This window comes from Pinus tabuliformis, chromosome 7 (genome assembly GCF_031772625.1).
Source record: "Pinus tabuliformis cultivar Carrire ecotype Pingquan chromosome 7, CPIR1, whole genome shotgun sequence".
NCBI lineage: Eukaryota > Viridiplantae > Streptophyta > Pinopsida > Pinales > Pinaceae > Pinus > Pinus tabuliformis.
The window spans coordinates 744,296,202-744,368,290 of record NC_142293.1 but is presented as its reverse complement, the minus strand read 5'-3'; the positions used below and the strand labels follow the sequence as shown (position 1 = coordinate 744,368,290).

At 34.0% G+C, this 72,089-nt stretch overlaps 2 protein-coding genes across 2 annotated transcripts; both read right to left on the bottom strand.

Moving 5' to 3' along the window:
• Positions 1 to 18,242: 18,242 nt before the first annotated feature.
• LOC149249683 (uncharacterized) lies at positions 18,243 to 60,593 on the bottom strand. The gene is made up of 6 exons (XM_089453441.1): positions 58,164 to 60,593; positions 43,613 to 43,789; positions 43,246 to 43,399; positions 42,973 to 43,085; positions 18,398 to 18,463; positions 18,243 to 18,305 (listed from the first exon to the last, which is right to left on the bottom strand). Exons 1-6 carry the CDS (start codon positions 60,591 to 60,593, stop codon positions 18,243 to 18,245), a joined length of 3,003 nt encoding a protein of 1,000 aa, XP_089309567.1.
• A 2,519-nt stretch (positions 60,594 to 63,112) lies between these two features.
• On the bottom strand, positions 63,113 to 63,760 carry LOC149249682 (uncharacterized). The gene has a single exon (XM_089453439.1). It carries the CDS (start codon positions 63,758 to 63,760, stop codon positions 63,113 to 63,115), a length of 648 nt encoding a protein of 215 aa, XP_089309565.1.
• Between the last annotated feature and the right edge of the window lie 8,329 nt (positions 63,761 to 72,089).

The window sequence follows — 72,089 nt, the reverse complement described above, 5'->3', positions numbered from 1 at the left end:
ATGTCTTTCTTCTTCCCTCTAACTCCATCCCTCTCTCCCTCCCTCTCCCTCTCCCTCTCTCCTCCTCTCTCTCAAGTCCTCTCTATCATCCTTCCTCTCCTACCTCCCTTTCTCTCCCCCACATCTCTCTCTTTGTCTCTTTGTCACTACCATCCAACCCTGTCACTATCTTTCTCCATATCTCCTTCTCTCTCTCCCTCCCTCCTATCCTTCTCTCTCTATTCGCTCCTCCTCTCCTCTCTCCCCCACTTTATCTCCATCTCTCCCTTGTTAGTCCCTTTGTGTCGACCTCTATCAATCAATGTCTTTGTTCTTCCCTCCCATATATATTTAGAGTTAATATATATCCTAATATATTAATATATTATAACATAACAATATTAATTCAAAATTAATATTAACTCTAAATATATATTAATTCAAAATTATTAAATTTAATAATAATAATAGAAGATTTAATGATATTTTTACATGATAGGATAACTAAAATTATAATAAACTGCATCAAGCTAATAAAAAATTATAAAGAAAGAAATTCAAAAAATTAAAATGTCTGAATAGCCCTAATATATATAATATTTATAATTCAGAAAACTATATATTGGAGCACTGGGGAGATTAAATATTCCAACATATATGGGTTGTGATGCACTTGAATAAGTTATTGAAACTTTGGGAAAGGGACTTTTGTACAAATAGATTGTCCGATATATTACAAGATGTTGATAGCTTATATCATTTCTTGGTGATGAGATTTTTATTAACAATCACATCAATTTTTCAAAATATTTAGATCAATTAAGAATGGCCATCCAAAATAATCAACAATTGTGTACATGGCATCCGATCGTCACATCGTGAAGTTAACCTTTGACTTTGAAACATTTGCACCATTGTCAGAGACACTAATTTCCATGCATTTTACCCCTCCTCTTCAAACTCTGCAATCAAAGAAAAACGTTCTCCACGTCCCTCTCTGCAAGAATCCAACAACTGAGAAGAAGATCAAATATGACTAGAAAGAACCAAAGAGTGCGAACAAACTCATTGCCGTTTTAATCGAGTTTTATTTGTTTATTTATATGATATTTAGATTTTTGTTTAAGTATACATTATTTATATTGGTTATTTAGATTTTTGTTTTAGTTGACATTAGGCAAAATTATAGGTTGAGAATGGACATACTTACACACCGCCTACATATTGGAATGTAGAATGCACCTCTCGACACAAATATAATTGTATTCATATTACAATAAGTGTCTCTACTAGTTTACATTTTTCCACCACGAATTTCCTTAAACTGTCTATATCATACTTTTTTTTGACATATACAAATCCCAGGAGGAGATTTCTTGATGTCAATTCCCAAAAGTTACATCATGAGACCATGGTACGTGATATTAAATTTTCTATTCATGGAACCTTTGAATTCATCTAATATCATATTTCTATTATATATCATGTCATCAACAAAAATACAAACTATAAGGATTTTATCTTATCCAATTTGGTATAAAAAGTACGCTCATTATTGCTCATTTCACCATAGTCAATACCTAATAGTTGTCATCTTTTTGGGTGAGAGTAAAATGTTTGTAATTATGGAAATAGTAGTTTGAGGCTGAGGGTGTCTAGGAGTCAAATTCCAAATCTTCATATAAAAGGTATGCACCTTATTCCTCCTCTTTTATAGTATTATAGTTTCTAAGAAAATCCTTTGGCTACTAATCTTGGTTTATATTTCTTTTCCTTTCCTTTGTGATCTAGTTTTGTCTTGTACACCCTCTTAACATACCTGTTGGTTTTATTTGCTGAGAGATCAACAATATCCCACATCTTATTACTTTCAACAACTTCAATCTCTTCATTCATGGCCTATATCAAATGCTCTTCTTTCACTGCCTCTTCAAAATAAGTAAGTTGATATGATAATAAGGAAAACTTAGCTTGTTAATCAATGTCATTGCACTACTCATATATTTCTCTTAAGATCATTGTTCTCTACTTTCTTACCAATTTTTTTAATTCACCGCTAGAATAAAGAGTATTTTCTCTATTTTTTCACTGAATATGCTAACTCTACACTAAATGAAGAACTATCTTCTTGCCTTTGTGCATGTAAACTTGTCAATATTTGTTCAGGGTCTTGATGCCCTAAAATTTCCACCTCTTCATATTTTGGAAGAGATGGATTTCTACTATCCATTTCTTCATTTTCATGATCACTCCGAGGCTTCTCTTCTAATAATTTTACATATCTGCTCACAAAAAATTTCTAAGATTTTGAATTATATAGTTTGAAGGTTTGGAATTTTCACTGTACCAAATGAACACATTTTTTGCTCCTCGTCAAGTTTCATCCTTAGCTCGTTTGGGACATGTCCATAGGAAATATAGCTAAAGACTATGAAATGAAAAACACTTCACCTTCTGCCACTCCATGCCTCTTGAGGAACTTTAAACTATTTCTTGGAGGCCTATTTAATATGTAGATTGAATAAGCAATAGCCTTAGACTGAAGATCATTAGAAAATTTCTAGCTTTAAGCATCCTCTTTTCCATGTTCATAATGGTCAACTTCCTTCATACAATCACTCCATTTTGTTATGTAGTATTTAGTGGTAAACTACCTTTTAATTACCTATTTTCTAAAAAAAATTTGCAAACTCCTTTGAGTCATAATACCTTCCTCCATCTAACTAAACACCTTGGGATATTTTTCACTTTTCTTTCTACACCCTTAAAATCTTTGAACTATGGCAATATCTATGATTTTTTTTTGTTGAGAAAATACACCAAAAATATTCTACTAAAATCATCAGTAAACATTAGAAAATAAAAACTTACACTAATGGATTGAGTTTTTAGAGGTCCACATAAACATGTGTGGACAAGCTCTAGATGCTCCTTAGCTATGTAGGAAGCTTCTAAATAAATGTCTCTTTGACGGTTTCTAATAATGCAACTTTCACAAGTGTTGTACCAAGGTATGTTGAGTTCATCAAGTAGCTTGAGAAAATGTTTATAATGGAATGAGGTTCTCATAGAGAATCCATATTCTCTTTGTCCTGAAAATATGCTTTAGAAATACAAGCATTCTCCTACTAGAGGATTCTTAAACTGGTGATGTAATGCTCAATAAACAGGGGTCAAAAATTGGTCCAGAAAAATAGGGAAACAATGGATGCACTCTTCTCACACTTGTAGAGTTTTTGCTATCATATCAACTCATCAAATTCCCACTTCAATATGTTATAATCAAAGGAGGCACGTTTTCAGAGAAGCAAAATCTTTATTGTTGTCTTTGTTACTGCTCAAATTGTGTGGTTTGTTACCCCTTCTTTTATCAGGGGTACGTATGACAAATATTTTCGCTTGCATTTGGTGAACATGGATGGATATGAACATGTAGCCTCACTGAGTAAAACAAAGCAAGTTAAATTGTAGCATTACATCATTAACATATTAAGTCTCTCTTATAATTAGAGTAGGATTATAATATCTTCATTATTGGTGTGTATCTCTTGATTAAATATTTTGAGATTTATAGTGGCAACATCAGGTCATCATTTATTTACAACATTATACAACTTGTTAAGGGAAGTATGAAAAGGGTGATTTATGCAACCCATGTGGCTGCTATTGCAGAGCTTGGTCTTGATGAGTGAGCTAATATGTGATGATTGTGATTGAAGAAATTCCAAGTGAATGCTTGTACTAAGTTTTTTGTTTTTGCAACTAGAAAAGAATCACCAAAAATTTAGATCCAGGGGACAATTAATACAAGGACATCCTACTTAGCTTGTTCATTTGTGTCTATTAATTCTAAAAGGGAAGTTCTTCATTATGAAACAAAACATCAAGGCTGAGAATGAGACCAAGCCTTCACAAAATTGACATGCTAGCAAGAACAACAACCATTTGAATTGGTTTTGGGTAGTGAGAAAAAGAATTGAGTGGCTTCACCATTGGTGTGTTGGTAAATGTTCCCTGCTTCATGTGTAATATCAATTCCTCTTTCCCTGCCGAGAATGAAGTCTGTCAGTTGATCACAGAACCCCACCTTGTTCGCTAGTAGTTTGCATTCTCGTCTCTTTATTGCGAGATTGTAACAGAACCGCTCGTAGTTTGCATTCTCGTCTTGCTCTTCCGTCAATCAATAAACATAGAAAATAGGTGGGATTATTTGTAAATCCATTCTAAATACTAAAATTTCAAAAATTGGAAATGCAATCTAAAAATACAAATCCAGTTAGATTCAAAAAGAAATTTTTAACACCTAAATTCATTTTTTTTTTTTTTTTTTTTTGACAATTTTACAATTTTTTTAAAGGATATTTAATAATTAAATCACTTCCTAACAAGCCATTTTCCCAATGAACCATTTGCCCAACTAATTCCATCCATGTTCCCAGTTCTAACTCTTAAGAAAATACACGAATAAAAAACAATTAAAAATTCACAAACTTACGAGGCATTGCTGGTGATTTTACAATAGTTTAGGCATTTTCTCAACTATTTCATTATAGACTAAGATTTTTTTTTAAATATTTAGGATCTATAATGAATTAAACACTTTTATCATTTAGGATTAAAATCGTATGAAAATATTTTTCTAAAAATATTTCATACTTATAGTTAAGTGTTAGAGTAATCAATTTAATATTTATAGTTAATTGTTGGATTAATTAGTTTAATAAGAGATTATCTTTTAACATTACTTTTTAATTTTATTTGTTACATTCATGAGTACTTGCAATGTCTAATTAATTTTAAAACTCAAAATCAATTTTTTTTAATGGTTTGGCGAAGATATCACGAATTGATGTCTATATTCATAAAAATTAAAGACATATGTCACAATTGCTGATAAGATTACAAATGAAGTGATAGCAAGTGTCAATGTGCTTATTTTTCCAATGAAATGCATGGCTCTTTGACATTGCAAATGCTAAATTGTCGTCACAAATATAAAAGTTGGCTCCTTCTCCACATGTGCACTATAGGATGTGATGTTCTAGTAGGTGCTACATGATTTACTTTTGCATAAGATATTGAAATAATGAGGTATTTCTTGGAAGTCCATCAAATCAATTAAATTTGTGCCCAAATGAAAAGCATATTGTGAGGTGTTTTTGCTATGATAAATACTATCAAAAAAATCATTGTATATGTTTCATATACGTGTGTTGTTTTTAGAACTTGTGTACCACAATTCATAATCAATTATACCTGCAATATATTTCAATTTTTTTTTTCTAACTTTCTAGTGGGAATCCTTGGAAGACACTATGAATTTGAAATTGAAACTAACTAAATACATAACATTAGGGCTAGATGTATTAAGGTATATAAGGATGCCTACAATCCACTTATACAATGTTGAATACACTATTGGTTTGTATTGGTCCATCATCTTCCTTGCTCAATTATGTTCCTATTACAATAGGTGTTTTTCCTAGTTTGAATTTTTCCATTCCAAATCTCTTTAAGGATATGTAGCATAGTTTTGTTCACATATGAAAATATTTTCAACATATTGCTTAATTTTAATTCCCAAAATGCACTTCATGAGAACCATGTATGTGATGTCCAATTCTCTTATCATGGCAATGTTTTTGAATTCATCTAAAATTAGATTTCTAGTATATATCATGCCATTAACATAAATACAGACTCTAAGGATTTTACCTCGATCCATTTTGGCATAGAGAGTGTGCCGATTACTATTCCTCTTGAATCCATTGTTGAGAAAAAAATAGTCAATTTGATTATGCCAAACTCTTAGAGTTTTCTTCAAGCCATAGAATGATTTCCTCAACTTACACACATTATACAATTGGCCTTTTACTTAAAATCTTGGTGGTTGATCAACATACACCTTCTCTTCTAATTTTCCATTGAAGAAAGTTGACTTCATATCCATATCGTAAACTAACCATTTGTTTATGTTGTAATAAATAACAAAACTCTAATAGTATGCAATTTTGCTATTGGCTCAATGGTTTCACCATAGTATAAACTTGGTTGCTGAGAAAATCCTATGGAAACTAGCCTTGCTTTATATTTTTCTACCTTGCCTTTCTTATCCAATTTGATCTTGTACATCCACATAACACCAACACTAGTTTAATTTGCTAGGAGATCAACAAGATCACATGTTTCATTTCTTTCAATAGCTTTAATCGCTTTATTCATGCCCTCTTCCAAGGGTTGTTTTTTCACCACCCCTTCAAAATAAGTAGGATTATATGATAGTAATCCCAAAATGAGCTTGTTGATCCATGTCATTACACTACTTAGATATTTATGTTAGGCTCCTTGTTCTTTGATTTCTCATGAAACCTTTTGCTCATTGCTAGAAGAAGGACTATATCTTTTATTTCTTACCAAATATGCTAAATTTCTATTGGAAGAAGAGCTATATTATTATCTTTGCACATGTAACCATGACAATCTTGGTGGAGGGACTTGCTATCCTGAACTATCCACATTTTCACCTATTGGAGAGATGGATTTTTGCGATCCATTTCTTAATTCTCTTAATTTATCCAAGAATTATCCTCCAATAATTTTACATCTTTGCTCACCAAAAAATTCTTAATGAATTGATTATACCTTCTATAGGCTTTAGACTATTCATTGTAGTAAATGAAAATGCATTTTTCACACCTTTTATCAAGTTTCTTCCTTAGCTCTTTCGGGACATTCACATAGTCAATATAGTGAAAAACTCACAAATGAGATACATTTGACTTTGTATCACTCCATGCTTCTTGAGGTACTTTAACTTTCATGCTATTAGTTAAAGATCTACTCAATATGTAGGATGAATAAACAACATCCTTAGCCCAAAAGTCATTGGAAACTTGTAGCCTTAAGCATACTCCTTCAATGTGTTCATAATTGTTTTATTATTTCATTATGCCTCTCCATTTTAGTGTGGAGTATATCTGATGGTGAATTTCCTTCTAATTCCCCATTGCATACAAAAATTTGGAAACTCCGTGAGTGATACTCTACTTCTCCATCAGATTTGAATACTTTGACATATTTTTTTCGCTTTGATTTTCGACCATTTCCTTAGAATCTTTAAACTTTGTGAATATCTCTGCTCTGTTCTTCAGAAAATGTTGAAAATAAAGGTACAAAGGAGGTGTTTCCTAGTGCATTTATCTTTTTGGCCTAGGAAGACACATTAATGACTTTTTGCCTTGGGACATTATGAGTTTAATTAATTCCATGGAACAAAGTTACTTTTTATTAGTTATGTACCATGTACTTTAATTTATTAATGTTACTTGTGTCTTAAAGTAACTTTATGATAAAAATACAAAGCACACTTTATAATTTTGAGATTTTTTATTCGGATTGTCCACAGTCTCCATTTTCAGCCTAAGTTCCGAGTCTATAACAAGACTCATCAATATTAAAGTGACTTTATGAGAGAAAAAGTGCACATGGTACAAAAACATTAAAAGTGTCTATGAGGCTCATTAAATGAGGGGGACCACATGATGGAGGGGGTCAAGAGAGAAAATGATCTCCACCCTTGATCTAATGAGTGGATATTTAATCTCAACCATTAGATCTAGGAGTTAGGTTCTCTTCTATTGAGATGAAAAAAAGCGAAAAAGCGAAAGAGGCTCATTCATTCTCATGATATTTGAGGAGAAGAGAGCAAGGAGAAAAGAGGAGGTTGATATTGTTGAGATGGAGAAGCTAACATATAACTCAGAGGAAAGCCTGAGTTTTCTGCAGTAGATTGGCACACATCCTGATATTTTCGGGCCAGGTTAGCAGGACATGTTTATAGGATTTTTCTAGCCGAAATAGAAGGGAAGACATCACTAGTTTTCAGGGAGAGGCTGAGAGTGATTCTCAGTGCAAATCTATGGTGAAAAGGAGTTGTTCAAAACTTACATTTTTTTCCATAATTACAATCACTGGGACGAGTATCAAGGATGTCATCCTCAATATATTTAGTGGACAAATAACACGATTTCCAAGGCTTCAAAGGCATGAATCTTGAGGATGATAGGATAGGACTGTCGCACAAAATTTTTGGAATATTTCTACTTAGTTTGACTCAATTTCCAAGGCACTGTTAGGTGACATCAAGAAACAAATTAAAGGCATATCACAAGCTTTGTTTTATGACCCTATGGAGCATGAATTCCTATGTATACCTGAGTAGTGACATCACCAAAAAAGGGAGATAATTTTTCTTATTTCTGTTGAGTAAATGATTTCCTTAAGAGAAATTAAATTCTCCTTAGAACTGGTTTTCCCCTTGTGGGTTTTTCGAGGGTCATTAGAACAAAATCTCTGTGTAAAATTTATGTGTGTGTGTGCTTGTATTTTCTTCATTTCAGTTGGAAACAAAATGGTAGAGGTAGCTGGTAAATGTTTCAAATAAATTTTCATTTAAATTTTTTATATCTCCTAACTGTTTGGGGTGAGGGAATTAAACATGCATTCTAAAACTGTGAAACTCGGAGGGCTACTAGATATAGAATTTTCTACATGGTATCAGAGCCAGAGGGGCTTCAAACCTGAATTTTTCACTAGTTAATAAAAGGGATCAATGAGCAAAATATTTCCATATCAGTGAATGATAGTCATAAAACCTCAGTCAAAAACCCAAAGAATTAATGGTTGAGATGGCAGAATATTTCCTAGTAACAAACCTACTGATTTTTTTTTTTTTTTGTGAGGGTCATGGTGACTAGTTTGAGGGTGGAGGACAAATTGAGTGGGGTTGATAATTTTAGCCTTTGGAAGGAGAGGATGATGCTTTACTTGAAGAAGTTGAAGTGCAGGATATAGTGGAGAATATTGTGCAACCTCCTACTGGTCCTGCTCAGTTGGTGGACCTCAACAAGAAGAATGTGAAGGAGACGAGGATCATCCTTGATGCCATCAAAGACCACCTTTTCCATCATGTGGCAAGAATGAAATTTTCCTATGAGATGAGGGATTAACTTGTCACATTACACCAGCGTTCCAATGAAAACTTGAAGATGGTGTTGAGGAAGAAGCTAAGAAACACCAACATAACCGAGACTGATAATGTGACCTCATACCTCACCAAGATAATAGAGGTGAGAGATGAGTTGGCTACCATGGGAGAGGCTATCTCTGAGGACTAGTTGGTTAGAGTTGCACTAGATGGTTTCACCCAAAAGTGAGATGGATTCATACATGACATTGTGGCTAGATAACATTTTCAAGACTAAAGGAGGATGTGGGATGATTTCATCGAGGAGGAGACTAGGAGGAGTGCAAAGAAGAGAAGTCAACATGGTGGGGGAGATGAGGAGGAGAATGTTTCCCTTACAGTGAAGGGAAATAATAATGCCAAGAAGGGGCCTTCTATGGGAGCTAAGTAGGGGAAGGGGAAGAAGAAGTCGAAGGAGAAGGACATGAAAAAAGTGAAATGCTTTGCTTGTGGGAAGATGAGTCACTATGCTATTCAATGTCCCAACAAGAAGGGAAGAAGAAGAAGGGAGCTACAACTTCAACGAAAGTGGATGAGTTCACTTCCATATTTGACATAGAGTTTTCCTCAGTGGTGTGTCTAGCCACTCATGTCACATCTTCTGGTATGTGGTTTGAATTCAATGGAGAATCTTGGAGTGAGAGAGCACTTCACAAGTCTCACAGAGGATGATATTGACTTGAAGGGTGTGCTTGGAGATAACTCTAAGGTCAAAACAATAGGAGTGTGGAAAATATCCTTTTAGAGGGAGTCATTACCTCCTTTGAAAGTGATGTATGTTATTTATGTTCCAAGGTTGAAGAAGAACTTGAGATTAGTCTCGTGTATTGAGGACATGGGGTATGAGGTGGTGTTTCGAGGAGGAAAGGTGGTGATATATTCGAGAGGATTCAATATCGATTATACTAGAGTTAATGGATTATGCAGTGGGAGACTCTATAGGTTTATGTTTTAGCCTACTAGAGCCTCAGTGGTGTATACCAACAATAGTGAGTTGTGGAAGATTTGGTACATGAGGATGGTCCACTTGCATCAAGGAGATAATGGGGGTGAGTATACCTCCAAGGAGATGAAGGAGTTCTGTAGGAGTGTAGGCATTAGGAGGTAGTACATAGTTCCTTATAACCCTCAACAAAATGGGGTGGCAGAAAGGAAGAACAAGGCCATAGTGGGTGAAACTAGAGTTATGTTGCATGATTAAAGGTTACCTTTCTTCTTATGGGCCAAGGAATGTAACATTATAGTGTATTTGTAGAACAAGATCCCACATAAAGTCTTGGGGAGTAAGAATCCAAAGGAGGATTTTTATGGGAAGAAGCCTGAGATTGGGCCCATAAGGATATTTGGGTGCCTTACATATTGACACGTCCTTGAGGAGAAGAGGACGAAGTTGGAAACCATTGCTGAGAAGGGTATCCTTGTGGGTTATAATGATACCAACAATGCCTACGGTATATACATTCCTATGTTGAGGAAAGTTGTCTTGAGGGAGGATGTGGAATTTAAGGATGAGGGGGCCTTGAGGAGGTCTCGAAAGGTTGATTAGGTAGAGCAACCAAATCCTCAGTGGGGGGCCACACCACATGTATTAGGATCTTAGATGGTACACCAGGGTTAGGAGGATCACCTAATTCAAGGGTGACAGGTTCACAAAGTCTAGTATAACTAGGCAAAGGATATCACAGTCCAGATTCACCAAAGACCACAGGAGGGCGTTCCTCATCAAGAGGAGAGGCTTTAGTTGATAATTTTCCCATACAAGTTCAGAAGGCTATTACAAGGAAGAGGAAGCCAAGATGGCTTCATGAGAGCTTGAAGGAAGCCCAGGAGGAAGTGGGGAAACCCAAGTGGTTCACGAGGAAGAGAAGATCACCAGAGAGGTTGGGTGGCTATGTGGTGGGTGTTGTAGAGACAAAGCCAACTAGTTATGAGGAGGCTGCCAGTTAGCAGATTTGGAGAGATGCCATGGTGGAGGAGTATTCCTCCATCATGAAGAATGATGTGTGGGAAGTAGTGCTGAGACTTGAGGGGAAGTCGGTGGTGACTTCCAAGTTCCAAGTGGATCTACAATATTAAACATGTTACAGATGGTAGCATGGAGAAGTGCAAAGCTCATTTTGTGGCACAGGGGTACTCATAGGTAGAGGGAGTTGACTATGAGGAGATATTCACACCAACTACTCGTTATAGTTCCATTAGAGAAGTGATATATATGATAAAAAAACATGGGTTGGAGGATTCACATGATGGATGTGAGGATTGCCTTTCTCAATGGGGTTATTCAGGAGGAGGTGCACATTGAGTAGCCATAGGGATTTGAGGTGCATGGGAGGGAGTCTCATGTGTGTAGGCTTAATAAATCCTTATATGGACTTAAGCAGGCACTAAGGGTAGGGTACACGAAGATAGATTCCTACTTGCAACAGATGAGTTTCTAGAAGAGTAATGTAGATCCAAATCTCTATTTCATCATGGTTGGTGCTAATCCACTCATTCTAGTTTTGTATGTGGATGACTTGATTATTACAGGAGAGGACATGCTCATCCAACACTACAAGAGGGATATTTATTCAGATTTTTACATGAATTATTTGGGATTGAGGCATTACTTTTGGGGGTTGTAGGTTTGGAAGGAGGATGGGCATATCTTCGTGGGCCAGAGAAGGTATGTAGGTGATATTCTAAGGAGAATATGTATGGAGGGTTGTAGGCCTATGACTACTCTTATGATCACCAATTGGAAGAAGTTGCATGTTTCAGATTTTGAGTTGGTGAACCTCACCTTGTATCATTAGTTGATCGGTTCTTTGATGTATCTGGTCAAGACTAGATCGAATATCTGTTTCATAATGAACACATTGAGTCGGTTTGTGACGGATCTTGAGAGAGTACACTGGGTGGTAGTGAACCATGTGTTGGGGTACCTACATAACATAATGGACTATTATATGGGCTATGTCAGGGGTGATGGAGTTAGATTGATTGGTTGCACGGACTGAGATTGGGCTGACAATGCTAGCAAAAGAAAGAGTACTTTCTGGTGTTGTTTCTTGTTGGGCTCAACAATTGTGTCATGGTTTAACACGAAATAGAGATCAATGACACTGAGCAGTGTAGAAGCAAAGTATATGATAGTTATTCAAGCTGGTTGTAAGGCACTTTGGCTTCGCAAGATGCTACATGGGTTGTTTGGTTAGAGGCTGAGACCAAATACAATATATTATGATAATCGTAGTTGTATTAAACTCTTAGAGAACCCAATATTTCATAATCGATCAAAGCATATTGAGATCAGGTTCAACTTCATTAGAGAATGGGTTTAGAGGGGAGATGTAAAGGTTGAGTATATATCCACTGATGAACAGGTAGCAGATATTATGACAAGTCATTTCCAATGGGAAAACATGTATATTTTGGAGAGAGGATAGGAGTAGTGAGAAACACCTTCCTTTGTAAGAGGGAGTGTTGAAAATAAGGGTATCGAGGAGGTTTTTCCTAGTGCTTTTATCATTTTGGCCTTAGAAGACACATTAATGACTTTTTGTCTTGGGACATTATAAGTTTAATTAATGTCATGGAGTAAAGTTACTTTTGATGGGTTATGTACCATGTAATTTAATTTATTAATGACACTTGTGTCATAAAGTGACTTTATGAGAAAAGTACAAAGTACACTTTATAATATTAAGGTGACTTATATGTTTTAAAAGTTATTTTATGAGAGAAAATGTGCGCATGGTACAGAAACATTAAAATTGTCTAGGAGACTCATTAATTAAGGGGGACCATATGAGAGAGGGGGTCAAGAGAGGGAATGATCCCCACCCTTGCTCTAATGAGATGATATTTAATCTTAACCATTAGATCTAAGGGTCAGGGTCCTATTCTATTGAGATGGCAAAAAGGCAAAAAGGATAAAGAGACTCATTCATTCTCATGATATTTGAGGAGAGGAGAGCAAGGAGCAAGGAGGAGGTTGCGATTACAGAGAAAAAGAAGACATCATACAATTAGGATAGAAGCCCGAGTTTTCTATAATAGAATGACACACATCCTGATATTTTTGGACTAGGATAGTAGGTTTTGTTTATAGGAGTTTGCTGGACAAAATGGAAGGGATATCAGTGTTGGTTTTTAGGGAGAGGTTGAGAGTGATTCTTAGAGAAAATATGTGGTGAAACAGAGCTATTTAAACCTTACATTTTCTAACATAGTTACATTCATTGGGTCGAGTATCAAGGAGGTTTGTATCTACATATATTTAATGGACAATTAGCACAATTTGCAAGGCTCGAAAGGAAAGAATCTTGAGGTTTCTAAGAGAGGACTTTGGCACGAACTTTTGGGAAGGTTTTTGCTCAATTTGACTCAATTTCTAAGGCACTTTTGGGTGGCAACAAGAACATAATTCAAGGCATATGACAAGCTATGTTTTATGAATGTGTGGGGCACAAATTCCTATGTATATTTGAGCAGTGACATCACCAAGAAAAAGGGAGATAAGTTGTCTTATTTCTCCTAGGTAAATAATTTCGTTAAGATAAATTAAATCCTACTTAGAGATAGTTTTCCCGCTGTGGGTTTTTCTAGGGTCATTAGACCAAAATATCTGTGTAAAATTTCTTTTTGTGTGTGCTTGTAGTTTCTTCATATCAACTAGAAACAAAATGTTAGAGGCATCTAGTAAATGTTTCAAATAAATTTGCATTTAAAAGTTTTATATCTCCTAACTGTTTGGGGTGAGGGAATTAAAAATACATGCAAAAAATTTGAAACTAGGAGGGCTTTTGGATAACAATTTTTCTACATAAAATACAGCCAAAACTTTATGCAATTTCTATAAAAAACATCAATTAACATTAGAAAATTAAAATTTCAACTAATTGATTGAGTTTACATGGGTCCATATAGATCTACATATACAAGTTCTAGATGCTCCTTAGTTCTGAAAAATTCTCTCTTTGATACTTTCTAATAATGCAACTTTCACATGTGTTGAGTTGCTCATTAAATATAGTAAATTCCCCAATCATTGATCAAATACAATTTTAAGAAACCCCCCCAAATTTATATGTATAATAAATGAGAAAATCCCATGACACATACAAAAATGTATATGCTATTTTGTCCATAATGTAATATGCATATATAACGTTTTAGGATCATATTTCACTCAATTATAAAATTCTGTTAAATGTTGGTGAATTTTTTACCAAAATTGTAAAACACTACAAAGTGTTGGCAAATATTTGACAAAATTAGAAAACATTATAAAATTATGGCAAATCCTTGATAATCTATACAACCATATATAATAATATGAAAAAGATTAGTTAAACTATAATATATCATTTTCCTGTTTGGGAAAATAAGCATCAAAGGGTTATGTTGGTCAAGGTTCTTAGTATACACTCTTGAAAATATTTTTGCATCATTTTATCATGTTTTACCATAAAAGGACTTATTATGTCTTAAGGGGAAACTACTTGGACTGGTACCCCCAAAGGTGTGTGATGTTGAAATATAGAGTTTCTTATGCTTAAGCTTGGTCTCGACACATCTATATAGCTCAGTCATATAATATGCAACTCATATTCTACAAGATTCACATGAAAATAAGGTGTATGAATATCTATGTCCAAATCATGAATCTTTACATCAAATTTTGTTGGTTTCCTACATTCCTTCTTTAAAAGGTACATACTCCAATTCCTTGGCTTTGGATAAACCAACAACTTAAATATTTGGTGTTTTTTCATGGTTTGAAAATTAATTATATATATATTTTTGTTGGTATCAGGCTAGCCCATAGGTATATTCACTTGAGATTTTACAAAAGTCAAAGCTAATATAACAATATTTATACGCATCAAGCCATTATAAAGGAATTATAGCTTATCATGTCACTAGCAAAAATTTGAACCTATGTAGAGAAGATATCAACCATTCTACACCACCACCAATGATAATGACTATATATATTAAAATATAAAAATAAATTTTAATTTTATTATGAAATATATATATATATATATATATATATATATATATATATATAATAAAAATATATAAAATAATGTACACATAAGTTAAATCTATCAATTTTTACATAGGTAACCTTAGTATTCAAATTAATATCATATTTTGTAATGTATATAATATGCGTTGTATTTGTACGTTAGGAGCTTAATATAGATAATAATGGATAATAATTTGGGAATTTTAAATTATCTTAAATAACTACAATTTATTTAAATCAGATATTTATTATTTTTATATGCAATAGATATATTTATTTTGGAATAGGTTTTCAAAATTTTGATTTTAAGTTCAAGTGATTGTTTCGGACTTAACCTCCAAAGAATATTCACAAACGAAAAGTTGAGATGTCTTTATTTCCCTCTTAATTAACTTGATTAATTAGAAAACAATGTCATATGAACATAAGTAGTCTTTTAGGCATGTGGTATTTGTAAGCCACCATATTGGAAGGTAACAACACCTATTTATTGGTTAATAATCCCCATAGTAAACTGGGGTTAATATCCATGGTTAAAAATATTGTTATATGTTGAAGATGAAAAACATTTTCTCTTGGATTTGTAGCTCTTACTCACATTTGTTCTCATTTTTCAAAATCTTTGCCTTGATCTAGAATCCCTTCTTTCCCTTCTTTCCCTTCTTTTCAATCAGAGAAATAAAATATTCAAGAATATCACTTAATATCTTACTTTCTTAAGGTTTGATAAGCCATATTGGCCTTAGTGGATGTTAATCATAATCATTATAATTTTTTTTTTTAATAATAATAATGATGTTATTTTTTATGATTTAGTTGTGGCAAGAGACTAGTATCCCATCCTATATTATTATTATTAATAATTTTTGCTGGGTAGTTAAAGTAAATTTCACTCAGTTTTTTATCTCTAGGTTTATGACAACCCATGGTATTCATGGGGAATATAGTCTCTTTAAAGGGGGAAATTAAACCATCCTAGGTCCATCTTAACTGGATCTATCAAGAACAGAGAGGGATCAAATCTCTTTTGCAATAAAAAAATAGGTTTGAATATTGAGAAATTTCATTAGTCTCCTTGCTTGATAGATCTAGAGTTAAATGGATCTAGGTTGGTCTTAGCAATGTGCTACGTATCATGAGATAAGTGTTTTGATGCATATGACATTTACCATCCATTTATTTAAAATAATAAGTGTGTTTACTAGCCATTTAATTATTTTGATAAGAGTTTCTATTTTAGAATAAGGCTTCTAAAATTTTAATTTAATTATCAATAATTATTAGGTGGATGGTAGAGTTTTACAGAATTTTAATTTAATTATGGATAATTATTAGGCGGATGATAGAGATTTAACCTCAGTGAAATATTCTAAAATATTCTTAGTAATATACATAAACCAAATGTTGAGATTTAAATACAAAGTAGTTATGAATAAATTTTTAATTCATGGATATTCTTTATGTCACCTTAATTAAATTGAATAATTAAAAAAGGAATTCATATGAGCAAGTACCATATGAAGTGAATGATGGTTTTCTTGACAAGTGGTATTGATAAATTATTGTATTGGTCCATCTTATTGTAAGAATCTCCATGGTAAAGTGGGCATAAAGCCCTATGGTTAAGAATTGTGTTCTATGTTTTTAAAATATATGTATGTTTAACTTGTATATTAATTATTTTTATAATTAATAATAATAATAATTTAAAATAAAGTTATAATTTAGTTAATTTTTGTGATTTTTTTAATATTGGGAGCAAGTGTCATTTTGAGCTTATTATGACTTGATGTCTATTTACCTTTATCAATCATTTAATTTATATGGCTATACTAGTTCATATAGCCATGCTAGTTAATAAAAGTAATTATATTGATAAACATATCTATTTTGAAGTAGAGTTTCCGTAATTTTAATTTGATTTTTCAAAAATTATTAAATAAATGATAAAGATTTAACAAACCATAAATATTCCAAGATATTCTTAATAGTATTAACAAATTAAAATTAATATTTATTTTAAAATTAATTTTATTTTCTTTCACTTCTAAATTTTTTTGGTTATCATCATCATATAAAACTGGAGTGTATGTAATATTTATAAATAATACTATTCAACTATAATACTATAACAAAATTTACATACTTATAATTAAAGATTTTGTTATAATTTTCCAATCATATATATCTTTAATTTATATATTAATTTTTTAATTACTATTACTTAAAATAATATAATATTTATTATTATTAGTTTAGTAAAATCATTATAATTTATATGAATGCTCTAATTAATAACAATAATCAAAATTTCAAATGAAAAAGTGCACGCTAATTTCTTCTAATATATAAAACTTGAAGTTCTGGCGCTGCATCCTTCCATTAAAACCAGAGGGAATAATATCAAAATACATCCCAGTTCTCGCCTGCATCCTTCCATTAATAATACCAAACAAAATATATCGAACATTGGGAAGCATGGAAGCACCCAATAATGTCTATGTGGCCAACCTTATCTATTTGAGTCCTACCAATATTACAAAAACCTTGGAAACTAAGAACCGCAACACAGCATTATACAAAGACAAATCTCTACCTGAAACTGGCATGGCCTTAAACCGAGACGGCGGTTTGGATTTCTGGATATACAGTGCCAATCTATCTTCAACACTATTTTATTTTTAATAGTCTTCTTGAATTCTGACCACACCATTGTGACACTCTCCCCCCAACAACTCTTCTAACAAGTCCTCCCTCCACTCCTCGGCCATTCGGGCATTGAGATCCGCGACAAACCCACTCTTGACACCTTCACAATACTGTAAATACATGGCTGTTACCAGCCCTCCAGCATCCCACTCTTGTTCAGTATTATCAAGTAAGATCGCTAGAAGAAGAATTAGAGCCTTATCCCTTCCCTGAAACATTGCAAACCCTTCTTCCGTAGATGTATTCACCACCACCACGTATTTCACTGCTCTCTCGGTAGCTTCGTAGTTTGCCCACATTGTGAGGATTGTCATCCCGGTGAAAAACGCAATTCGCCTCCACAGCTGAGACACAGAGGAATTTGTCATTCTCCTTCCCATTCCCATGCAATACGCTCATGAGAGGTTAGTTGAACAGCTGCAAGAAACGATCCATTTCGTTTCATCAAATAGTTAGTTGAACAGCTGCAAGGTACCCTTCATTAGATGATCATGTGAGTGTGGGGTCACTCTATCTCAAATCTGGTAACTCCAGTGGTGCCGTGAGCATCACTTCAAGGGAACACTGATGCGCCTATTGCAGGTGGATGTCATATATCCACAAACAGTTTTATGTCATCTCTCTCTAAATAGTTTGACGGCCATGGATATATTTAGGTATGGCACCATGATTCCAACTTTTCCATGCGCAAAGAATCCTCTCATTCGAACGCCATCGTCCATTAAAGTAACCTAAATACATTTAAGGATAAAGTAAGATAAAATTGTAAATGGTTTGGTTTGGGCTATCAAAGTGAGATTGTCATACTTTATTCAAAGAGTCTCATGTGACAACTTTATTCAAGAGTCTTATGTGACAACTTTTGGATATACGATATTCTTCTAAATGTATAAGAAAATAAAAAATAGATAAACTTAAAGGTGGTATGTCTTAGTTAATTTTTTTTAATGAGGGTTAATCTGTAAGGTTATATGAAAAGTTATTTTGAAAGTTTAAGAATATTAAAAAGTGATAAGTGGTTGGAATACATTAATTGTAATATACAAATCAAGTAAAATAGGGTTGTTTATGCTTTTTTATATTTTTTTTGACATTTATATTGATAAGTTAGAATGTTGGTGGGAGGAATATGGTTGTAGTGGTGAAGGATATTTATCATCTTTCATCTTTATGCTAGTGATATTGTTTTTATGTTACAAAATCTTTATGACTTCAATAATGATTTAAATTTTTTAAGAACTTGTATTGTGTGATAGTTATGACTATAAAAAAGGACAAAAAAAAGTTTTGAATTTCGACACTTTTATATATGATAATAATAGCTTGGTGGAAGTTCATTCAAACAAATGTCATGGAATCAATATTTCTTCAATTGAAACTATAGTGTTGGAAAAAAGGATAAATAGAGGGTGGAATATTATGGACTTGAAAATAAGTGTAATTTATTAGACCTTTGCTTCCAAGTCTAACCATAATAATGGATGGTTCAAGCAAGGATGACATCAGATGCTAAAGTCTTAACTAAATCATTGGGAAATATAGGAAGATGTCACCCAAAAGATGCTAACAATTTTAAAAATATTATTATATGTAAATTAAGTCCCACATCCCATGACATTCTACAGTTACCTCTTCTTCAGTTTCTTCAGATGATAAGATTGTCTCATCTTCTTCATTTTTTTCAGGGTCTAAGTCTGCATTGGATATAACATTTGGAGGCTTTTATTCAGGTTTCTTAAAATTTCTAAATGGCCTTTTTGTTGAAGTTTCAACTACCTACTTTTTAATTTCTACAATTTCATTTGACATAGCCTTGAGAACTTTTTAGAGACCTTCCATATTGTATGGATCTTTAGCCATTTTCTTCTTTGAATCATCTTTAAAAAAGACTTTTTAGATTTTCTGTCTTCAAGAGCAGCTTTCTTTTCTAAGGCGGTGATACATTTTTCTACAACAATTGCCTCTTTCATATTTTATGCTAGAGTAGGTTTTCCAGCTCTATCCACAAAGATAGCTATGTTTGAAGGTAAAGCTGTTATATGCCATTCACTTCTAACTTGTTCACTAGGCTTAGAGGCAGTTGGGATCTTATTCAAAAGTTTATTAAACCTAGAATTAAATTCTTTTATAGGTTCTTTACACTCAGTCCTAAGATTTGAAAGATCATTGATTAATGTTGCTACAGATTTGTCATCACCGTATTTAGTCAAGAACTATTCTTGAAAAATATTCCAACTGGTAATGGATCCTGATGGTAAAGAAAAATACCAAGACCCAACTGATCCTTGTAAGGTATAAGGGAAAAGCTTAACAACCACATCTTCCTCTGTAACTCCCTTTAGATTAACTAACAACATAAAGTTGTTAATGTGTTCACCTGCTGGTATGCCTACATCTGGATTAAATTTTGGAAACCATTTTTCAAGATGTGCTGGCAATGGGTGCAAAGGTGCAGGCATAGTGATAGCACCAGGACTGCTCCATGGGTTTTGTGCCATTGTCAAGCCACTAATATATGATAATGTCGATGAAGTTCCAGATGGTTGGGAAGGGGCAGATATTGAGGTTCCAGAAAGTTGCGAAGCTGATGTTGAAGTTCCAATTCCCTATTGAGCAACAATTTGTAATGGAGGAGTGGATGGTTGACTTTGCAATGGAGAAGATGAAATGGAGGATGATGATGAGATAGTTTCACTATCAGATCCTTCAGTTGTTTTCCTTGCCCTTTTCCTTTTAGGTAAAGGTAACTCAGTAGGTTCAATACCAAGCTTTTCACTTTGAAGTCTGGTGAGAGGGTGAGAAGGAATGAATTGCGAAATCACACTACCTTGAGATACCTCATATTTTTGCGGTGATATTGAGAATCCTTGAAGTTTATGAATGAGAGACTGTACTTCAGGAGATTCAATACTTAATTTATCTAGGATATTTTGGGGTTGAGCAGTGGTAGTTGTCTCCTCTTCTTCTCGCTTGAAAACTGGAGTTCCAGCATGCAAAGGAGAAGTCGGAGGTGAGGTGGAGGGAGATTTACTCTCAGAATGGATTTTAGGTTTGGATTTGCTCGCCATTCATAGTTCATGCCCTCCTTCTAGTGCCAAAAATTTTGATGCCTCAAAAATCGTTGCATCAAAATTGGGGATAACCACTCGGTTCGGACCTTAAAGGCAACTCCTTTTTCGTTTGGTGTGATGGCTCCGATTGGATATAATGGGACCAGTTTCCCAATGATTTGTAAATAGGATGGATAAGTGATTGATTTTCTATTATCTAATGGTAATGATGGATGATTTATTCTAAAATACAAAAATATAAATAACTAATCTATCTCGGGAAATCTCTGTTCCAGTGTAACTTTTGATAGTTCTTATTAACAAGTAAGCATATAGATGACTCTGCTTATAAACAAGAACATTCATTCATATGATAATTACTTTGTTCAAATAATTGAACAAAGTAATAATTAAAACATTATTACACTATTCTTCATATACCATTGACATAAATATGATTAAAGAAGTAACATCCCTTAAACATTAAATAGTGATAAGTAAAAGAACTGTTGTTAAAACACATACATACATCAAATGATAGCAAAAATGAATAAATGCTGATTGATATAAAAGAATGGAGCAAAGACATAGATAATAGTACCATATGTAATTTGAATCCCCTCCAATATCAATCGCATTCAGATCCCGTCTTTCAACTTATAAATACTCTCACAAAAAGCAATAGTGCATATCTCATCAAAGTATTCTTCATTAAAATTCAGAATATAGGTCTAGTCTTCATAAAAAATATATATCGGAAGCACAATACTGCAAATCTAGATCCAAGTTTTGATACAAAAATTGAGGACCCCTTCCAAAAACATGAAAGGGTCTATAAATACTTTCTAAACTAACTAACTATAAAATAAAAAGGCTATGAGTTGGTATCACCAAATCATGAAAATATCCCGAAATAGACATGCTTGCAGTCAGTAAGAATGATTCAATGTTTCGGCTAGCTATCCTTTGGCTTGAGATGGCATATGGCGAGCATTGGTTGCAATTCTGGAGTGTGACTCATGCATGAATGCAGTTGGGCTGAATACGTAGCATCATTAATTTCAGGAATCATGTAACCGATTACATTTGTTAAACATTTCATAGCTGCCTTTTGACTATGTGGTTTAACCAGGAAGAACCAAAAGGTGTCCCAAGTTAAACTTTGGATGCCCGCGATCAATCTCTCCTTCTTTTCCAATTCCTGTTTACATGTCTGCTCCAATGCTTTGGTTGATGGCAGTTTCCCTGGAGTGCATTCTGAAATTAAATTAGACAAATAAAGAGTATCATTAGTTAATTCAATCAAATTACCAGTCGCTGATCTACATCTTGAAGTTGCCCTTTCTGCTTTCATCAGTTGAGATTGCCATTATAGAAACAGAATTTCCTTACATGATTCCAAAATTTGAGGCAGATTTGCAACTTGTCCTTCCTTGGTTTCTTGCCAAGAAAGAAACTCTATTAATGTTTCATTGGCCTGTTCCAATTTCTATCTTGCATCGACTGACTTATCGATCATTGATGAGGAAATTTCATAGAGGGGCTGAGCAAGAGAGATATTATGACATAGCAAGTTTAATTGATTAATTAATGCCTTATTGATCTGGAGAGCTTCTAATTTGAACTCTGCTACTTGAGGAAAACCTTTGAATCTTTCTATTTTTTGTGACAGTTGAGCGATTTGTTCATCTTTTATTTTGCTCATCTGTTCATTCATTGTCTTCAGCTTGGCCAATGCTAGGGATAATTCCTTTTGTTTCTGAACTGCACTTTGATATGTTCTTTTCTTCTCCTTGAGCAATCGCTCATTTAACTGGTTGTTTGATTGCTGTTGTGCTGCCAATTGCTGTTCTAACTGTTCTATCCTCTGTTGCCTTTCGGATACCTGTGCTTCCGATGAAACAATTGTCTGATCTTTTTCTTTAAGTAAATTTCTCACTTCCAATGCTTTATCCATAATAGCTATTGAGTATGCCCTAGCATATTGAGGGAGTTTTGTAAGATCTTGGGAAGGATTGACTTCCTCTCTCCATACCACATTAGTTATTTCCATCTGTGCAGGTAAAAGAGAAGATTGATCAAGCTTTCTCTTTTTCCTTTGTCTTTTTACTACAACCCTATGCTTAGGGCTATAGAAGACATCCAAAGGTGGTATTTCTTCTATATGTAGAATGATTTCATCAGATGGGTTTTCTAGAATTATCTCTATATCTTTTTGAGTGATGGGTGGGCCGTTGGTTCCTTCAATCGGTACTGTATTAGTTGTTGTCTTGTGACCAGTTGTCACTTCAGGCATGCTAAATCCCTGTAAGCTCTCAGTATTGCTTATGATTGAATTGAACTGTTGCCATTCTTTAAGTAGTTTGGGATCAATATGAGTATCTATATCCATGAGTTGACTATCTTTTCCCTGTTCCTGTTCCTGTTCTGGCACTTTTTCTTTTTCGGAGACCTTTTCCACATCGGAGGTCTTACCGGTAACTATTTTCTTAGCTTGACTAGATGGCTGAACTGTAGGGGCTGTGGCTAAAAAGTCTAAAGGCAAAGTTTGCAACCTTTTTTCTCTAAGCCTATTAAACATTTATAGCCCTTCATCTTGATATCTGATTCTAACCAATGCTTTAACTTGGAATAATGATTCAGTTGAAGCAAATAGATCATCGAAGTCATCATCTTCATGATCAAATTTGGCAAGTTTGGCTTGGTCAAAAACATTATAGGCAACCTTTCTTGGATCATATTTCCTGTTAGGAATTGTGGCAAGCTTCAACATTTGTATTTTTTCTGTCTCCTTCTCTGCGTGCTTGTAATCATGAAGAGTGGAAATGTCGCACCATAAAGGGAATATAGGCCATACCTGTTTCTTGGAATTTCCAAGGGTTTTAGATGTCCCATCTACTATTATTTGATAAGCCAATTCCCGAGCTAATAGTTTATCGGTCACATATAGGGGAAGGACATGGGGTTTAGTAAGGCTACCAAAAAGCCTTATATAAGTAAAATTTTCCTCCCCAAACCAACTACCTAATGCTGTCAAATCTGTTTCTGCTTCTTGGGATATCCTAGGAGTAGGCTTATTAAAAATAGAGTAATAAACAGTGAAAATAAAACTGTTGCAGATTTTATACAAATGATTTTTGTAATGAACCTTCCATAACTGCTCAAGATAGATATGCATTGGTTTAAGGTATTTGGGGGTCCATCTCCATCCGAGCAACAAAAATTCAGAATTGAAATAAACAGTATCCATAATGTATACACTGTAATAGAATGGGGGAATGGTCCTAGTAGTTTGATGTGCATTTGTTCTGTACTCTAGAATTGTTGTGGCTAGCTTATCTGACAAAATATTCGCCCAATCCATCACATAACCATTGATTGTAGCCTCCGTTAGAGGGACCATTTCTATAGTGAATTTAGCAGAGTCATGTATTCCCCAGATTCTATACATCATAGCTCTGGCATAATAGTAAGGAGAAGCCAGTGAGTCGACAGAGTACTTACCCAATGACTTGTGCTTGTGCTTTTTAGGGAAATGTATCCACTGATTTATCAAGGCTGACTCTAATTCGTTTTCCTTTGTAAACGCTTTTAGGAATGCTTTGTTGTATCACTTCTTAGGTTCAGGTAAGTGATATATTTTTCTGAGATCTTCAAGCTGAAACGAGCTGAATATCCTCCCATCAGCAGTGCAAAAGGTTCTGTTTGAAACTGGAATTTTCTCTACCACCCATCTCACGACGTCAGTATATGGTAGGATTTTAGCTCACACTGCTATTGTGTGAAGAAAGGAGCAGGTCAATTCTTTAAGAGTTCCTTCAGACTTATTAGTTGAATCAGTTGTGGCCTCTTCTGATAACTCTTCGGGCTCTTTTGCTTCAATCAGATTATAGATACTCTCCCAGCTAGTGTTTCTAAGACCAAGACATGTCGTATCTGATATTAATCCTTTTTTGATTGGTCTTGGATCTTTCACTAGAGGAGCTGTTGTTACAGACTTCTTTGATTTCTTCCCCATTTTCTTCGGATTACTGGTTTCAGAGGAATTCTGCACAAGCAATTGCAAATCGTGATACAGAGAAATGTTGCTACAAGCCAATATGATAATGAAAGAGTTACATCAATTGAAAAGTGATAATGAAATGTAGTTAAAGATTACCATGTATAAAATCTTAATAAAAGATCTACCCTTAACTGCTTCATTGAATAGCCGTTTAACCTGTCAATCGTGGTAAATAACATCTTAAATGCCCATCATATCGCTCATATGCCGAATGATTATTTCAAGCGTGTATTAGATTTCTTTGATGGGTGATTGGTGATAAAGTGCAAATCGGTGATCGGGAATGTTAAGGGAAAGGCTTTAGCACTTTCTTTAAATATCTCTGATTACCAAAAGGCGATACAATGCATGCAAACCATTTTAAATGTATTTTCAAAATGTGTGCCTAATTAATATATTTCAGTCGGGACTTGGCTTGGGCTTTATTGCTTTGTCATGTGATTCCGTAGATTGCTGATTGTGATATTCTTTATCACATCGGGGGTTTTGAGCATGCCTTTATTCATGTGTTCGCTTATTATTGACATTGCCGATTTGCCGATTGTGATATGCTTTATCGCATCGGAGGAATTAAGGGGCTCCATTTTATTATGCTTGGCATTTGGTTTCTCCGATTTCCCGATTGCGATTACCTTTTTAGATCGGAGAGATTGGATGTTTTTTTGTGTTTTTGGGTATGTTTCCTTTGTTATTGCGATATGCGATCTCTGATCGCTTTATCACAATAAAGAAAAGTTTTATAATATTTTTAAAGGAACACTTTATTTTTATTTAAAAGGCTTTATAAAATGATTCATTTACATTAGGCCTTTTAATAAGGATTTTTCTTATGATGGGTTAATACCAATTTTATTTGTGGACACACAAATCTAATCTAGGTTGATTTATAAAGGACCCATTTCTTATTAAAATTTTGTGTAACGTTTTTTTTGGAAATGGGGGGTTGTTGTATAGCACAATAGGAGTTAAGACTAATTTTTATTGGTTCTATATAAATAAGTGTCTAAGTCTACGTTGAATACATAAGAATTGTAAATCTCATTCATAGTGAAAAGCACATCTCGCAAATGTTTTATCCATGATCCATGTTGTCAATTTCATGTTCACTAGATAAGGAATTATAAATCTCCAATTGAGTGAACAACATACCATTCAAATGTTTTAGTCAAGATCCACCTCAACTCCCCATCTATGGACAAATATTTCCTCAAATTTTGATCCTTATAAATCTAGAGCTAAAAATTACCTAAGCTAGTACTTAATAAGAAAGTAGACATCTCCCTCATATTATGCAATACATGTTTGAAATGTGTTAACCACCATACACATATATACATCAAATCCTTAGAGTTGCAAAGGTTTCGTCAAATTTTGATATCGCATATTCAAAGTTTAGATAAATTTATGTTGCTACATAATATGTAAGATGTCTACTTTATCTTGAATATAGAAAAAAAGCATGCATCCCCCTCTCCCATTCATAATAAACAAGATACATTCAAAGGTTTTAACCATTAAAAATTCCTCACTTTCAAAAAACAAATATATATATATATATATATATATATATATATATATATATATATATATATATATATATATATATGGTCAATATTGAAAATTTTCTTTTGTTATTAATAATTTATTAAACAAAATGTATCAATTATTTTCTAAGCAATGAAAAAAATACATTTCCTTTATATTTAGAGTAAATGTAAAAGTTTTAAATCTATAAATACCTGAACAAATGTTAATATATTTCCTAGTTTTGCATAATTATTGGTGCTAGGGCCCATCCTTCCTGTAAATTTAGATATGTGGGAAATAGTTAGAAATAAAATGCCTCTTGCACCATAGATATGCTATTCTCCGTAAATAGCCTAATCGAAACAAGTCTAGGGTTGTTTTTGATGCATCTCCTCCACTACCACTTGTCAAACCAATGCAACCTATCTTATTCTTCTTATTTTTTTAATATACACTTATAATACCACTAGATTGGAATAATGAGCTTATCTTTGAAGAGACTAGCATTCCTGTCCATACAATGTCCTTAATAGATGATTACACAAAGTGTTCTATATGTCTTGAGAGCATAGTTTCATCACCAATTTCATAAATATAGCTTCAAAAAAGTGCCAACCATTACATTCCTTCTACCCATTAATCCATAAATTTTCTTTCATATAGATGAAAATTGGACTCCCACATCACATGCATAAGCTACATATTCCTAAACTAGATATGTTCTTGTTTTATAAAATTACATTTCTTAAGATGGACATTGAAATATTCCTTTTTGATTATTAACATATTATTTTTAATGCCAAGTTTCAACTTTACATTGGCCATGGAAGAATTTTTTTTTTCACTATAACCTTTTGATGTAATATTAAGTTTTCCCTTATAATACATACATATGTGTGTGTGTGTGTTACTTAATTGACAATGAAATAATTTGTTTGTTATCAACAACTTTTCAAATGCCATGTGTCAACTCCATTTATAATTCTTCCTATATAAATAAATTATAGAAATTACACACAAATTTTTTTATTAATCTTTTTTTAAAGTGCACACATCAACTACATAAAATTAAGGAATTACACATCTACTGTACTTTAAAAGTAGAAACCAACTAGATATAAAAAGATATATTTTACTTTCAATTACACTCCCTGTCTCTAATAGGAGGGAATTCAATATATAACATATGTTGCTATGAATTAATAAGAAAACAACATATAACAATAATCATAGTTATACAATAAATTACATACATGAAAATAAATAGGTGAAAAAACTTATGTCATAAAAATAAAACCAAAACATAAAACATCCCACTATGCAAGGTCATCTATGACAAGTTAATTATGTTGTTCTATATTACTAAGCAAGCCCATCTATAACAAGTAAATTGTGTTGTTATAGATTACACAAGCTACCTATTGAGTGATACCTTCTTTTGGAAATCAATGAGAAATAGTGTCCATTATCTAAATATATGAGAGACTTCTCTCTTCCAAAAAAAAATTGTGAAATTTGTGCAAAAATGTTCACCTCTGAGCCCTTTTATAACAAGCATCAAATATTTAAATACTCAAAAAAAATGATTCACTTTTCCGATGGAAACAATAGAAATGGAATAAGAGATCAATGTTTTATGTATTCATTGGTGGTAGGATCTATTCTTCCTCTAAACTTAGTTATGTGTGATTTATTTATAAATAGAATACCTCCTACACTATAGTGATTTTATTCTCTGTAAATAACCCCATGAGAATTAGCTTATGATTTTTCCTGATGTATCTCCTTCACTACCACTTATCACACCAACACAAATTATATTTCCTGAAACAAAAAATAGTAAAAATGTGATACCGTGATTCATGCACAATATTGAATTAATGAGCCTATCTTTGAAAAGTGTAGCATCCCTAACCAAAGAAATCCCTTGATAGATTATTAGATAAGTGTTATGTGTTATGTGTTCCTTTAGAGCATAATTTGTACACCAAATTCATAAATATACCTCCTTAAAGGTTCCAACCCTTACACTCCTCCAACCCATTAGTCCATCAATTTCCTTCCACATATATTTTTTTGTAAATTCAATATATTGCTAGATGACAATTTGGCTTCTCACCTCACTTGTATAAGCTACATCTCTCTATACTATATTTGTTCCACTTCTATAAAATATGAATTGTCAAGGATTTTTCATGTTGAAGGATCCACATTGAGATTTTAGATTTTGATGGGGAATTGAGACTCCTACACTACCTACTAGCACCACAACATATTTCCCTAAGCCACTTTAGAGATCAACTTTTTGCAACATTGTTGAGTCCCCATTCTTCCAATAGGACACATGACCATTTTCTGATGTGTGGATGAAGGAGGTCCATCTCTTCTTATCTTCCTCTCTATAACATAGGTGTTATATAGAAACACGTCCATATACCTATATGGATGTGGTCTCAAAATGTTTTTGTTTTTTTTGCAGAATGGTGCCAGAGGAATTTTGGTTGGTTGCACTCGTCGCTGCCAACTTTCTTAGCCTCCTCATCCAAACCAGGTAAGTCGTCCAAAACAACAAAACACCAAAAGGTTATGGATATGAACTTTGATGAATATATATATATATATATATCTCTCTCTCTCTCTCTCTCTCTCTATATATATATATATATATATATATATATATATAGATATATCTATATATATATATATTGTTCCTTGTAAAATAAAAGCTAAATCTTTTGGTTGTTTCTTAATATTTTATTACTTACATTATAAACATGAAGGAAATATTTTATTTTTCCATTTATTGATGGCAAGGATCCTCTTCTCTGTCTCTGTGAGAGCAACAAAATCCAACTATCACTGAGACTATGAACTATAACATGCCCTTATCTTAATATTTTATTATTTACATTATAAGCATGAAGGAAATATTACCTTTGACCATTGACTGCTGGCAAGGATACTCTTCTTTGTCTCCGTGAGAGCAGCAGAATCCAACTATCACCAAGACAGTGAATTATAACATGCCCTTATCTTAATATTTTATTATTTATATTATAAAAATGAAGGAAATATTACTTTTTTCCATTGGCTATTGGCAGGGATCCTCTTCTTTATCTCTGTAAGAGCAGAATAATCCAATTATCACCGAGACCGTGAACTATAACATGGCCTTATCTTAATATTTTATTATTTACATTATAAACATGAAGGAAATATTACTTTTTTCCATTGACTTCTCGCAGGGATCCTCTTCTTTGTCTCTTGGGAGTAGCAAAATCCAACTATCACGAAGACCGTGAACTATAACATGCCCTTTCCTTAATATTTTACTATTTACATTATAAACATGAAGGAAATATTACTTTTTGTCGTTGACTATTGGCAGGAATCCTCTTCTCTGTCTCTGTGAGAGCAGCATAATCCAACTATCACTGAGTTCGTGAACTATAAGATTCCCTTAACTTAATATTTTATTAATTATTGCTGGTAGGGATCCTCTTATCTGTCTCTATGAAAGCAGCATAATACAACTATCACCGAGACTGTGAACTATAACATGCCCTTGTCTTAATATTTTATTATTTACATTATAAACATGAAGGAAATATTACTTTTTTCCATTGACTGCTGGCGGGGATACTCTCCTCTGTCTTTGTGAGAGCATCAAAATCCAACTATCATTGAGACCGTGAACTATAACATGCCCTTATCTTAATATTTTATTATTTACATTATAAACATGAAGGAAATATTACTTTTTTCCATTGATTGCTGGTCCTCTTATTTGTCTTTGTGAGAGCAGCAAAATCCAACTATCACTGATACTATGAACTATAGCATGCCCTTATCTTAATATTTTATTATTTACATTATAAACATGAATTTAAGTTCACATAGTATTGTAAAATTCTCAAAGGCATTCAAAATTTCCATAGTCAACCCTCTAAAATATAATTTTCCTATCCACCAATATATATGGGAGGAAAACAATATAATACTCACCTCGTTAAAGACTGAAAAATTAATAAAGAACTATTCTACAAATAAATTGTCATAAATAAAATTTGTTTGTGAGTAAAATTTCCCTCAACATTACCCCCTGATTGAATTTGAAGAAGAAAAATTAATTAAATACTCACCTAAACTCATTGACAATCACAAATTAGCAACAACCATAATCACAAATTAACAGCGCTCGGTTCAACCACAATAAAAAATTAACAATGCTCAGATCAACCATAATCACAAATTAACAACAACCACAATCATAAAGTAACAACGCTCGGTTGATGGTTGCCCCTGAAAATCAAACCAAATGCAATAAAAATAACAATTTGAATATAAAGTATTCATATTATTTTCATATTATTTGGTAACATACTTTCATTTCTTCTATTGTTATATCTTCATTTATGTTTCCCTTTTCATTACATGTAATTCACTTTTCTTGTGATATGAACATACACTCCCATATAATTTATAATGTTGTCCTTTCTAGTGAAATTTTGTGCATTGTTCTTCAAGGTTGTTGGTATAAGTGCATAACTGCATCCATCATTCAACACGAAGGAAAGTATCCATCTCATCAAGTGGTAGAGCATACAATCCTAATTGTAGTTCCAAATCTTGGATTTGAATAGGGATTTTATGAAACCTTCCTACTCCTTTGACCTTTCATCCATCAAATATTGTAATTGTCAGGTCATTGGTGGGGTACACAAATAGGTTTAGTTGCTTAGTGAAATCAATGTCGATGTAGTAAGTTTTATTGAAATCCATGAGTATCATTACATTTATATATTTCATGATTCTCGTGAGCATTAGTAATTTCCCCATCATGATTGCAAGTGGAACTGTAGGTTTGCTTCCCTATTTTCTTAAAACATGGGTCTTATTAGCTTCCTAAGATGAGGTAGAATACACTTATTAAATTGAAGGTTTGTGTACTTGTTCTTTTCAAGTAGTAGTTTCTTTTTTAGATACATCTCTTTCATTTCTATTTTGTTCAGTGAATGAGATTGAAGGTAATTAGAGTGTTGGAATTGATTTGTCATCTATTTTTGGTGTTTTAATTTTAATATTGTTGGGTTTCTAATTAGAATGTAGGCATTTATTTGTCATCTATTTTTGGTGTTTTAATTTTAATGTTATTGTGTTGATTTGTTTTACCTTGATTTATCTCATATAAAAACCTTGATTCTTCTTAGTAACATACTTTCCTTGGTTCAGTTGTTATATGTTCATTTATGTTTCCTTTTTCATTATGTTTAATTCACTTTGATTCCCTATTTTCTTGGAACATGGGTCTTATTAGTCTCCTAAGATGAGGTAGAATACACTTAATTGAAGGTTCTTGAACTTGCTCTTTTCAAGTAGTAGTTTCTTTTTGAGATACATATTTTTCAATTCGATTTTATTGGGTACATGAGATTGAAGCTAATTAGAGTGTTGGCATTGCTTTGTCATCTATTTTTGGTGTTTTAATTTTAATGTTATTGGGTTTACTTGTTGTACCTTGATTTATCTCGTAGAAAACCCTTGATGCTTCTTGGTAACATACTTTCCTTGCATTTTTTGTTATATGTTAATTTATGTTTCCTTTTTCATTATGTTTAATTCACTTTACTTCCCTATTTTCTTGGAATATGGGTATTATTAGCTTCCTAATATGAGGTAGAATACACTTAATTGAAGGTTCTTGTAATTTCTCTTTTCATGTAGTAGTTTATTTTTTATATACATCCTTTTAATTTCTATTTTGTTTGGTGCATGATATTGAAGCTAATTATAGTGTTAGCATTGCTTTTTCATCTGTTTTTTGTGTTTTAATTTTAATGTTAGTGTTTTAATTTTAAAAAGGCAACATAGATATTAAAATTTACTAGAATAAAACTAGGTCTATCATTTTTCATTTTTTTTTTGCTTCCTCTTTCTTAACTATACTTTGAAAGAAGAATACATAAATAGACCCATTTAGGCCATATAAATAAACATGTATTATAGTTTTAGTAAGATAATTTTATAACAAGGTAATATAAATGTTAAATTTACTAGAATACAATCGGTCTATCATTTTTCATTTAATTTTTTTTTCCTTTGTTAACTATAGTTTTTAAAGAAGCATATAATAAACCCATGTATGGCATATAAATAAAGATGTAAATCTAATAAACAAATTTTATAACAAGACAAAATAAGTGTTAAATTTCTAAGAATGAAAATAAAAATAAATTAAGAAATACTTTAAAACTTAGGTTATTTGAAGCTAAGTTGAATTAGAAAGATCTGTATCTGTGGAATGAACATCAAAATAAATTAGTACATACTTTCAACCTTCAGTTGAATTGAAGCTAAGTTGAATAATTAGAGATTTGTAGTTGAGTTGAATTAGAGATCTCTAGTTGTTTTCTTCTTGCAATTCTCCAACCATCCAAACATGTAGAAGCAACCTTTCTTGCTACCTAGCCTTCTGGCAGATTCGTCTAAACAATGATATTTTTCACAACCTAATAATACCTGTATAAATATATTAAATTCATTTTATTGAGTTTGTTTTATATAGGTATCAAAAAACCCATTAAACATGGTTGGAAAATGGACATTATGCATAGAATTTTCTTGTTATCCCAATCCAGGGAAAGCGATGATTACTTATGTGCTATGAAATATTGTGACAAACAAAGTAATCCAAAGGAAAAGGAATGTACCTAGAAGAGCAAAGAAAAATAAAGCATATTATATTGCATTAATAGAAGGCTTCGAAACAGCTAGGGATTATGGATCCAATGGAATTGTAGTCTTCACCAATTCTCAACTTGTGTGCAACTAAATGAAAGGTGTGTACCAAGTTAAAAAAAGAGAGGTTAAAACAACTGCATGGAGAAGCAAAAAATATTGTTAGTTAATTTCAATCATTTAGCATAAGACATTGTGCAAATGTTAATAGCATGTCTAGTGATCTATTCTATGGGGCAATGCCAATTCAATATTTGTGTGTGAAAGATGAATTAGTGTTAACAAGTTCTCCATCAATATTTATTGATGGGCATTGTAAGATATCTTTGATATGTGTGTGTTTTTTAGTTATAAATGTGCCATTGACCATGTTTTTTTTAATTCTATACCAAGTGTGCCCCACTATGTAAGCACAACTTGGTGAACTTGACATGTCTTAGAAAATTTTGTATTTAATTTTCAAAATGTGTGTGCTTCAACATTCGTGTTTTTAGTCTTGAGTATATTTTAAATGAATCTAGCTTTGGAATGTCACATTAATTTTCTAAATTCTTTCAATGTTTTTAAATAGCAATTTTAAGATCTTAAAATGCATGATGTAATTTCAAGGGTCACCTCAATTAAATACATGAGGTAAATTTTTAAAGATCATGGATATATATATCTATAGATATCCATATCATGGATGAGAATTTTCCACATGATTCTTCGAGGTGAACATCAATAGAGTCTCATGCATCTACTAGAGGGGCAGGTTGAGGTCATGGATCAAAGATAATATCAAATAAATTGGGGGAGGTCCATCGTTCACATCATGGTATTTATAATTTATATATGTTTATATGCATTTAATTAAATGATAAATAAGTAGAATCATATGTATTTACACATATATATTGAATTGATTTTCTATTTTTTTAGATTCTTCGCTCACTATGTTTTCGCGTGACGGTGGTCAACATTCACTGGTTGGTCATCAATCTCATGGTGGTCAACATTCTCCAGGCGGTCATCAATCTCAGGGTTGTTAACACTCTCCCGGTGGTCATCAATATCAAGGTGGTCAATATTTTCCGAGTGGTCATCAATCTTAATTGGATAATCATGATCAACATCATTTTTTTAAAGTATATAATTTTTTTTATGTTAAAATAAATGTGTACATGTAAATGAATTGTATGTAATATGTATGTACATGTCTATCTTGCATACATGTATGCATACATTTGTTCACATGTTTTTATATTTATGTAATTTTATATATTGGTCTAGACGCTGAAAATGTTGGTCCAAGTAGATGTAAGCGAATCCGGATAGTTCAAGAAGAAGGCCAAACACCAACTACAACTTATCCATATGATATTCCTTATGAGCTTCCTCGGGAGACAAACCTGCAACAATGTACATTACAAAGGTACAAAACTCATTATTCAAAATTGAGGAAAGATCTTGGGAGTTTGAGGCTCCTTGCAGAGAGTCAAGAAAGATTAGAAATAGTTGTGCACTCTGTAAGTTCATTTCTTGATTTTTACGAGACGCTTGGGCCAACCATGAATTCAATTATAGATATGATGAGGTGTAGAAAGGAATCGATGATGGGTCCTAATAAGTGGGCCGATGTTAGTTAAAGGTTTACAAAATAAAATGCAAAATCTATGTTTAATTTCAAAGAAGGGTAAAAAACAAAGATGTTCAAGGTATAATACTTCAAGCACCCTGATATAGCCAACCATTTGTATGATAGGTTCCTTGCAGTGTATGGAAAGTTGCCATGGAATGACGAGGTTCCAATTTATTTTGCAAAATTATTTTATGCAGAATTATTTTTGGGTATGAAACCCGATTATAATGACCTTCCATCTGAATATTATGGTACTGGGAGAGGTCGGTTATATGATCGTAAGGGCACATTACGTGATATTGAATTGCCTTGCCTTAGCCACCTTTGGTACGCCAACCTCCTCGTCTGGAAAATTTGCGGTTATAGATGGATGCCACTTCTTAAATTGGTCGAGAAGGAAGGGATGACATTATAGACAACATACAAAGTACATTTATTGGAATTGATATCGGTCTAAATCGGCAAAGAGCATGAGGTAATGCACGTGCTAATTTTGTATATAAAACATATGAGGAGATAGATAATATGAATACTGAGGAGCTTAAATCATATGCAAAGGCTTGTCGTAATGGTTGGCAAGACCTAATTGTTCATGAAGAAGAGGGTGTGGGATCGGTATGTGTTAATGGTTAGGGTGGATATTTTAATGTAATTTGTAATGTATGTGTTAATGTCAATTCACATACATTTTGTTATTTTTTCCAGATATAATCTAACACAAATGTATCATATGTTCACCATTTGTAGTTAACTCGTTTGTTGAACGAAAATTTTGATAATTTCATGGTCCCAAGTTCAAGTTCCAATGAAGATATTTTGAGAGATGTTAGTTTTTTTGAAGAGTTCATGTTGGTATAATTATTATTCTAATTTTTTTTATATCGGTATTGTGAGGAAATATTTTTAAAAGAAATAATTATGTATATAAAATTAAACGTTAACAGATTCTGATTCTGACATATGTTTTGGAAATAGCATCACCCTCTTCATCCATATTAGGAGATGTGCCACAAGTATTGAATATTTCACTTATGTTTTGTTATAAATTGAAGTGCACTTTTCATTAAAAAATGAGATAGATTTATCTTATAGTTTTAAAATTTTGGAATTTTAGGTTTGTCGAGGTGATTTCCATTCTCTAGGGACTTTAGCAATGGAATCAACAATGGGGATAGGATCATCTAAACAATTTGAAAAGTTCGTGTAACAATTTTTTTAATATTGCGAGTTTATGCATTTTCATGTCCAATTTTAAATTTTTAATATATACATGTACATGTAGTGTACATGGCATCCAGGAGGACGCAATGCATGGCAAACAACACAAGGGCACAAAGGAAGGGGGAACACCATGAGCTATTGCATGGAATTTGAAACTTCTTATAATTTTGTTTTCATTATTATATTCTCATTTAATTTTAAGAAATTAAAATTTAACTTTGAAGTGCATAATATTATGTATATAAGAAATTACACATGTTGTGCAGGGCACCCATTATTTAGATGAGAGCATGAAGAGGTTGATATATCATATATTTCAGTGATATTCTCTAAATTGATGCAACTTTTTATTTGACAGCTTTTTAATGTTATATTTACTTTTATCTTGATATAAATTTTGGACATATTTAAATTAAAACTCTTTATTATGAATTGATGCATCTTATTATTTGACAAATTTTTATTATATATTTACTTTTAAAATGATATAAATTTTGGACATATTTTAAATATTGAACTATTTATTATGATTTAATAAATGCTATCTTTTTTAGTTTATATATATTTTGCATGGTACAATTTGCATGATGTATGGCTTAATGCTTAAAACTTGGTTTTACATATTTAAGTTCATGAATATGTAGCAATGAAAGTAAATTTGCATTTAGTTGGTACATTTTGCATTCAATCATTCCTATTATGTTAGTAGATGATTCTTAGGTTTTGTTTAAAGTTGTTTTGTCAATTTATTTTAAATGAATCTAGTAAAACTGCAAATTACAAAATAAGGCCTACATTTTGCATTTGAATGAATCATATAATTTTGTTGTGGACGTCTAAAACAATGATAAAATATGGTATGCACATTTTGCATTTATGTATATAAATTCTACTGTGGATGTCAATTGATAGGTAACTTTTAATATAAAGTTGTTTAAATGCACAAATATAACTTAGATAAAATTGCATTATAAAACATGGCCCACAATTTGCATGATGCATGCATGGTTGATACTTTCAAAGATTTTACATATTTGCATTTAGTTGGTACATTTTGAATTCAATCATTCTTATAATGTTAGTAGATGATTCTTAGGTTTTGTTTAAAGTTGTTTTGTCATGTTATGTAAAATGAATCTATTAAAATTTCAAATTACAAAATGCAACCTATATTTTTCATTTGAATGAATCTTATAATTCGGTGTATATGTCTAAAACAATGATAACTTAAAATCACATTATAGAATATGATATGCACATTTTGCATTCATGTATAGAAAGGCTACTATGGATGTCAGTTGTTAGTTAACTTTTAATATAAAGTTATTTGAATGCACAAACATAAGTTAGATAAAATTGCATTATAAAACATGGCCCACAATTTGCATGATGCATGCATGGTTTGATACTTTTAATGGTTTTACATATAATTTAAGTTCATGAATATGTAGCAATGAAAGTAAATTTGCATTTAGTTGGTACATTTTGCATTCAATCATTCGTGTAATGTTGGTAGATGATTCTTAGGTTTTGTTTAAAGTTGTTTTGTCAAGTTATTTAAAATGAATCTATTAAAAATACAAATTACAAAATGTGACTTGCATTTTGCATTTGAATGAATCTTATAATTCGGTGTAGATGTCTAAAATAATGATAACTTAAAATTGCATTATAAAATATGGTATGTACATTTTTCATTCATGTATAGAAAGGTTATTGTGGATGTCAGTTGATAGTTAACTTTTAATATAAAGTTGTTTGAATGCACACACATAAGTTAGATAAAATTGCATTATAAAACATGGCCCACAATTTGCATGATGCATGCATGGTTTGATACTTTTAAAGGTTTTACTTATAATTTAAGTTCATGAATATGTAGCAATGAAAGTAAATTTGCATATAGTTGGTACATTCTGCATTCAATCTTTCCTATAATGTTAGTAGATGATTCTTAGGTTTTGTTTAAAGTTGTTTTATCAAGTTATTTAAAATGAATCTGTTAAAATTGCAAATTACAAAATGTGACCTACAATTTTCATTTGAATGAGTCTTATAATTCAGTGTAGATGTCTAAAACATTGATAACTTAAATTTGCATTATAAAGTATGGTATGCACATTTTTCATTCATGTTTGGAAAGGCTACTATGGATGTCAGTTGATAGTTAACTTTTAATATAAAGTCGTTTCATTGCATAAACATAAGTTAGATAAAATTACATTATAAAGCATGGCCCACAATTTGCATGATGCATGCATGGTATGATCTTTTTAAAGGTTTTACATATAATTTAAGTTCATGAATATGTAACAATGAAAGTAAATTTTCATTTAGTTGGTACATTTTGCATTCAGTCATTCCTATAATGTTAGTAGATGATTCTCAAGTTTTGTTTAAAGTTGTTTTGTCGAGTTATTTAAAATGAATCCATTAAAATTGCAAATTACAAAATGTGACCTACAGTTTGCATTTGAATGAATCTTATAATTTAGTATAGATGTCTAAAACAATGATAACTTAAAATTGCATTATAAAATATGGTATTTACATTTGGAATTCATGTATAGAAAGGCTACTATGGATGTCAGTTCATCGTTAACTTTTAATATAAAGTTGTTTGAATGCACAGACATAAGTTAGATAAAATTGCATTATAAAACATGGCCCACAATTTGCATTCAATCATTCCTATAATGTTAGTAGATGATTCTTAAGTTTTGTTTAAAGTTGTTTTGTCAATTTATTTAAAATGAATCTAGTAAAATTTCAAATTACAAAACATGACCTACATTTTCTATTTTGAATGAATCTTATAATTTGTTGTAAATGTCTAAAAAAATCAAAACTTAAAATTGCATTATAAAATATGGCATGTACATTAAATTGCATTAATGTGTAGAAAGGCTAATACATTTTGAATTCATGTATGAAATTGTTTAAGACCAAAGAATGTATGTACAGATAAATTACTTGTCGTGCATGCAAAAATAATATCAGTAGCATCAAATCCTCAATACACCTACATAACAGGCAGTATACATATAAATTTGTAACTCAATACAAGACCCAATGAGTATCGCTTTCACATCATCACAGTCTTAAGAATTTAGAACTTAAGAGTGCACAAAAAGAAAGGCTGACAATGTACTTGAACTCTAAGTTCTCAAAGATGAATCCTAGGGGAAGAAATTGTTGGGAAATTCAATTAAAAAATTATAATGGAATGCCATCCTCAATGATCCGTTCATGGTCAATTTTTGACATTCTCCATTTTTAATCTTTAAATTATCGTTTTGTTTGAACTTCTATTAACTTTATGTGCGTTGCACACACCAAGTGACTATATTGACAACTTAGGACATCGGGTTGATAGTCTTGAAAGTAAAAATTACTCTCAGTTTGATGAGTTTCTTGGACAAAATAATCTTTCAATATAATATACCCTCTTTCATATATAAAATCGTTATCATTATAGTCTTCCAATAACTTCATCTTTCATTCAGTGAACCGCATCAAATAATACTTGAAATTTTCTATATTGTTAATGGGTGTAACTACAACAAAAATAGCTCCTACACAATAAAACAAGTGGAAATTCAGATCTTAATTAACATGAAATTAACTTTATCAACATGGATTTGATTTTATTATCTATTTCTAGATCTCTATATTTTAACTATTATCTAGATACTTATACACAATGATTTTAAAAACAATATATATATATATATATATATATATATATATATATATATATATATATATATATATATATCCTTTGAAATCAATTGAAATGTTACCTTCTCTAAACAGATCAAAAACTTGATCACCTTTAGATGATACAAAAGTCTCCTCTGATTCCATCTCTTCGAAGCTTGTAACTGAAATTTTCCCCTTTGTATTTAGTTCTATATTTTGCAAAGATTTTACATACATATCGTTTTCACAAACATCATTGGATTGTGTGTTGTCTATGAAAACATGACAAAAACAAGAATATTTTCTTTCATCAAATGAAAATGCATTTCGGTAATCCTTTGTTTTAATTGAATGCAAATTTCTAGTCCCTTTTACTGTTTCAGCTTCATATGTAATTGATCTATCTACATCTTAGACTCCAATATGCCAAAAAAGCCTATAGTAAATTCAAACAAGAATCTAAATATGTTATTTAAAATACAATTTATATATCAAAGATAATCATCATCATACCGCTTAAACTATAAAGTTTATAATGTTTAAAATTAGAAAATTAATAAAAATTATCATATATTAAAACTATATACAAGTTAATTTGTATATATGTACATAACTTCATACCTCCGTTGATGGGTTAGTTTGACGGCTTAATGGAACAATGCACCATTTAACAACTTGTTCAACTAAGACAAGTCAGTTTGCAAAGTGGTCCATTTGATATCTTCGAAGTGCTCATTTTATACATGCCCCTGCACCATCATGTTCTCCTTTTCCATGACCAGTCTCAAAGAAATTCCAACAATGTTTAATGTGGGTTTTCTTATGAAGACGACATAACCAAAAGAATGATCGTGAATATTTGAATTGACCTGTGCATCCATATGACCATATCTAATGTTCATTGAATTTTATTCCACAATCTTTCAATGAGTCATAAATATTATCAAAACAATGTTGTACAAAATGTGTATCATGTGTACGATCATCGTTGATATAAAAATGATATTCTTTAATAACATGTTGATTCTCACTGGTGCTTTCTATATCATCAAAATTTTATTTAGCATGTCTATATAGAATATGGACAAGCATAAAGACTTGGTCAGAATGATAATATTCACTTTGTATTTCGTTTTGTGCAACAAATGTGCAATTATCTGCAAAATCAACTATTGACAAAATGGTCCCTGGTGGAAAAATTTCCTTGGATTTTTTGAATTGCAGGTCCTACCATCAAGCGTTATGCAAATGCTTGGTGTACTTATAAATTTCTATCTCAGATTTCTTCAAAAACTCTATCACGGAAATTTCTTGTTGTTGTAAATCAATCATTTTAGCGCTTCTACTATTAGTCAAACTAATTGATGTATGGATATATTCATATCTCTTCTTCACTTTTAGGATAGACAATGATTGATCATTTATATCAATAGATTTTTATTGTGAAATAAAGTCAAATTTCCATAATGATCATATTTTTTACCACCAACACATTTCTTTTGGTAAAATAATTCATGACTTTCTTTTGCACATAGAATTTCAGATATGAAACCATTGATAGTGGAAGGACAAGGTGAATTTTTCCAAAATGTTTTACCAAAATTAAGGAAGGTGTCATAATATAATTGAAATTCCACATGATAACGACAACAACAAGTGTCTCGTACAATGATAGGTTTAACATACCATGGTTTTTGTTGCGCAAAAGTACTGATTGAGACATTGATTCCACAATTATATTCTATGAACCTATTGAAAAAATCTATTTGAGTGGTGTCCAAGATATTTTTTGCATGTTCTTCATATTGATTTCGTGTTATTCTTCGCCGCCTCACATCCCTTTCTTTTGGTGAAACACGTGAATTTTTCATTCAATATTCACATATTATTTTTTAACATCTTCTCCACGTTTATCATTGTATGGTTTCCTACAAATAATTTCCCAACAAGCGAGCTCATCATTTACATCTCTTTATAATCAAAATTTCCTATGTTTGTGCAATGGTTTTCGTGAGGTCCCTAATGCTTTTGACATAGATTTTACCAAATGATTTTCTTTAGCACTTGATGAAACCACTGCCATTTGTATTGCTCTATGTGCATCTATATCATTTTTCTTTCTAGATCTTCCAATTGATTTTAAAGAACTATTTATATTTTGAATCACATTTTCCTTCACCTTTTTATCTTTCGCTGATTTTCGAATACCCAATAGAGTTGTAGCTTCTTTTAATTTCTTTGATGTTAAGATACCTCTCAAAATTTGAGCTTGAACTGTCACACTATCATCTTTGAAGAACCTCTCAATAATGAGCTTAACATGATATCGTATAACATGGTCATATTTTTTTTATCTCCATATATGTCAGTGTCAACATTTTGTAACATCTCATCATCAATATTGATTTCATCCGTACATATGAAAATTAAATGTAAATAGGTAAAAATATTCATTAAATAGTTAAATTAAAAAATAGAGTTTGAATGAAACTAAAATTAATAAATATGTATAATTTCAATAATACACATGACATATATATACATACTTAATAGTGATTCAAATTCTTCACTTGAATCTCTTTCAACATCTTCAACAACATCATCAAACATTGGTTCATTACCTTTTTCACTTTGTCTTTCAACATTTTCAATCTCATCATCAATGTTATGAGGAATATCTCTCTCTCTTTAAATTTGCAAAATAGTTTTCAGATTAGTTCATCAAATAAAAAATAAATTTCACAATACACTAGTTAAATTTTAAATATCATTTATAATATTTACATTTACATATCTACTTCAACTTCTAGTTGAGATTGATTTTCCATTTCAATATTTAAGTGCTCTTCCTTCTTTATTTTGTAATAATTTCTCCTGTATTCTCTACGAGCTTGAATGTGTCTTGTTTGATCATATTTTCTCTTGCAATTTCTTTGATTTCCCATGATCATCCAATCTATGTAGATTTTTAAAATCCAGCCAAAAAAAGTCAATTTCAAAATCCTACAAAAAAAAAAACTCATTTTCAAAATTTAGACAAAAAGACTCACTTTAAAAATTTAGCACAAAAGACTAACTTTAAAAAAAAAGCTTACTTTAAAAATTCAGCCAAAAAAATTACTTTAAAAAAAACTCACTTTAAAATTTCAACAAAAAAAACTCACTTTAAAAATTCAGCCCAAAAATACTTACTTTAAAAATGAAGCCCAAAAAGCTCACTTAAATTTTTTTTTTTTTTTTTTTTTTTCTAAAGCAAGAGTGGTTCCTTCTAATTCATTAAATCAAGAAAAATATACAAAATTTACATAAACCCTGTACGCCAAGAGGAGACAGGGGAACAAAGGGCGTGATGCCAAAGAAAAGCGTCTTTCCATTGCAAACAGTAACAACAATCGAAGCAAACTTTAGGAGGAACCATTCCCCCCAAAGGCCTGATCAACGACAAACAACCAACCCCGAAGTCCACGCGAAAAGTCCGTCAATACATGGGGCCCCACAAAAAAGGTACCAACAGATCCAATGGAACGCATCGCCCCACGAAATCGGACGACGCTCCAAAGTATCGCATCACCAAACCTGTGCGAAACTTACCTCGCGATGGAGGGTGGTTTCCATTCCCTGCGTTGGCCACGTGTCGAAAGCCTAAAGGTATCGCTCCTGATAAGACTAAAACCACTTTTAATATAAAAGTGGTGCGATCACAAACAAAACCGCCAACCTGACCAATACCACAGGCCCCACCAAACTGCACGAAGGATCCTGAGCGTTGATTAACCAGGCAAGATCGGACGGCTGAGCAGAGAATCGCATGCCCAAGGTCATCGACCTTTAGGGCGCGGGGAAAGTGGATTTGGGACCGGGCCCTCCTCCACGTGGCAAGTTTTCTGTGGCATCACTGCCAAAGATCCAAAACCACTTTGAGCATAAAAGTGGTGCGATCACAAACAAAACCGCCAACCTGACCAATACCACGGGCCCCACCAAACTGCACGATAGATCCTGAACGTTGATTAACCAGGCTCGATCGAATGGCTGAGTAGAGAATTGCACGCCCAAGGTCATCGACCTTTAGGGCACGGGGAAAGTGGATTTGAGACCGGGCCCTCCTCCACGTGGCAAGCTTTATGTGGTATCGCTGCAAAAGATACAAAACCACTATTGACAGGAAAGCAACGCAATCGCTACGAAACCGTCCAGAGGTGGTTTTTACTTCTGTCCTTGAAAAATTAAGATGACGCAAAAAATTCTGTTGCTGCTTACTTCTGTTCGGGAAGCTCTAACTCCCAGCACTGAGAAGAGACCTAATCGTGGTCCACTTTACCTCTTGCCTTGTCTTGCCTTTCATTATGCACCTGTTAATCCCACTTGGTGTATTCCTCTGACTGCTGACCATTACTGATTGAGTTCAGTCATTTTGCCTCTGTATTCCTCTTTATCCTCCTCTGCCTGGTTGTGGCAGAGGATTTTCAGATTACTCTGCACCATTGTATTCCATCTTCTTGAGATTGCATTGTCCTTGCTGCTGACACCTTGGTTGGCTAGAATGTCCGCCAATTTGTTGGCCTTTCTCCGCACATGAATAAATCTGAGAGTACAAAGTTCCTGTATATGCACTTGGATTCTCTGAAGGACTCTCGTTAACCTCCAGTGTTTTGTGACCTTTTCCGGCTCTGTTCCATTACTGATTCTCTTAGCCGCGTTTATGACTAACTCAGAATCCGCTTCTATTATGACATTTTGGCAATTACTCTGTATCAAAAATTCTAAGCTTTGTTCCAAAGCCATTAGTTCTGCCATGTTGTTGGTGGCTTTTCCTAAGTGACCATGGAAGAGGGAGATAATGCTGCCTGTGTCATCCCTTAGAACTCCTCCAAAACCAGCATCCCCCAGGTTGCCTTTGGAAGCTCCATCAATGTTGTACTTTAAGAAACCTTCAGGGGGGGATGCCAGAAATCCTCCACCTTTTCTCTCATGCTTACTTTCCTATCTAGACCTTGAGGAATAAGCCCCTGCATGTCTAACAGCTGGAGGATTCTCATTTCTGCCACAGAGGGAGGGTTTTTGGGGAGATTCCTAACCGTGGTGCTCACTGTCTCCTTTAGTTGTTTTACGATCAGTTCCACCAGGCTAAGAGAGGCAGAATTTACCTCTTTGAATATTATTTTGTTCCTTTCCTTCCACACATTCCAAATAATGAAAGAGGGCAGAAGATTCCAGGCAGAGTTGAGAATTTCATTATCTGAGAAATTATTTCTCTAGTTGTTTAGAGTGTTGGCAATACTTTCTTTGTCTCTATCCGACTGTTTGAAGATGTTTGTAAAAAATTCCCATATCCTATCGGTGAAACTACATCTGTTGAGAAGGTGCTCTATAGTCTCCTCTTGGGTCTCACAGAGTTGACACCTGGAGGGTCCCAACATGCCCCTTTTTTGAAGGTTGTCCCATGTTAAAATTTTCCTGTGGTGAACTAACCACATAAAAAGTTTGATTTTCATCCAACCTTTGTGCTTCCAAAGCTTCTGCCAATTTTTATTAGGATCTTGGGGTTCCAGATCAAGGAGAAAACCTTTAGCTTCCTTGATATTAAAGTTTCCCTCTTTGTTGTTACCCCATCTCAGTTGGTCCTGCCCTTCCATGAATAAAGTGGTCCTCTGATCCAGTAGTTTCTTGAGGGACTCTGCTTTACTGTTGAGGTTCATGTCCCCTCTATACTCTATTTTTTTTTCCAGATTCTCCATTTTCCAAAATTCTGTGGATTCTCCCAAAAGTATTTCACCTTTACTAAACCTTGGTTGTCAGTCTCATGCTTGAGGCCTAAAAATTCTTCCTTCAGAAGATTAGGTTCTTGTTGCCATTTTTCCTCCCAGAAAAGTGCTAGATCACCCTCTTTGATTTCCCAGAAACTATGATTTTGAACTACTTCTCTATTCTCCCAGGCCTTGTTCCATATGGGGGAGCCTTTCACTGTTCCAGTCATACGAATGATTTCAGAATCCGGCCAGGCATTGGCATATTTTTCCTTCTAGATGCTTGCCCATTGAGCTTTAGGATCCTTAACCCACCTCCACCAAAGCTTGGCTCCAAGAGCCTTGGTGAGAATCTCAGGATTGTCCAAACCCAGGCCACCTTGGTTCTTGGGTTTGCAGATTTTTTCCCAAGAGACTAGAGCCCATTTTTTCCTTGTTTCCTCTTTGCCCCAAAGAAAATCTCGTTGAATATTCCGGAATTGCTGTAAGACTCCTATTGGAGCTGGGAGGGCTGATAGCATAAAGATTGGAATAGCTTGGAGAACTGCTTTAGTAAGAACCAATCTACCAGCTAAATTTAAAGATCTATTTGTCCATTTCCTGACTTTGTCTTGCATTTTTGTTACTAGAGGATCCCATATACTTTTGTGTCGGGGTTTAGTAGTAAGAGGAACTCCCAAATACTTAGAAGGAAGGGATTCTCTTTGAAAGCCTAAAATTCTGGAGACATTTCTCTAGATGGCAATGTGAGTGTTAAAGAAAAAGACTTTTGATTTGGAAAGGTTTACTTCCATACCTGTGGCCTTCACGAAGTCATTCAAAATTTGTTTGTAAGCAAGTGCTTCTTTAACTGTGGGAATGCCCTGTAACATGGTATCATCTACAAACTGTTGGTCAGTTAGGACTTGCCCATTCTCCGAAAGTTGGAGTCCTTGAATTTTTCCCATTTCTCTTGCATGCTTGATGGACCGCCCCGGCCCTTCCATCATGAGGATGAAGAGAAAAGGAGAAAGCGGATGTCCCTGTCTAAGACCTCTCGAAGGGAGAAAAAGTTCAGAAGGAGAGCCATTCACTAAAATTGAAAAGTTGGAAGTGGTCACAAGGGCCATGACCCATTTGACCCAATTATGATCGAAACCAAACATTGTGAGCACTTTTTTGATGTACATCCAATTTACTTTATCACATGCTTTGGCTATGTCCAGTTGCATGATCATTCCCGCTCTCTTGTTGCAAGTTAACAAGTGAATCACCTCATGAGCTTGAATTATATTGTCCATAATTTGTCTTCCTTCCACGTACCTTGTTTGTTCCATAGATATGAGTGTGGGAAACAGTGGTTTAAGTCTATTAACAACAACCTTGGATATTATCTTATAGACAACATTGCATAAGGCGATGGGCCTGTATCTCTCTGGAGTTTGAGCATTATCCTGTTTTGAAATGAGGGCAATAAAAGAAGTATTGAGAGCTCTCAAAATGGTCTTCTTCCGCCTGGAGTCTTCGACAATATCGGCGATATCCCTTTTAACAATATTCCAGCAAGTTTTGAAGAAATCCACATTGAATCCATCTGGACCTGGTGCCTTGCCATTTTGCATTTCCTTGAGTACTTCACTAATCTCCTGTTCCGTCACAGGTCTGTTGAGATTACAATTATCCTCTCTAGATACCAGTTTAGGAATATGTTTAATTAAGTTCTTAATGAATGGTTCTCTTTCTGAGAAGTTTTCCTTGGAAATGTCCCAAAAATGCTTTACTAACACTGCATCTATCTCCTCGTGGGTTTGAAGAATTCGGCCATTCTCGTCCTTGATCGAAGAGATTTTGTTGTGAGCTCTATTTGCAATGGTGGATCTGTGGAAAAATTTAGTATTTCGTTCTCCTTCTTTTAGCCATTGAACCCTGGATTTTTGTTTCCAAAAAAATTCTTCTTGTTTACACAACATTTCCCATTCTTGGTGATATTTCTTTGCTTGATCATTTTTTTCTTTATCAAAGCCATTCTTGATCAGAGCTTGGTTGAGCTCTAGGATTTTGTTTTCCACTATTTTTTTACTAGTGAAAATATTGCCAAATTCCTTCTGGTTCCATTCCTTTAGCTTCTGCTTGATGTGCTTTAATCTCTTATGTAGAATGTACATGGATGAGCCTTGAATCTGCAGGTTTTCAGCCCACCAGTTTCCAATGTTGTTGATGAAATCTGGATGTGAAAGCCAAATATTTTCAAATCTAAACGGTTTGTTTCTTGGGGTGCCAATGCCCTTGATCTCCATTTGAATCGGCCAGTGATCTGAGCCTCCATAAGGAAGAATATTAGCTATTATTTCCTTGTCAAGAAGCATGAGCTCTTCAGAGATCATGAAACGGTCCAGCTTGGAAGCTACCTGGGAATCCCCTCCTCTTTTGTTGTTCCAAGTGCAAAGACCATTATTTGTTTCAATGTCTACCAGTTTCATGTTTTCTGAAAAACATTGGAAAGCTGAGGAATCCTTATTTAGTGCTCTTGTGCCCCCTTTTTTCTCCGAGAGCGATCTTATCATGTTGAAATCTCCTCCTATCACCCACAGTAGCCCTGCAAATCTGTTTCGAAGGTCCACTAAGGATTCAATAAACTTGATTTTGTCGTCTAACTTTTGAGGACCATAAACATTTGTTACAAGATAGGTGTCCTTGTCTCCTACTGGCTATATAACCACAGATAAATAATTCCTAGATGCCTCCGCATCAATAATACCTATTTTTTGGGGATTCCAAAGGATGAGGATACCCCCTGCTGTATTTTCTGCTTTGACTTCTATAAACTCATATCTGCTGAGCCACTTACTATGAATTTCTCTTATCTTTTGAACAGAGCATTTCGTTTCTTGGACAAAAATTATATCCAAAGCTGCCTGTTTCATTCTATTATTCAGCATTCTCTATTTCCTTTTGCTTCCTAGGCCTCTGATGTTCCAAGTTGTAAACTTCATAATTACTAATTGGAAAAGGAGTAACTGGATAGGTCTTTCATCTTACCTGAGTCTATCATGAGCTTTCCACATTCCATTAATAGCTCATTCTGCTTTTTTCTGCCCCTTTTTTCCCCCGGGTTTTTTGGAGCCAAAACTAGAGTTGGTTTTATCGCTTTCATTCCCTGCTTGCTTTGTTTTTCCATGGCATTATCTTCTTCCAAGCCTTTTGTCTGAGTTTTCCATAAGAATAACTGCTCTATTCGCTTGCATTCTTCTTGTGGTAGAGATTCTACTCCACCTGTTGTTCCCTTACTCAAGAACCCTTCTAGATCTAGGTTTTCTCGGTCGAGAATCTCTTGTAACTCATTGTCTTCCATTTCCATCTCACTCTGGGTCATTTCCTGATCCATATCCATCTCTGATTCACTCATCGTGATCCCTTTATGTATTTCCTTTGCTTGTTCCTGATCTTGTTCTTCTTCCTTTTCCTGCTTGTCATCTCCATCCTTCATAACTTGATTTTCGACTACTGCATCCTCCTCCTCTTCAAGAACATGGAACTAATTTGGCCTCCCTTTTTGGTCTCCACTTTGTTGATGTTTTGGCCCTTTTTTGTTGTTTTTACCCTTGTGAGCAACTTTTTCAAAGCAATCTGTCTCTTTCATTATGTTAGTTTTACTTTTGTTCTCAGCCCTACTGATAGGACAGTCTCGAATAAGATGCCCATGTTCATGACATTTTCGACATCTAAAAGGAATGTGCTCGTAGTCAACTGTTTGCACCCATTCCTCATCATATACCTCTAATATGACCTCGTCCAAAAGTGCTCCAGATAGGTCCATCTCTACACAAATCCTGGCAAAGGAGGTATATTTTCCCCTTCTCGTGGCTTCAGAAGTTTTGACATCCCTTCCTAATTTATTTCCTATGGCTGTAAGTGATTCTATTTACCAATAATCTATAGGTAGCGAGTAGAGTCTTACCCATACCGAGACTAAGGTAAAGGTTTCCCACTCCGGCACAAAGTTCATCATCCATAGCCGCATGTAGAGCCCTGTTGCTGCATAGAAGTAGGGCCCTCCTTCAAACACTCTGTCTTTGTCCTCTATGTTCGCGAACACCACTGTAAAAAAACCCTTGGATCCTAGATGAAGACCAATGCCTCCTTTGGGCTTCCAGTGGTATCTGATCCAAGTTTGTAAAGCCTTTTCAGTGGGCCATAGTCCCATGAATTTGCATATGATTGCGTAAGTCTGCATGTGCTCCCTGTGGGCCTGCAGCTCAGGGTTATTTAATATTACTCTGGGAGTGACTTCAGCTTTGGGCTTGCACGGGCCCTGATGTTTCCTGTCTTTTGTTCCCTATTTTTTTTCATTTTCCTCTTTATCCTTTGTGTCGTCATTCTCCTTCTCCTTGCTGCTTTCTGTTTCCTTTTCCCCCCTTTTGCCCCCTTCCATCGTGTTGCCTTTGCCTGAAACTGGAGATGCCTTGCTCTTGTTAGCCACTGCCTCGCGGTAGGAGGGAGTGGAGCTCCCTCCTCTGCACCCATCCATGGAGAAAAGCCTGCTCAGAAACCCTTAACCCTGGTTCACCGCTCTGCCACTCTTCGGCTTTCTCCCCTTCCCGATTACTTAACCGCCACTCTTTAAAAATTCATCACAAAAGACTTACTTAAAAATTAAGTTAAAAAATCTCACTTTAAAAATTCAACCTAAAAGACTTACTTTAAAAATTAAGTCCAAAAAATTTTCTTTTAAAATTTAGCCCATAAGATTTAGTTTAAAATTTCACTCGAAATGAGGAAAGAGTGCCAAAATAATGTTTCTTCTCCATTTATTTATATCGTTCGAGTGGAACATTTTTTTCGGAGGGTCGCATCTTTCCATTTTTACGGTTGATGGAAAATATTGGTAGATTTTCGGCCGGACTTTTAAAATGTATTCAGCTGAACATTTAAATTAATTTGGCCGAATTATTTTTCTGTTTGTTTAACGGGTGCCAACGACAAACACAAGTTCAGCCAAATGTGAATTTAGTTCGCTCATTTAACCTACAACTCCACAATAGCTCGGCTCTAGTAACATTTTTTCAACTTCAAAATGGTTAAACTCCATCAAATTTGGTGAACTTACTTTCGGAACTAATACTAGCATTTGCATAATTGAATATATTTTCAATATATATATAAGTTTTATGGAATTTCATAGAAATTTTTCTAATTTTAATTAATTCTCTAATAAAATGTGTACAAAAAAATTCTGAAGGTTATTATGATTCAGTGAAATAAAAAATTTGTATCTTCCAAAATATACTATAAAAAAATATGAAAAAATTATGGTTCATTACATTGGTCCGTCTTTTGTAATGCGTAGCTTTTAGATTTTTATTTTAAACTAATATGTTGAGAAACTCGACTTTCAACTAAACATCTTCAAAATGAGAAGTTTTTTCATATTGGTTCAATTCAAAAAATTATAGTAATTATGATGTACATCAGTTGGTTTCATAAATATAACGATATCGAAATAGAGTTTGTCTATATTGTTGGAACACATTGTTTTCAAAAACACCAAATTGACAAAGAATACACTAGTGATAAAACACATGATATTTTATGAATCCCTTGATTTTTAAAGAACACACAGTCAAACAATTGATAAGTTGACATATCAAATGTGAATAAAAAAATTCCAAAAAAATAAGTAATAGAAAGCTAATAAAATTTTTGACAAATTTTCTTTTTATTGTAAAATGAAATTCTACATAGAAAAATTGTTTTGGCTTTCTGAAAGTTGATGAACTTCTAAAAATTATTTTTTTTCTCAAAAAGGGCCAAAAGTGTAACCCAACTTTAGATTTTCACCCTCTAGTTTCAAAGAAAATATTCTTCTTGGTTACATAAATACTGATTTTGTAGGAAAAAAACACTCTTGGTTAAGTATTCCATTTAGGTATATATTTTACTTTATTAGCATCCCAAAAAAAACAAATTGTCACAATACCTTTAGCTCAAGTACAATATGCGGCATCTACATCAATAGCATGGTCCCAACTACCATGTTTTGTGATAACATTTAAGCCATTACACTATCCTAGAATGATGTGTTTCACAAAAGTAGACACCTTGACACTTGCTATCATTTCATTAGCCATCTTGTTAAAAATCGTAACATCATTCTATAATTTCTTAAGTAGGAATACATTTTTGCCAAACCATTGGCATGATACATTTTGAATTTGAGAGGCAACACTTAGGCATTGTTTGTGTTACTAGTTGTAATATTCTAAATTGAAGGGGAGTGTTATATGGTGTTAGAAGATTTCTCTAACTAATTACTATTATCAAGAAACTATAGATTTCAAATAGTTATATCTACAGTTGGATTGCAAATTAGTTAGATATAGATAATTATACTTTATTATTTCGAATAAATTGTTAATAGAAGAAACTATGTCTATAAAATGTGTTTTATGAAAGAAACTATATGTATGAATATTTTTTTAATGAATTAATGAGTCATAATGTTCAAATTATATTAGTGTTCATTTCTCTCTCATTTTGTCAAATATTATATTTTTTATTTTTTTCTCAAATAAATTTTAAAGGTTGAGAGTATGGAAATAATATAAATGAAATAAATATTAAATTGTTAGATTTTCACTTCATGTAACTAGATTTTAAAATATTTTGTAATTTTTTATAGTTGATTTAATGAAGTAGATTCAAGGTAATTATAAATATCATTAGATCTCTAACCTTAACTTGATTTTCACTTAGTTTTAGCTCATCATCAAAGTCAACCTAAAAAAATCTACGCTTAAAATATTTTTATAATAATTCCTTAAATAGAAAATTCCACCTAAACTTTTTATTCATCCAAATTGTCTTGGCATTGATTCATAAAAACCAATCTAACTTTTTAGATTACCTTTACCTAAATATTTAACTGTAAACTATTTTTTCTACCATCAAAATCAATCTATTATTTGAAACTACTTTGTTTACCATCATTGATCAACCTACCATTCTAAACCACTCTTATTTACTTTCATCATTCGATATATTGAATTGGAAGTAAAGACCATGGAGACATAATAACACAAATTGTAATTGAATTCACTATTTTTTCTACCATCAAAATCAATCTATTATTTGAAACTATGTTACAACCATAAATCAACCTACCATTCTAAACCACTCTTATTTATTTTCATCATTCGATATATTGAATTGGAAGTAATGACCATGGAAACATAATAACACAAATTGTAATTGAATTCCAAATGACCGACGGATCTTCGTTCTAACTTTTACACCATAAAACCAGCAGCCCCAACCCAAATTGTTAATACTTGACAATAAAGATAAATTAAGATGAAAAAAGAAACAAACCATATTGAGCATGGTTAAGAGATTTAAACCATCATGATTTTGCCACCTCAGCTTATTGTTTGCCAATTAATCTTATCGTTTTGTGATAACAATATTGTTTATGATAAACTTGTAATCACATCGATTTTTACAATGACTTCTTAAACATTGATGGATCACTTATGATTATAATTAAGACTTACGAACGACTTATATTTTTGAGAACGATAATTGGCGAATGCTAGACTGATCTTCATGTTAACACCTAAGCCAGTTGGATGTTGTTCTCAATCCACTATGCACTAACAACATTAACATGCTTGATGCGCCTTCCATTGTTCACTTTGAGCGGGTCACTGATATCGTGGAGCTGTGAATGCACGTTCGACCCAACAATCTTGGTAAGGTAGCAATGGACAAATTCCATCGATAGGTCCGATTCGGATTCCTCTGCTTTTTGCTCTTCTTCCCGAACCTCATTTGAACCTGGGTTGACCTGGGCCTAACTGAGCTCTGCTCAGGGTTTACCTTTCATATATTCCCTGCAAGTACAATATCACTTCGCAATAAGCAATCGTTTACGATATGGCGCAACAAACCGTATGGATAGCGTTGTGACACTGTGGTACAGCAAACCGCAGGGATAGCGTTGTAACAATGTGGTGCAACAAACCATAGGGATAGCGTCCCGTTATCGAGTAAGGTCATTTGGCAGCGTAGATGTCCCGCATTGAGCGGAATCGAAGGATATCAACCACCGAACGTGTTACATGTCAACCTTTTCATCGACTACAAATATACAAAGCCTTTTCTCGTCACCACACTTGTATAAGCTACATCTCCCTATACTATATTTGTTCTACTTCTATAAAATATGTTATGTCAAGGCTTTGTTATTTTGCTCTACTTCTATAAAATATGTTATGTCAAGGCTTTGTTATTTTGTTCTACTTCTATAAAATATGTTATGTCAAGGCGGATCTTCATTAAGACTTTAAATTTTGAAGGGTCATTGAAACTTGTACATAACCTACCACCACCCCAACATATTTCCCTAAGTAACTTTAGAGATCAATGTGTTGCAACACTATTGAGTCCTCATTTTTCCAATAGGCACACATGACCAATTTTTGAAGCATGAACCAATGAGGTCCATCTCTTCTTATCTTTCTTTCTATAACCTAGGTGTTAATGTAGAAAACCATCTATGTACCTAGATGGATGTGGTCATAAGATTAGTAATATGGGAGTTATTGATATAGGCCCTAAGTCTAAGATGCCCTATCATAGCTTGTGGAAGAGTGATTAGTCCACTCCACACTCATGGGTTCTCTCCCAATTCCACATTGAGTCTTCCCTACCTTCTTGAAAAGACCATATCTAATAAAAGCAAACATGAGTACAACTACCTTCTAGATAACATACACATTTTGATGATTCTTTTGATGCTTGTGCATCCCGTCTAAATTTATATTTCATACAAAACACTTGTTGGATGCCTCATGTCATGTATCTTACAACTACCAAGTACCATGTATGGAGTAAGCTTAATTTATGGATTCACTAAAACTCCTAAGAACTCCCATTAAAGTGTTAGTAAAATAATACTAAGGTACATTGTAGGTACATTAGATTTTGGAAATTCGTATTCTAGTTTCAAAGAAAATATTCATGTTGGTTACATAGATAGTGATTTTGTAGGCAAAAACACTTTTGGTTATGTATTCAATATAGGTGAAGGTTTGACTTTATGAACATCCAAAAAAAATCATTGTCACAATACCTTTAGTTCAAATAGAGAATGTAGCATCTACATTGATAGCATGGAACCAACTCCCATCTTTTGTGACAACATTTAATCCATTGCACTATCCTAGAATGATGTATTTCATCACAGAAGTAGACACATTGGCACTTGCTATCATTTCATTAGCCATATTGTTAAAAATCACAACATCATTCTACATTTTCTTAAGTAGGCAGATGTTTTGGCAAAACCATTGGCATGATACAATTTTGAACTTGGGAGGCAACACTTAGTCATTGTTTGTGTTAATAGTTGTAATAGTGTAAATTGAAAGGGGGTGTTATATGGTGTTAGACAATTTCTCCAACTAATACTATTATCAAGAAGGTATAGATTTTAAATAGTTAGATCTAGAGCCAAATTGCATATTAGTTAGATCTAGATAATTACTCTCTATTATTTTAAATAGATTTTTAATAGAAGAAACTATGTGTATAAAATGTGTTTTATGAGAGAAATTATGTGTATGAATATGTGCTTTATGAATTAATGAATCATGATGTTCAAATTATATTAGTGTTCATTCCTCTCTCATTTTGTCAAATATTGAATTTTTGTAGTTTTTTCTCATAAAAAGATTGAAGGTTAAGGGTATGGAAATTATGTGAATGAAATAAATATTAAATTATGAGATTTTCACTTTACCTAACTAGATCCTAGAATATTTTGCAATCTTATAATGTTGATCTAATGAAGTAGAGTCGTGATAATTATAAATATCATTAGATCTCTAATACCTAGCCTTAGCTTGATTTTCACTTACTTTTAGTTCTTCATTAAAAAAGCTACACTTGAAATATAGCTATGATACTTCTCTAAATGGAAAATTCCACCTAAAATTTCCTCAAATCCAAGTACTTTGGAGAAATGGACATCCAAATTGTCTTAGGGTTAAATCTCTAGAAACAACCTCAACTTAATTTTAACTTACCTTTTTCAAAAAAATATTTAACAGTGAACAACTTTTTAGATAACTAAAATCATTATATTATTTAAAACTATTTCCTAAACAACCATAAATCAACCTACTATTTTAAACAACTCAATTTTACTTTCCTCATTGGATATATTGTATTAGAAATAAATACCATGACGACATAACAACACTAATTGGAATTGGATTCCAAATGACCCATGGATCCTCATTCTAACTTCATTTTACACGCTAAAACCAGCCCCAACCCAAACTGTTAATACTTAAGCATAAAGCTAAATCAAGATGAAAAAAATAAATAAACTATATTGAGTATGGTTAACGGATTATAAAACCTTCATGATTTTGCCACCTCGTCTTATTGTTTGCGAATATTTAATCTTATCATTTTCTAATAACAACATGTTTATCGTTTTCTAATAACAATATTGTTTATGATAAACTTGTAATCCCATCTATTTTTACAATGACTTCTTAAACATTGATGGTATAGAGTAGAGATATAGGTTGAATGTCTTTAACAGAACGCGTGTGCTTAAACTCCTCCTTATCCTGCCTTGATTCAAATCTTCCATTTGTTAGTTGCACTCACCAGGCATGGAGTGTTAAGGTTGCACCAAGTAATGCATGGAGAATTTGTAGGGTTGTTGCGCACACCTCAAACATAATCTCGGTATGATTTCTATCATTCATTTCATCACGTTAATAGACATGTTGTATCTGTCAATCGTTAGGCTCCTCGCCTTAGCGAGAAGTACCGAGCCTTTCTCATTTCGTTCTTGAAAATAATTGTCATGTGCTTGGGGAGCTCAACAAAGGTTGGAATCACCCTCTTAAGGATGTTTCTTTTACCACAAAAGATTGGATGGACTTTTTGTGCCTCGGCAAGGGATGGTGTTTATAGCCCTAGTCCTTTCATATTGGTTTAGACTCCTTGGGAAGAGACAATGCGACCCAACAACTTGCCTTCCACAATCCGAGAGAGTGACTTCTTTGGATTGATATATATGCCACACTTTTTATAACTTGAAAAGACTTTCCAGAAATTCCCCAATTAGTCTGCTTCCTTCTCAGGAAAAATGGTCACATCATTCAATTATATCACAATGAAATGGTCCTTTGGAAAGTCTCTCTAGCATTCAGTAATCTAGATAACATTCTCACATATGCAAACATGCTCCATAGAGTCACTATGAAGGTGTTTAGAAACACATTTTCTGGATCAACACTGACCTCGTTATAGCTAGAGAAACCATCCAACATGGAAATCCTCTCTAACCCTACTACCTTTTGCAACATTTGATCCATTTGGGCAACGGTTAGCTATCGTCTTTGGACGCCTTATTCAGGTTCCTGAAGTCAACACAAAGCATGATTTCTCAATTCTTATTTATAATAGGCACCAAATAAGCAACACATATTGAATACTTGACAATGACATATATTTGCATCACAAAACTTTTTTATCTCATTTTGGACAAGGAGGTAAAGCAGAAGATTCAAATATATAAACTCTTTCCTAAAAAAAATTGATATCATCATTTAAAGGAATATGATGTTGAAATCTAGATGGAAAAGAAGTCTTCAAATCCTCATACTTATATGCCAAAACATACCAAAACTCCTTGAACAACATAATATGTTCAATTTTCTCTGAAGAGACAAGGTCCTCCATAATTACATATATAATGAGATATATCTTTGTATACGATATTCTTCTATTAGGGTACGATAAATAATGAATGAAAGAGAGTCGTCTGAGGTGATCTTACTGAAAATGAAATCTGTTATCCCAACCCTCTCATTTGAACCCAGTAAGAAGGTGTTGTGTTCATTCTTTACGCACTTAGAAAGTGACTTATATTGGGGGGGCCTAGTTACAAAAATTAGATGAGTCAATACATTACGTTATAAAGTCTAAAGAAGCAACACTTCGTCAATTGATCTATGTTTGGACTTATGGCTTGCGTCATCTTTCTATTATATTATTCTTGCTGTAAGGAAGGATGAAATCGTAAGTAAGAGAAATAACACCCCTGATGAAGTGGTCTACTGCAATGCAGTGAACTAACCATGGAGATTTGCCCTATTTTTCAATCCTATTTTCTCAATGAGTTCTTAAACATTGACTGACTAATGAACGACTTTTTTTTTTTTTTTCAGCACGAAAAAAGCTAGATTGTTGTCATTTCATTATAATAAAGAAACAATACATCATAATACTACAATGATAAACACATAGATATGCCGATCTTTGACAAAATAAGATAGAAAAGAGAAAGGTCGAATACATAGTCAAATGACTACAATTCTCCATCAAAAGTTCCAGAATAAAAGAGGCAAAATATGCAGCATCAATAGATGAAATAGGACTAGAAAATTGTAATACCAAAATAGAACAGAAAATCCTAGAATAGGGGACATGATACATACCAGGTTGTTGGAGATGAGTGAAAGAGTTATGTACCCGACATAGTAAATTCTTGAATATGATGAGTTATGTCCCCCACTGTTATACTCATCATCTAGACTCCATTTTGAGAAACAAGGCCTTTTTTGATAGCACGTCAGCAACTTGGTTTTTTCCCCTATCAATATGGGTGATAGTATAGTCCTTTCTGTGGTTCCTTAATGATTCGATTCTGTCCAACCATCCCTGAAGGTTGATATTTTTTATGACGTGAATAGAGCGAACATGATCGATTATAACCTTTGAGTCCCCAAATATTTGTAGGCCTTGCATGTTGAGAAAATCACAGAAAGTGAGTAGACCTGCTAACGCCATAACCTCAGCTTTGTTATTCGATCCTTTGCCTCCGTTCCAGAATATTTCAATATGTTGACCCTCCATAGGAATAATATGGACTCCGCAAGCACAGCAACCGTTTTGGGCCGCCCCATCAAAATAGGCCCGAGGGACCCTGGAGGGGCCCAGGGAGATAGCCATTCTTCCACTCATTCTCATGGATTTTTTGGAGATATGACAAGAATTGTATTGAGTGAGAATGGATTCATATACAGAATCATAGTTATCCATCTTTGAATGAAAGAGGGTCATGTTCCGCCATTTCCATATGGCCCATATGGTCAGCAAGGGGATAGGTCTCCATTCGATTTTCATATTACCCCACCATACAAAAGCTTCCATGATGGATGGGAATGTGGATCTGCCGAAGCCGAAATGGGCAGCCAATTTTTTCCATATCAAATGAGATTGAGGACATTGAAGGAAGATGTGCAGGTTGCTTTCAACATTTGACCTGCACAAGGGACAAATGGCAAGCCCACACCATTTCAATTTTTGGAGATTGTCCCACGTAAGATTCTTGTTGTGGAAAACAAGCCAAGCAAAAATAATGATCTTTAGGGGGCAACCAGTTTTCCAGAAGGTAAATGGGAAGATATTATGCAGTTGATCATGTTCCAAAAAAAGTAGTTGGATATAGATGTGCTTAACTTCTACAAACGATCTACCACCGAACCCCTTCCATATTAGTTTGTCCTCGGCTTCAGATCGAAAAATACCTCTGTTCTTCATGTGTGAAATGATCTGATTCCATTGGGGGGCCAGCTCATCATTGAGGCCCAGCTCCAACGCCGACTTCCATATAGGGATGGATCCTTCCCATCTGTGAATAGCCCTTTCCCAGAATATGATCCCTCTATGCTGCAAAGCCCAAAGAAGCTGTTGCAAAATGAGTATAGACTCATCTCCCCCTGCAATGGCATCCAAACCAATAATAATCCTGTTCCCCAACTGAAAACTCCATATCAGGTTTTGAAGGAAAAAATGCTCTATTTTTTTAAAACTCCTCCAAATAGCAGAGCCCTGAGAGGTACCGATTGAGCCTTGTCTATACCAGAATGTTATATCTCTGTTATCCAAATACTTAGATTTGATGGCCCTACTCCATAGAGAATCTCCCAATACAGCTTTCCATAATGATTTGCAAAGAAGGGCTTTGCGAAACAGATTTAGGTCCATAATGCCCCAACCTCCCATCTTTTTTGGACAAGCCAACATAGAAAGTTTTGTTAGGTGGAATTTCTTTTTTTCTTTATTACCACCCCAAATAAAATTAGCAGTCAATCTGTTAAGTTTATGAATAATGGATGGAGGAATGAAGAAAAGGTGAACCCAGTAGACCATAATTTGAACCAGAACAGCTTGAGTAAGAATCGCTCTGCCAGCTATAGACAAACATTTGAATTCCCATCCGGCAATTCTTTTGAAAAAACGCTCATGGATCCACATCCAATCAGCAGTGGAGTAGCCCACAGGCTTAAGATGGAAGCCCAGGTATTGCAGGCCCGCATTTAGAGGAAAAGCTTTGATATTGAAAAGTTGGGAGAGGAAGGAAATGAGATCACCTTGAATGTTCTCCAGATGGAAGGATGATTTGCCATCATTGATACACATCCCTGTCGCCTTTTGGAACTTTCCCAGAATTTCATGTAAACAAATCCATGATACTTTACAAAGCATTGCCAATAGAAGGATGTCGTCAACAAATAAATTGTGTGATATGGAGATGTTCTTGTTGATAGCCAAAGGTCTACATCTCTTATCGCGAACTGCCCTTTTAATGTGGAGACTCAATGAGTCCATGACAAGGATGAAAAGGAGTGGAGACAAAGAACAACCATGCCGCAGGCCTCTGGCTGCCGAGAAAAATGGGGAAGGGATACCATTTATGAGGACTGCATAGTTCACATCCACCACACAGGCCATAATCCAATTGGAACTTTTGCCATTTAGGCCAATTTTGGACAGTAGGCACCTAAGGAATCCCCAATCATATGCTTTTTTAAGATCTATTTTTAATAATGCAGCATCAATCTTCCTGGTATGAATAGAATGGAGACATTCTTGTGTGAGAGCAACAGCCTCCAATATGTTGCGATCCTTAAGGAAGCCATGCTGTTCAGGGGTCAAATGAATAGATAAAATATTCTGCATCCTAACAGCAATAATTTTGGAGATAATCTTATATAGAATGTTACACAGGGATATGGGCCGGAAGTCCATAAATGTAAGGGATTTCTGCTTTTTGGGGATTAAAGCAATATATGTGGAAGAGACATTGCGGCATATAGTTCCATTGATCCTGGAATCCTCAACCATTTTAAGAAGATCATTCTTAAATAGATCGAAAAAGTGTATGAAAAAATCTATGGACCACCCATCCGGACCAGGACATTTGTCCTTTTGGAAAGATTTCATGGTAGCCAACAACTCCTCTTCAGAAACCACAGAATAAAGAAGATCATTTTGTACTCCATCGAACATGGTTGGATATGGCTCAATACCCCATAGGATGTCCTCAAAATCACTGCCCCCGTTCCTGCTATATGCTTTTTGAAAATATTTAACAGCTTCCTTAGAGATCTCATCTTGTGTCAAGAGCGAGATTCCTTCCTCATTCTTTATCTCCCATATAGAATTTGCCTCTCGACACTTGTTTGCAAATCTGTGAAAGAATTTTGTATTTTTGTCACCCTCTTGGAGCCATATGGCTCTACTTTTTAATCGCCAGGAGGCCTCTTCGATTGCAAGGATTTTTTGTTTTTTTCTCCAATTCCCATATTTGAGATCTCACAGCCAGCGACATATGGGAGGCATTAAAATAAATAGATAATCTTTCCAATTTTTTGTTAATATCCTTTAGAGCATTTATGTTGGAAATCATTTTTTCGCGCTGCCATCTTTTAACTCCTCTCCTAAGGGCCAACAGACGATCCAAGAATGAATCCGGACTATCTTCAGAGGATTGCCATGAATCTCGGATCATTTTATTGAATTGATCATCTTCAAGCCACACCTGATTGAATTTAAAAGGATACCCATACCTATGACCTAAAAGGTTCCATTAGATGGATATGGGCTTGTGGTCCGAAATGTAACTGGGAATAATTTTCACCGATGGGATGCCAAAACGATCAATCAATCGATCATGGATGAGAAATCGATTGAGTCTCTTTGCAAGGAAGGCATCAAAAAGTCTCCCATTGTCCCAGGTGGGACCCATTTTTTCAGGTTGAACATCCACAAAATTGTGTTGAAGAATGGCTTCTCTTAACAAACCACCCACATGATCATTTTTTCTGCCTTTCCCCCATATTTCGTCATTAGATAGAGTACAATTTAGATCCCCCCCGATCAAAAGAGAGTCAATTTCAAAAAATTCAGAAGATAGAAAGCGATTCCAGAAGGGAATTCTCTCTTTGTATGGAGCATAGACATTTAGGATATGTATCGGCCCCGGAGAACCCCTAATGTATGCAAGTAGGAGAATGCTGACAAAGCAACTGAAAGCAACTGCCGAGATCCAAGTCGGGTCCCACATAACCACCAGACCACCAGAAAGGCCAGCAGCACTCATTGCAGCCATATGCCATGAGGGGAACATTTGTCTGAAATAGGATATAGATACATGACATTCATGCATAGTCTCTTGGATCAGGAGAATCTTTGAATTAGAGGATCGGAGAAGTTCCTTGAGAGCCAAAAATTTAGGGCCTGCCCCAAGCCCTTGAATATTCATCAAGAGAATACTAATCATTTTGACACATCCTCGGGCATGCATGCTCTAAGTGGCCCCTTGTCAAAGATTTCCTTTACAACTATTTCAGAGATAGGGATGTCAACGAGAGAAAGGTCCCGAATATTTAGATTCGGCCCACCCTTCCTACCCCTGAAATGTCTGCTTCCCTTGTTCTGTCTACGTCTTACAGTTATATTTCCAGCCGAGGTTGGGCTGATAATAGGGGAAAGAGACCGAATAGGCTTATGAACCATCAGAGGTTGAAGTTTCAAGGATTCTCTTTTGAGAAATGGATCTAGATCACATTCAAAAGAGTTAATGAGTGATGATTCACGAGAATTAAGAGGAGTAATAGAGGTACAAGGAGCTTTACCTTTAGTGTCTTCGTGTTAACACCTAAGCAATCTTTCGCGGGACACCATAAAAATACAAACCCTCTCCAATCATTTCACGGGGTAGCATAAAGATACCGAGGGTTATAATGACAAGGCGATTGAATCATTCAACATCCACTTTAAATGTGGAGTAATTTGCACAATATGCAATAAAAGCATGAAACGAAACCATGAACCGCAATACAACATCGAGTATTTGAGAACGAACTTAAAGGGGAATAATGTGATAAAGATAATAAACAGCGACAGTCTTCAACAATATGTTTTAATAATTGCGGCTATCTCATCTTTACCCGTTGAGTACACGAATCCATCAAGGGCTCAAACGCGTTACATATAATATTTAAATACAAAATATGTAACAAAAGCTTTTCAACCATATGTTTTAATAATCCTTTTGATTTATGGACAGATTATTGCAGCTATCTCATCTTTACCGGTTGAGTACACGAATCTATTGAAGGGCTCAAACGCGTAACATATAATATTTAAATACAAAATATGCAACAAAGGCTTTTTTCAAAATACTTGGGAGAAAACTAGGAACCGCATTACAACATGAAGTCAGGAAGAACAAGCTACCGCACTTCAGAAAATAGAGTGAATTCGCTAACTGAAACAGACATTGTTTCAGTACCTGGATGGGCAGTGCCCATATTCAACATTATTTTATTTTTTAATAATATCCTTGAATTCTGACCAGACTATTGGGACTCTTCCCCTGGCAACTCTTCTAGTAAATCCTCCTTCCACTTCTCCTCCATTCGGGCATTGACATCTGTTACAAACCCACTCTTGATATCTTCAGAAAACTGTAAATACATGGCTATTACCAGTCCTCCTGTATCCCAAACTCGTTCAGTATATTCGAGCATCTTCATCAATACCGATAGATTTGGGACATTGACGCCTGCAGACATACATTCAAGTAGACCAAGAGGAGCCTTTCTGCGTCCGTCCCAGAGCCATAAACGACCCGTTTCTCTGTGTAGCAGGCCTCTAATATCGTCTTCTGCCAAATCTGGAATATATTCGCTATTTATATGAATTGCGTTACCTTCAGTCATCACACTCTCTGTGTAATTGTTATCGATGGATATCACCACCGTGTGAATATCTTTTCTTGGATAGGGTGGATTTGAGTACAGGAGATTGCGTATAAAATGGGTGGCCTCCATGAGAAGAGTGAGAGCCTTATCCCCCGGTAATCTCTCCACTCTCAATGTCTTCACCAATACTACGTATTCCACTGTTCTCCCAGCAGTTTCGTAGTTTGCCCAGACTGTGAGGATTATCAGGACTGTCAAAAACAAAATTCGTCTCCATACTTCAGAAATGGAGAAATTTGTCATTCTGATTCGCGATCCCACTCAATACTCTTGCCTGCCCAAAGCGCGGAGGAATGGATCCATTTTGTTCAGATCCATTTCTCTCCCTCAAATAGGGTTTTTTCTACAGCTGCAACCTACCATTCATTGGACGAGCATGTGAGGGTGGGTTCACCATATCACAAATCTGGTAAGTTTCCTGATGCCGCAAACATTAGTGGAAGGAAACACTATAATGGGCATACCACACGTTATCCCATGTCATGACTCCATAAATAGTCTAACAGTTTAACTACACTGTGCATGTGGATGGACATGAGCATACGCTGATCTTGCATTATGGTTCCAGCTATAGAACAATAAAATAAAATAAACCAAACTATTGTTACAGAAGTTGTTGATTTATTTCATGCTTTAACACATGGATAACTCTGCGGCATGGAGAGGTGAATACGCGATGGCAGCGGCGGCGGAGAGGTACAAGTTTCAGCACGCGAAGGAGTTTGACAGGCGATCGCCGGGATCTTGATTTCTCAATCAGAGCTGATGTTGGTGGTCAAGAGCCTCTGTGGTGGTGTTTTAACGGGAGCCAGGCTATGGCCTAGAATGGCCATTGAAAAGTCGGCTTCCTGTAAAATGTTTGTCGAAAAGTCTGAGCGAGAAGCATACTAGGAGTGTGGCACAAAAGATAAAATATGCAATGTGTTTGACAAAAGGAACCAACCAAATGAGGAAGGAATTGATACCCAAAAATTCTCAATATTTGTCATACCTCTGTCTGGAGACTCCCTCTGCATCATGGTCAATGAGGATATTTGTCATACCTCTGTCCGGAGACTCGCTCTGCATCATGGTCAATGAGGATGATGTTGTACTCATCCTTGCAACAGAAATATAAGAATTGACAGGAATTTTGGTGGATGTGTTGAGGCTCCTCTTTAGTGGAAGGCAACTTAAGATGGATCTCAATTTTAAAGATTATGAAATTAGGAAGCATGCCTCTATCTCTCTTTTGTTGCTGGGCTGAATAGTGGAGCCAGGGGTGGGGAGCATTTTTGGCACCAAAGCCATGTCCTTCAAGGATGCCCTCACGATAGACCTCATCTCTTTACCTACGGCATTCCAGGTGGCCAAAGTGGAGGATGTACCTTCTGTGGAAATTTCACACTTAGACTTAGAGGACTTCTTTCAGGTCTATGTTGATTCAGGTCATTCAGGTCTCATGTGTCACTTCAATGGCTTATGGCCGTGTTCACATGATCTTTATAAGTGGATGCATTCATCTTGGACAAAGAAGTGGAAATCCGTCTTTGCTTAATTTTTTTTACAATGCTTTTCACTTGATGGGAAGACTACCAGAAGGCCATAATTGGTGGGCTTTCGTTCTGGGGTAAAGTCGATATTTATAACGCCGTAGTTTATGGATTTCAACCTCTCTACAATAGATATTATGAAGCTCCTAACATGGGTTTAATTTCACAATCTACCTGCCCACCCATGGCACTTTTTCATTTTTTCAGGGTATTGGCAACAACTTGGGTCATTTTCTTGCCAAAGATCCTTCTAGAGGATAACTTGACTTGTACACTTATGGTAGAATTTGTGTGGAAATGATATTGGTACAAAGTTGTGAGATCAAATAAATTTAAAATTCAGAGATTATCGTTAGACCCAACCTTTGGATTATGAGAGCATTGTGTTTCGATGTCGTGTTTGTCTTCAAACTAGACATTTATAGGATTCTTACACTTAGTTGAATCCCAACAAGAAACACATCAATAGAACTTCCATATCTAAAAGTTGGAAACCTTGCGTCCCACCACCTATGGAGGGTAAGACTTCTATTTCTGACCAAGAGGATGAGAGTGTTGATGTCATGATTTTGGGAGATCAGAGTGTCATTATTCATCAAACTCATGAGGACTCAACATGTGACACAATAACCCTTGCAAACAAGAAGTTGGTAAAAAAAGAAGTATATTTTATTTTGAAGCATGCTCATGAATCAACATCTTTTGAGACTAATGAGGTGTATCCTTCAGCTCTCAACAATAATATGCAAATAAGGACCTACCTACTGCTGGATGGAACAAGGTTGCGAAAAAGAGAGCAAAGAAAAGTCATTTTGAAGTCTATCACCAATTGGGGTGATTCTTTCTATACATGATAGCCTCAATGAGGAACATGAAAGTCATATGAAGTTAGTTGCTACAACAATGTAATGTTGTTTTTTTATAATTGAAAGTATTAATTTACAAAAAATAAAAACTTTACAATGGAAAGAAGAAAAATAATTATGTACTGAGGCTCTAGCTCATTATGGAGGAGATGTTGTGATGTTCTCTTATCTAAACATTTTGAATTGTAAAAATAAAATTAGCATAAAGTAATTATTTAAAACAAAATTAAAAATTAGATGATAAAGTCAATTTATGGTATGCAGTTTCTAAGCTCTACGTTTTGACAACCCATTTTTTGCATATATATATATATATGATTAGCAAAACAATGGAGAAATATCCATCAACGAGCCTTTGATCCATCTTAACTCCAAACCTATCAAGAATGAAGAGTGATCAAATTACTGAATGTACAAACTTTTCCTCTCAAATTTTCCACTTGGAAAAGAGGTTTTCACCTTGAGAGATTTGATCCCTCTTGATGCTTGATAGATTAGGAGCCAAGAGGGACCTAAGCTAGTTATATACATATATAGGATTGGAAAAACCATGGGTTGTCAAAACCTGGAGTCAAAAACGGCCAACTATAAATTGACTCTATGGCCTCAATTTTACCAAATTGTCATAACAATATTTATAAAGTTTAATTTGTTATATTTTTTTCAATTTTAATTTTATTTTAAATACTTTAAAATTTAGTCATTGAAGGCACCTCCATTTGCGATAGTCTCACTTGTGTATGTGGAAAGGGCATATGTAGGCACATAGAGGTGATATTGGTTGTGGATGCAATCAACTGTCACACAATTATAAGACCAACTTGTTGATTGTTGTACATTAAAAAGTAATAAAACTTATTTTTTTATTTTTATTTTATTTTTATTTGACAGTGTCAAAATGTTTACATAATAGGATATTACAACATCTCTTCCAGCACATCTAGCTCAATTACATTTTTTTACGTTTTTATTTTCTTTTTCCCAAAACATTTGAAAGTTATCCTTATGTCAAAGCAAAATCTCAATAGTTGTAATACTATTAGAAAGTAAAATAAAGATATATGAAAAAAATATATACGTGTTTATTTTTTATTTTTAAATACAGTTTGTAAAATTTAATTTAGTTATCACTTAATTATTAAGTGTAAGTTAGGAATTTAACGTATAAAATATTATAAATATTTTTATTAGTAGTTATAAATCAAAGGCTACCAAGTGTGTTAGGATTGATAGTGAATGGGTGTAATTTTTTTTTTTTTTTTTTCTGTGTGGTTCACGGGGCACCCGAGGTGGGCCGCTACGTCCACGTAGATAATCGGGGCAGCTCCACCCGAAGGGAACTGCCGGTCGGCCAGATCGGGCCTAACCCCGAGGGCGTCGAGGAGATTTGACCTCGTGACCTCCCAAACCGGGAGAGTACTATCAACGGGAACTCGACCATTTGAGCTATCCCTCGGGGCGGTGAATGGGTGTAATGCTAAGACACTCTATGTGAAAAAGTCGTCCCTGTGTCTATTTATGCACAATTTGTTTTTATAAGTTAAAGGTCTAAATTTGTCTCAAAATTAGTTGTGACCTTTGACCATTTTAATTAAATTGATTAATTAAAACAAGTTTCATATGAAGAAATTCCATAGGAAATGAGTTATTATTTTGTATGCATCTGGTATTGATAAGACATGGTCTATATGTTTATAATAGATTGATGCCTATAAGTGTTTATGAGTCATTTTGTTTATATAATTTCACTATTACTATTAAAAAGTAAAATAAAAATATATAACAAAATAAGATAAAAATGCATAATGTGTAAAAAAAATCTCATATATATATATATATATATATATATAGATATAATAAAAAAAATTATAATTATAATTTATATTAGATATCATTTTGGGATTCAACTGTGTTAAGTGCGTTAAGTAAGTCAGTCACGTATGACCATTTCCATGAGAGGTAGTCTTTCCATGAGAGGTAGTCATAACTGACTAATTTCTCATGATTTTTGAATAGTTCACTTAGCACTCATTGCATCGAGTGATGCTCACAGGGGTGAAGAAGTGGGATTGAAACTAGTGAAATGAATCACATAGTGTCAATCATCACTTCTGGGGCTTGCACCCGGTAACTAGGACTTCCCGGGAGGTCACCCATCCCAGATTGCCTCTGGCTCAAGCGCGAGGCACAATACTTGCTAAGGTTTTGCAAATGGGGTAGCAAGCTAAGTGTGCTTTATTGTGGGGAAAAGTCCAGAGTTAAGCGCGCTTGAGCCAGATGCGATCTGGGATGGGTGACCTCCTGAGAAGTCCTGGTTACTAGGTGCAAGCCCCAGAAGTGATGATTGACACTATGTGATTCATTTCACTAGTTTCAATCCCACCTCTTCACCCCTGTGAGCATCACTCGATGCAATTAGTGCTAAGTGAACTATTCAAAAATCATGAGAAATTAGTCAGTTACGACTACCTCTCATGGAAATGGTCATACGTGAATGACTTACTTAACGAGTTGAATCCCAAAATGATATCTAATATAATGCACTGCGTAAACCCCCTAATACTTAAATTTATAAAGAGTGAAGGGATCTCTATTTGAATGGTTCATGAGGCACAATACTTGCTAAGGTTTTGCAAATGGGGTAGCAAGTTAAGTGGGCTTGATTGTGTGGAAAACTCCATAGTTAAGCGCGCTTGAGCCAGAGGCAATTTGGGATGGGTGACCTCCCGGGAAGTCATGGTCACTGTGTGCAAGCCTCGAAGGTGATGATTGACGCTATGTGATTCATTTCACTAGTTTCAATCCCACTTCTTCACCCCTGTGAGCATCACCCGATGCAATGAGTGCTAAGTGAGCTATTCAAAAATCATGAGAAATTAGTCAGTTACGACTACCTCTCATGGAAATGGTCATACGTGAATGACTTGCTTAACGCAGTTGAATCCAAAAATGATATCTAATATTGCACTGCGTAAACCCCCTAATACTTAAATTCAAAAAGAGTGAAGGGATCTCTACTTGAATGGTTCATGAGGCACAATACTTACTAAAGTTTTGCAAATGGGGTAGCAAGCTAAGTGGGTTTGATTGTGGGGAAAACTTCACAGTTAAGCGCGCTTGAGCCACAGACAATCTGGGATGGGTGACCTCCCGGGAAGTCCTGGTTACAAGGTGCAAGCCCCGGAAGTGATGATTGACGCTATGTGGTTCATTTCACTAGTTTCAATGAACGTGCTAAGTGAACTATTCAAAAGATGCAATGCAATTGGTGCTAACTGAAACCGATGCAATGAGTGCTAAGTGAACTATTCAAAAATCATGAGATGTGAATGACTTACTTAATGCAATGATATCTAATATAATGCACCGTGTAAACCCCCTAATACTTAAATTTAAATTTATCTTAAATTCATATTTATCATATTTTAAAATGGCTAATTTTTTAAAGTAACTTACTTAACGCCCCTAATACTTAAATTTAAATTTATTTTAAATTCATATTTATCATATTTTAAAATGGCTATTTTTTTTAAAATAACTTACTTAACGCAGTTGAATCTCAAAATGATATATAATATAATGCATTGAGTAAACCCCTAATACTTAAACTTAAATTTATCTTAAATTCATATCTATCATATTTTAAAATGGCTAATTTTTTTGAAGTAAAAACCACCTCTCATGAAAATGGTCATAAGTGAATGATTTTCTTAACTTAGTTGAATCCCAAAATAATATCTAATGCAGTGCTTAAACCCCTAATACTTAAATTTAAATTTATTTTAAATTCATATTTATCCTATTTTAAAATTGCTATTTTTTAAATATAAAAACCATTCTTTACATTTACATCGAAAGTGTACTTTTTAAAATTAGTTAGTCTAGACATTAGATTTACCTTTTTCACCTCCATTTGAGAATTGTCCGTCTGTTGTTTTTGTTAAAAATCAATCGGTGGACCTCGCTTGTCCGATGGCTTAAGGCGAGAGCCAAAAGCCGTAGGGCTAAAGGTTCCAAGGTTGGCGGTAAGAAGTTCTTAATTCTTGAAGCATTTGATTCTCTCCTGGCTTGCGCTGAAAAAAAATGCGGAAATGGTGCTTCATGCTAAGGCATCATGCCAACTGTGTGCATTACTGCACATAAAGGGAAACATACGTACAAAATGACTGGACCATAGAATGCTTTTGCCCAATAAACTTGTAGCCCGCAGAGTCCGTCGGTGCGTGAGACAGAGATCAAGGGGACTATTCTATGAATATTAAATATGACTCCGTATTTTCTTTACGAATAGAACCGGTTGATTATGACCGCCTTATGTTTTCTTTTTAACTATTTGTATCAGTCGGCCATTAAAAGACCATCAAGTAGTTTATTCTTAAAGGGCTGAATAAAGTTGTTTCTTTCACGCACATAGTTAAAGTATTCATGGTCGCAAAGCTAATAGTGGTTGCAGGTTGTGTAGCCAGGTGGTAACTGCTTCAATTAAAGTTTAATAGTTGCAGGTTCAGTTAAGTCACAGGTGTAAAGGATCAAATGGACGCGTAGGTCATTATATCTGGTGAGGCTTAGACGATGAGGTTTAGATCCAGCCCTCAAGGAAAAAAAAGATTAAGTCGTAGACACCCTGCACAGACGTGGGACCCAGTTGAGTAAATCTGGACCCGGGTACTCCGGAATCTTCGAAGAAGTATGCATTGATAGTTCAAGCAGATATCTAGGTTGATAGAGATCTGGACTGCGGCATGGAAATCACTTGTAAATTTCCCGGATACGAAATATATCTGGATCAATCCATGTGGAACCCATTGCGAGCTATGTAAGATGTCATACTTTTTTATTAAAGTTTTATTGAGCTCAGCTCCCAAAATTCGGGCCTCTGGTCTTTTGCTCTATGGTATCCATCTCAAAATATCCGGATACACCTATGGTTATATAGTCAATCCAGGTTTAGGAGATATTCGGGGCAAAGAAGCAATCCATTTTGCCGTACTCTAACTACTATGATTTTTTGCTTTCAAAGCTATGAAAATTCTGGTCATATTTTAAAAAAAATTGGCCGATAGGTTTATAAATTTAAATAAAAGTTGTCAATATTCGTAATTTTAAGTGCTTTTGAAATTTTTGATGGTGCTAATCCATTTCCACCATAAAAACATAATTTAAACACTGTTTTTACAAGATTTTTGAATTTTTTTGCCTAAATTCCAGCCACTTTTAACAGTCTAAACAATTCCTCCACCTCTGTAAACGACTCCATCAATTTTGAGATTTTAATGCTTTAACATTTAATGAAAAAAAGTCAACTGACAGAAGGGACTGGCGTAAGCCCCTTAACACTAAGGCTTTGGTTTTAACCAGAGTCACATGGTGAGTTTCATTTAAGCCTCAGGTTCTAACGTGCTCAAATTTCTAGAAATCTAGAATTATTGACACGTACGTTCATTCACGGATAAAAAGTGACAAAATTAAGAGGGAGTAATTCGTTTTGGAACACTAGACTTCATAATAAATAATTTTTAACTCCTAGGAAAAAAAGTAATAGAATCTATCGAAGAGCAAATTAGTTTTAAATCACAAGATCTTTGAAAGCATGAGGAATGAGAAATCTTTTACAAGTTAAGACTAATGAGTATCGAGTGTTTAACATGTTGGACTATACAGATAAGAGATAAGTATAATAAATTACAAGTAAAAGATTATGTAGAAATTTCTTGTAAATTCAAAGTGTTAATTGTAATATGTTAAAACAATAGATTTGAATCTATTCTATATATGAATGGAAATAATTAAATGGTCGTGAAATTATAAAGTATACAAGAGAAATAATTCAATCAACACATTCCACAATTATTTTTTGGGGAAAGTGACAACTAAAACCCCTGTTATCTATATATTGCATTAGTTAGAAAATATGAGAAGATTAAAATGCTTTGCTCAAGCTCGAGGAACCTCTGCACTATCTCTATCTATCTCACACCTTCTTAGACAAGCCTGGACCAATACTTATCCAATTTTCTACTTTCCTACGTCCCTATTTGCTTGCGTTGTTCCTCAAGGAATTAGCCCCCTATTAATTATGGAAATTCCTCAATTAGAATTGCGCAATTATCATAAGCCTTCCTCTAACTGCGTGCACCACCTATACAATTCAGATGATTATACAACTAATAGTGC

Coding starts and splice junctions, on each gene's coding strand:
- LOC149249682 (XM_089453439.1), bottom strand. CDS start 63,760: ATGACAAATTTCTCCATTTCTGAAGTATGGAGACGAATTTTGTTTTTG.
- LOC149249683 (XM_089453441.1), bottom strand. CDS start 60,593: ATGGTTGAGGATTCCAGGATCAATGGAACTATATGCCGCAATGTCTCT. Junction 43,790..58,163: donor CAAAGGTTATAATCGATCAT/GTTCGCTCTATT, acceptor TATCTTTTGCAG/CGATACCACATAAAGCTTGC. Junction 18,464..42,972: donor TTCCCCTGTCTCCTCTTGGC/GTACAGGGTTTA, acceptor AAATGTATTTAG/GTTACTTTAATGGACGATGG.